The 69,339-nt window shown below is 56.7% G+C and overlaps 1 protein-coding gene across 1 annotated transcript; it reads left to right on the top strand.

Annotated features, from left to right (window-relative positions):
- The first annotated feature begins 17,735 nt into the window (after positions 1-17,735).
- Positions 17,736-46,546, top strand: DUSP8 (dual specificity phosphatase 8). The gene is made up of 6 exons (XM_059825964.1): positions 17,736-17,970; positions 24,577-24,715; positions 42,095-42,261; positions 44,522-44,681; positions 44,831-44,954; positions 45,406-46,546. Exons 1-6 carry the CDS (start codon positions 17,740-17,742, stop codon positions 46,499-46,501), a joined length of 1,917 nt encoding a protein of 638 aa, XP_059681947.1. The 5' UTR covers positions 17,736-17,739; the 3' UTR covers positions 46,502-46,546.
- The last annotated feature ends 22,793 nt before the right edge of the window (positions 46,547-69,339 follow it).

The raw sequence follows: 69,339 nt of genomic DNA on the forward strand, positions 1-69,339 counted from the left end.
AAGCGTAACTCGCATTCGAAACATGTAGCTGGGATGCAATCCATCTTTGGATGCGCCTGAAACCCCGGGAAGAGGGAAAAACAGAGTGAGGTGAATTATTTTTTAAGTGCTTTACCCAAAATAAAGCACTTCCCTTTAGCAATAAGCGACTTGCTGCATAATTTTTGCTCGGCTCATGACGGTTGTGATGGGGAGGGGGGGATGCCAGCCCTGGGGCTGAGACAATAGATTCACATCTGGTAGATGGGAGCTCAGAGCGTGAGGCTGCTTTGTTCTGCCTGCCTGACCGTAACAGCGTTGCCCTGGCTCTCCCTGCTTAATTTCCCCTGGGGAAAATAAGGGATGCTGTTCGCCCGGTCAGCGAGCCCGAGCCACCCAGAGCCGACCGGGTGAGCTTGCAGCTCTGCCCTCGCTCAGGCTGGCTGCCCTCTTCCATGTAGCCACGGCTCCGCACCCGAATGCCAGAATTTCAGGTTGAACGGGATTGGGATCTAAATGGGGTTAGCTCCCGGCTTCGGGAGGCAGGTGAGGTTTTGCAAGCCTCCATCGCCGCCCGCTCCTGGCCCCTGCGATCCCGGGAGCAGTTTAACAGCAGTGAATCATTTGTTTTGGTTTCTCCCCACCAAGCGCTTGGCTGCAGGGCCTCGCGCAGAAGCAGTGGGCGTGGGAGAGATGCACGGCTCGTGGGCTGGAGCCTCTCCCGACGGCCGTGAGAACCGGCGTCCCACAGGTCCCCCGCCTCACCAGAGCATCTCCTCCCGTTTGCTGCCATTAGGGGTTTTGTATGGGTCAAATCTCCCGTGTCCCCATCGTCCAGGGCGGCACCAGGGGATCCCCGGGGCGGCTGAGGAGTGGTTGCCGGAGACGAAGGCTCAAGAGGGAGCTGAGCTCGGCCTCTTGCTGGAACGAACAGTCCGAGGCAGGTGTCTGGCAGTCCCTTGGGACACCCAATCCTCTGCCTCTTCCTCACCACCTCCCCATCCTTTGCCTACTTCCAGCCCAGCATCCTTCTCCCATCTCCTTCCTCGCACTCCTCCCTTGCACCGTGCCACCGGCCGGCTGGGATGCAATCTTCCGGACAGCCAATCTGGGATGCTCATCTGGCAGCGGTGTGCCAGACCCGGGCTTGGAAACATCGATTTTAACTGGGGTTTGGAAAGAAACTGCTGAAATCCTCTTCCTTCAGCAGGCTTTGCGAGCTCGTGGCTCTCTGCCTAGATAATAGCTTTTACGAGGAAGCTTTGGGATTTTCAGACTCATTCCTTTTCCCTTCTTTTTTTCTATTTTACCCATGGAAGGGGGTGTTGGGCAGGAGAGGAGACAGCCCTAAGCTGAAGCAGTTTTTTCAGCTCAGTTTTTTCCCAGCCGGGGCACTCCACACGCCTGCGAGGAGGGAGCTGGGCAGGAAAACCAGCAGGAAAGGCAGAATGGAAGAAAGACCCCGGCTTCATTCCAGCCATGCCGGGAATGTTCCCGCTCCTGCTCCCACCAGGACCAAGTGCTCCAGTGCTGAGTGCTCCAGGGGCGAGGGCCCATGCTACCCCAGCATCTTCCCACCAGTTACGGTAAACGGGCCGAAATCTGTGCCATTTAGGTAGAGCAGCCCTGGTTTTGCAAAAGTTTTCCTGCTGATAGCTTTGGGTGAGCTGATTTTCTGCGGTAGGAGAAGGGTATGAACTCAACAGCGCTTAAGCAATGGGGAGAGTGAGATTTTTTAGCATCCTGGGGTTTTATACCTCTGGTGCTCTACGAGAAATGACCTTTCTGGGGAAGATTTTGCCGCCGGTAACTGTGGGAGCTCGACACCCTTCTTGAGCAAGCTGCTGGCTGCGTGTCCGGAGAGATGAGAGTTAATTTTAAAACATCCGGCATCCGTATCGGCAGGGAGGAAGGTTCCCTTGATTTCCTAAGCGCCAGCAAAACCTAAGCTTCTAAACCCTAATCCCTCTCTAAGCTGGAGCTGCCAGGCCAGGGCCAAGGACGGAGAAAAACCCCCGCTGCGTTAGCCAAACCGGCTGCGCGGCTCTCCGGTGCCACCGCAGCGGGATGGAGGTGAGCCCACCCTGGCACCAGGGGGGCCAAGCTCCCCCCGAACCCCCCAACTCTTGGGTCACCCTTTGCCCTGCCGTCCTCCCAGATCGCGCCGCGTTTCCGTCCGTCCTTCCCCAGCTCGGGCGCTTCGGAGCCAGCGAGTCCTGCGGGGCCATGGCGGCAGCCACCCCCATTGCTCCCAGTTCAGCGACGGGGTGCCGGCGGCGGGCAGAGGTGGCAGGTGAAGGGCAGGCAGGGTGCCCTGCCAGGCAGGAGGGGTGGCCCTGCCTGCGGGAGGGCTCAGGCCCAGCGTTGCCCGCATCAGCTCCGAAGGGCAGCCCGGGAACCATCCGCCAACCGAAAAATACATGGAAGTGCCTTTTTTTGCCGGGAGCAGCGCGGAGGTGCCCCCCGGGAAGCTCAGCGGACGGGAGGGTCACCCCCAAAGGGTCACCCCCAAAAAAGCCCGTTGCTGCTCAGGCCGCTCCCTCCGCGGGGCAGCGCGTCTCCCTGCGAGAGGGCATCCCCCCAAGGCACCAGCCGCGGAGCCGGGCAGGGCCGGGGCTCTCCGCGGTGCGCGCAGGCAGCGCGGGCCCCTGGTGGGGGGGGGGCGGGCAGCGGAGCTGCGCCGGGGCCGCGCAAGTCCCGCGGAGCTCCGCACGGCCGACGCGGGGAGGGGGGGGGGGGAGCAGCGCCCGCTCCCTCCGCGCCGCTCCGCGCCCGCGGGGCTGACGTCACCCTGCCCCTGCGCCGCCCGCGCTGATTGGCTGCGGGTGACGTCAACGCTGTCTTCCCCCCCCCCTTCTTTTTTCACACCCCCCCCGTTCCCGAGGCATGACCTCATCGCCGGCGCATTCCCGGCGGCGCGCGGAGCGGCGCGGAGCGGCGCGGAGCAGCGCGGAGCGGGCACACCCCCCCACACCCCCCCACACCACCCCCCCCCCCCCCGCGGCATGCGGGCCCTGCGGCACCGGCAGCGGCCGCGCCAGCGGACAGCCCGCGGAGCGGCGCGGCCGGCCGCGCCCGCCGCGCCGGGTCAGTGCATCCCCTATAGATGTCTATAAGTGCCGGGTCTGTGCGCCCCGCGTGGGGGGGGGGGGGGGGGGAGGACGGGGCGGGGGGGGGCGGTGCAGTGTGGCGCGTCCGCATGTGCGGAGCGGAGCCGGCATCGCGCCCAGCGCCGGTGGACAGTGCGAAAACATGTATCTATATGTGGCCGTGTATATATGTATATGTAGGTATAGGGCTTGGCGTTTTTAAAGGGGGGGGTGGAATTATTCTGGCGCAAGGAAAAATATGGGGGGGGGACGCTGGGGCTGGGCTGCGCCGCGGGGATTGGGGGGGGGGGGGGCTGGCGCTCCGCGGCCGCGCATGTCGGGGACGCTGCGCTTGTTTGAAGGTGGGGAGGGGGGGGGATTGAAAATCCCACCCTGCGTCCGCGCTGCGCGTGTGCCGGGCGGTGGTGGTGCAGGTGAGGGGGGGGGGAGGCTCCGGGGAATAACCCGCGGTCCGGGGGGCGGGTGGAGGGGGTTTTTCTCGGGGGGGGGGCTGAGGGCTGGAGGGTGAGGAACCGCTGTTACCGGCGCTGGGGTTTTTCTGATGATGAAAGAGGTTGGAGCGTCGCCCCGTGTCCTTGGCGTTTAAAACGAAGCCGGCATCTGTTCAGCAGCGGGGGGGTTCACGCAACACCTCGCTGCTGCTGCGGCTCCGAAGGCTGCAGTGAGTTCAACTGCCCCTTTCAAATAATCCCCTTCCACCCCCCCTAATGTGCATGGACCGATTGATCCCCCCCCCCCTTATTATTTAGTGCTAAATGTTGCTTTCCGTGCTGAGCGTTGGTTGTTTTTAAAGATCCTTGGTTATTTCCCTTATTGATAAATAAGTTCCTTCTCCTTCCTGCTCCCCCCCCTCCCTTTTCTCCTCCCCCAGAATTAAATTCCTGAGCAACAGCAAAAGCTGATGTCAGTGCTTCAGCTTGCATTGGGGGAGCTCTGTGCACAGGTCAGTAATTTGCGGTTTCGTTAGAAGGCAGGACGCGGTGCGGTGCTGTTCTGTTAAGGATATTTGGATTTTTCTGGGCAGGGATGCGTTTATCCTTCCTATTGCGGGAGTAAGCAACAGCTCCCTGGTGGGAGCTGGGCGCTGCGTAAGCATGTGTGGAAGAGATCGTCCCCGTCCCAAGCAGCTAGCGATGGCAAATGCATTGGGAATAGTTGCCAGAGGTTTCGGTCTCCCTCTAATTTGGGGTACAAAGGCAGACCCCCCCCACAGAAGCCAGTCGGGATGCCCAAGAAGTCCTGAGCAGGTAGCGCTGAGGATTGCGCCTGGCAGCCCAGGGGCCATGTTAACCTTGAAAGCAGCTTGCCCGTGGAGCGGTGTTTAACGTCCGCATGCATTGTCTCATCCCCCTTCGCTAAGGCGAAAGGCTGGGGGCACGGCTGCCTACGCGCCCAAACGCGGCTGCGGAGAGCTTTGTTTTCGGAAGGACTCGATGCACGGGAATTGGAGCTTACGGGTTTGGCCTTGCCTCCGTCAGACGGGGTTTGCTTGCGCTGTCGGAGGGCATCCGTGCCGGGAGGACTCCCTCTGCGGAAGAGGTTCGTTGGGGTTTGGGGTCTGGCTGGGGGTTCCTGCGCTTGCTTTGGTTTTGCTTGTACCGGTTCCCAAAACGAAATAAGCTGCAGCACCAAGAAAACCCTCCTGGCCATAGCTGGAGGTACTGGGGATTTTCAAATGCCTGCAAGGGCTTTGCAGGTGCCTTGTCCCCGATTTTGCCCGGCACAGCTCTGCCGGCAGAGCCTGCATGCGTAGGACTGTCCGAACGGCTGGGACCAGAGAGGACAGTTGGGTGCGTGAGCAGCAGATGGATGCCCAAACGCCTCTTTGCGATGGCGGTAGGTAGAAATTCCTGCTCTCAGCCCATCGGCCACACGCTTGAGCAGCATGAACCTGGGGCTGGAGGGTCTCCGATGGCAGCATCTCACACCAAAAGGCTTTTAACCCAACAGATTTGCCCCCCGTGGCTTTCAGTTGTCCCTGCCTTGACGCAAGGTAGGGAGTAGGGAAGGAAAATCTGGATGTAGCATTGCTGTTGAAAATCTAGCCTCGGCTACGCTTGGGAGAGCTGAGCGAGGTGGCCGGAGTCCTTAGGAGCGTTCGCTGGGGGCTCTGCATGGAGATTATTCTTGCAAATACTGCACCGTGTTTGTCTGCGGAGCGTGTTTTTGCTGGGTGCCAGGCGCCTTGCTGAGAAAGCCACTGAGGTGCCTGCCTTTGGAGAGCTTAAATGCTACTAAAATTAAATGCAACGCCACTATTACTACCAAAACACCCCCAAGGGCTGGGTAGGACTTCACAGTAGTGTCTGTCCTATACTGCCAAATGGGATCCTGGGAGGTGGGAGAATCCTGCAGCCACATCCCCCCAAAAAGACCTCCCCAAAGGCTGGAAAGCCGTTGTGGCTCTGGATTTCTGAAATGTCTTCTCTTGGCATGAATATGAGCGAGTCCTCACTCCATCCCTACCTCTTGCCTCTGCACCAGCTGCTTTAATCTACGTAAGAGATAGGGAGTGTGTTCTAGGTGCTTTTCCTCTTTGGATTTGCTTCGTTGCCTTTAAGCGAGGCTGTTCTTCGGGATCAGAGGTTAGTTTCTCCGGTGCGCCGCTCGGCTCCCAAAGCCTTGGGCGCAGGCAGGTGCAGAGCGTGTTAACGCTATCAGGGATGGAAGGAGGAAAAGGAGGTGCTCCAGTGTTTGGCAGCCTTGATTTATGGTGTGGACTCGTAGGGACGCCGCCGTCATACTGAAATAGCTCCAGCAAACTGAGTCTCGTAGGGAAGGTGGTGATAAAGAGAAGGAGCTTGCGGATGCGGACTCCTCTCTGCCTGGTAGGACAGCTGGGGGGTTGCACTAGGAGAGTTTATAGACCTTTTTGCCCTCCGCCGTGAGTTCAATGGCAGTGTTACGGGGGAGTTGGCTGCAGAAACACCCGGGTGCTCCCGGTCCTCCAAGCGCAGCCGCTGGGTCTCAGCCCGCTCTTTTTCATGCTGCTATGCAGAGAAACTCCTGCAGCCAGAGCGGCAATGCCGTCATCCTGTGGGGAAAGCTTCAACGCGCTCCTCTGCATCCTCATGCCCTCTGGGTTTTAAAACCTGTTTTTCAAGCTTTACATTTCTCCTCTGAAGATACACCTGTCCTGCCTGATGCCGAGTGGGAAGGAGGCACCTGACGTAATTATGGGTAGGTTTGGGGAAGGGAGGTGAGTGGCCTGGGAGCATTCATCAGATAAGAAGCTAAACGAGCTCTCCACTCAAGATTTTCTCAAGCTTGCTCAGGAGACCTGGGCGTACTTTGTGTGCAGGGTTATAACCCAGCCAGGGGAACGTGAGGGGGGTAAAAACTGACCGTGCCAAGATGCTCTGCACTAATGGTATCAGGGGCTGCCCCCAAAGCCAGGCAGAGCTTGTGGCGGGATTAGTGGCAGTGCAGGTCCCCGCGGGGACGGTGGGTGGTGTATTGCACCCTGGTGATGGCCTGGTGGCTTTGCCTGCCCCTCTGATGGAGGGGGAGACCATGGCATGTGGAGGTGTCACATCCCTATGGGAGATGCTCTGCCAAAAGCGGGCCAGCAGCTGAGACCATGGTGGGACATACCGAGCTCTGGCCGTGGCGGGCGCCTTGGTCACCCCTTCTCCTCTTCAGCATGAGTTCATGAAAGAAAAACGAGCTCTTCTCTCTTCCTCTTCCGAGAGCTGTTTGTAGACTGTCTACCCCAAGCCTTTGGGTCAATGCTGTCCAAGAGGCTCCTTTGGCTCTCAACCATCTCTGCTTCGAGCAAGGAGAGTAAGATTAAGGGAAAGCCATGTTGGGGGGCCGTGCCTGGCACAGAGCCCTGCCCAGCATGTGCTGCAGACTGCCGTGGCTCCTGTAGGATGGCTTCCTCCACCTTTCTTCTATTTGGCTCTTCCTCTGAGGTTTTCTAGACCCAGCTGGACAAGGTAATCTAGGCTGGTGTGCAGGGGGCTTCTTCCTGTGCTTTGTCCAGAGCTTCCGTGGGTTTTTTGCTGCTCTGGACCTCCAGTTTCCAAAAGTGTCAGGTAGTGCTTGTTTGCATGATGCCTTGAAAGGATCGGTATTTCAGAAGATAGGTGCGGTGGTAGCCCAGGCTGGGATCGGAGGAGAACCTGGAGATGCTCACTAGAAACTGGTCCAGTACATGGAGAGTCTCCTAGTACAAACAGGGAGCAATAACAGCACAGAAATGCAGGCACTGCGTTGCATGAAGGTGAAATAAGTGATGCCTTTTGCACTGACCTAAATTAAGAGCATCCCAGCAACCTATCTGAGGCTGAAGATCCTTCCTTGATTCCCTCTTTTCTTCCCACTCCTCTCACGCCTTTTTCCATGTGGTTTGCGGTGCATGGAAAGCCCTCACCATTCGTGTTTGCCCACCTCGATGTGTGCGTGCGTGACTTGTCTGCTTTCGTTGTACCTTTTTTAAACCAAGCCTTCGGGTCTCTTGGGGCAGAGATCTGGTGTTCTTCAGGAATTTCTCCAGAACCCTTCAGGGCGCTCTCGCAATTTGCAAAAGAGGTTCTCTGTGTAGCATTTCTGCATGCTGAGTTATGGGGAGCATAATTTCTGAGCCTACTGATGACTGGGAACAAGTAATTTGGTGACCAGAAGGACAAGACAACCTGTTCTGATGTTGATGTTAGCTCTCCTCTAAGGCAGCGAGGGGTTGGACCAGACGAGCTCCTGAGGTCCCTTCCAACCTAAATTATTCTATGACTATTCCATAAATACCCACCATCCTGCTTCTCCCAGGCTTTTGTAAAATACCTGTTATTAGGCAGTGATGGTGAGGGGACATGAAACGAGGTGGACCGCTGCTTTGATCCTGTATGGAGATTCCAATGACAGCATGACCCTGGCATCCTCCCCTCCACAGCACGCGTCCTCCAGCCCTGCTAATGATGCAGTGCGTCTTTCCGGTTCGTCTCTGCCTACCCGCGTTACTCATCCGGCACGTAGGTGCGCGGTGTGCCCACATCCATGGCTTTTCATCTCGCCTTTTTTCTTCTTTTTAATAGGGGATTTAGTTCTTTGAGGAGCGCTGCTGTCTAAAGCTAGCACATGGTAATTCAGCTGATGCAGCAGAAGCTCTGGTAGAAATTTCAGTCCGTTTATTAGGTGATTGCAGGGTTCTGTTCGTCAAGCAAGTCAAGCCCTTCCCACCTATTAAACCTGCGTCTGCTTAAATCGCACATCTCCCATTGAAATCCAGCCCCTCCTGGGTAACGCCAGGCAATCTTTGCTCCAAACAAAGAGGGTCCATCACTCTCTGGGGCGTGCTGTTGAAAAGAAGCAACCAAGAAGCATCTACAGCATCCGATTGTTTTTGCCTTGCCTCTAATGACTCTCATTTCCAAGCTTGCCATGGCAGCCTGGTCCTCCTTGAGCCGTAGCTTGAGTGGAGTTATTCATGCCATCTTCATCTGCCTTGGCCGGCAGCCCTGCGTGGGGAGCGGATGGGCGCAGCCTGAGCCTCGCTTGGCACTTGAGGCTGTTGAGTGGAGGGCTGGTGCGGAGAGGGTGCCAGCTCTGCTGACTTGGGAGCTAGCCTGTGAAAAACCACGTTAACCGCTTTGTTGCTGTCGGTGGACCTTGCAGAGATGTCTCCGGTGGCTTTGCTAGCTCGGTGGGGCTGAGACCCAGAAGCCAAGCGAACCTGGAGCTCTCCTTTACACCTTACCCACTGCTGACCGCAGGTTCAGCTCTTCTGGTGGGAAGTCAGAAGGACACGGCAGGGCGGGAAGGTGACCCAGAGGGATGAGCCTCCAGCCGAAACTGAGCCGGGGCTGTCTGAATTGTTCTGCGGGGTGGCGAAGGGACAAAATGCCTCCCGCGCACCGAGCAAAGTTGACTGCTGCAAAAAACCCGAATGCAATTCTCTGACTGGGCAGAATGTCCCCAGACACATCCTTTTGTAAAGCACTTGCATTGTACCATTAAAAATAGATCGGCGCGTTCTCCGCTTGCTTGCTGAATGCTGATGCCTGTAATTCTGTGTCATCCTCGCAATCCCTTCTGCTTTGAGCTTGGCTGCCTCTTTGTCTGGCACCTGAGCAAGGTTCATTCAGCAGTAACTGATATAAAGATAAGTGTGAGCTCTGTTGGAGTCTAGCAGGACGGGCAGGAAGGTGAGGACGACCGAACGGATCTTACTTAGCTGGGGGGTCAACCAGCAGCCCTAAAGGGGCAAGGCTTGCTGTGATCACCCATCCTCTCCTGTGTTGCGTGATGCAGAAGCAGGGATGAGCGAGACCTGCTGGTGTGGAAACGAGTTGGAGGACATTGAAGCTCTGTGTGGGTGTCATGATGTATCTCTGGGGTTTTTTTGAAACTGGGGTTAAAAAAATATATGTATCGTGCTTCAGTGTCTGCCTGGAGTTGGTGAGGGGAATATAGCTGCTTGTTTCCCCCAGGGAATGAGTTCATCTCATTTGCCACCCACAATAGCAATGATGATGCGGGTTAAGAGACAAGGTCCGTGTTACAAAAGGGTGCAATACCCAGCTCTCAGTGAAGAGGCTAGGCTGTAGGGCTTCGTACACGAAGAGCTATGCCATCTGACCAGCAAGCCGTGGCTCAGCGTGGTCAACGGGCACGTGCTTGTCCGGGGTGGTGGGGCTGGAGGAAGACCTGCAAAACCCTTTGTTAGACCCCTGTGTCACCCCAGATTAACCGAACAAAACCACCTGGTAATGAATCACAGCCCCCAAGGGAAAAGGAGAGAGTGGGGCAGGAAAGTCACCTTGTGTGTTTTTTCTAGATAAAGGTAACCTCTCGAAACCCAGAGCTGGTGCCTCCTCCTGGCTGTGATCAGAGGTGGAGCCTGAGCTGACGAGTGCTAATTCATCCCAAGCCTGTGAGCAATTTAGCTATTGGGTGCATATAGGAAACTTAGCAAGCCTTGAAGGAGGTCAGAAAAGCCTTGCAAAGCCTATGTTACTGCCCTGGGGGATGTCGCATCCCGCAGAAAACCAGCGTAGCCCCTTGCATTTGAGTTGAATTCTGGGTCTCCTAAGGAGGGCCAGAGTTTCAGCAGGCGTGGGGTGGCGTAACCGTGGACATTGGCCTCTTCTGGCTGCAGGCCTGTGCTGGGATCTGCGCCTGCACCTCAGCTTGCACCCGTTATTGTCAGAAACTGCCTAAAACCTGCCAGGAGGCAGTGACTTCGTTGTTCTTCAGTGAGGCCAGGGGTCCTATTTGTCATTTAAATCTGGGGGACTAATGCCACTGCGCTGGGCAGGTGCCAGCGGACTGCCCCTGTGTTTGCTCGGCGCTTGCTTCACCAGCCTTGGCCTCACCCGTGACCGTCCCCGGCGCTCTGCTGAGATGAACAAACTTCATGTCGCTTGGGATTGTCCTGAAGAAGTGAAATGCTGACGTATTTATCTGCAGCCTTGAAGAACCGCAGCTTAATCCTGTGCTTTCTTTCACTTAGCACGTCGGTGGTGTGGGAAAATAGTACGCAGGTCCTGGAGACCCTTTCTCCGGGAGACTGCAAATGCACCCAGCAGGTATTTATGGTGTCTGGTGTCCTAGGACAAGAGAGCCGGACCAGCCCTGCAGAAGTATCTAACTGCATACCTTTCTGGGCTGCCTCTGTCTGCCCTTGCTGCAAAAAGGTGAACAAGCTACTGGAGATCCCCGAGATAAGGCTGCTGGGCTCATGGGGTCATGCAGCAGATGATGGGGATATCGGGCAGTGGGCAGCAAGGGCCCCTGAAGCATCAGGAGGACTAGATTTCCCTTCTCCGGTGTGACACGTCCTCTGTGATGCGTGCCAAGCTGCTCAGAGCAGAAGGTGCTTTCAGCTCTGAGATGAGAGCCTGGCCAGCTCACAGCTTGGCAGGGTGAGGATGGAAATGGGATAGCTTTGGTATTAGAAAGCAGGGTGCTTGGGAGCGCCATCCTCAGCGTGGGCAAAGGCAGCAATTAAATGGCTGGCTGGTCATGGATAACCTTTGGTCTTGGCTTTAAAATGAAAGCTTGGGTTTATTCTAAAGGGGAAAACCATATAAATCATGTTAAAAGCACAAGTCTAAGAGGAGAAGATACTGGCCTTGTCATCTAGACTCGGGGTAAATTCCCTTCCCTCCTGTCCCTGTTGGCTTTTCCTGACCGGATCTCCACTGATGACCATGGCTGCAGTCAGAAATTTTTGTGGGATTGCGTTTGCAGTCGTAGCCCATCCAAAGCTGCCGGCACAACATCAGGTGGTGGGAGGGGATGAGGGACCCCTTTGCTTGGCTCAGCTGCAACCAGAAGAGCCGGTCTGCCTTGCGGGGTGAGGGGTGCATGGGAAAGACTCCCTTGCAGCTGGGTACAACTTGTCCCCCTTCCTTTCATCCCCGTGTTCCTCTCTGCGGCTCGAGCATGAGCAGCCCCTGAGCTGCCCCATGCCGCCAGCCATGTACCCGAGGCTGACCACCCCATGCCAGCGCTGCCACGTGCCTCCACGCCGTATCCCTCGTCCGGTGTGAACGCACCGCCTGGCACTTTGCTGAAGGACATCCTGATCCTTAAGCCACGTCCTCCGGTGGAAAACACCTTCTGGGCTGAGGGCTGCAGGTGCAGAGGGGAAATGGGAGGTGCAGGGACGCGAGTGGGTGCTGTTCAAGCGCGTGCAGCTCCTTGCAGGACTCCCCACCACGCTGCTTCCAGCCTACGGGAATTGAAGGAAGACTGTAGCATAGAAAGAGGAGGGGGAAAAAAAAAACAAACCCAAAAAATCATGAGATCAGCAAGCAGTTGGGCCTGAAACCCTGGCAAAGGTGCAGTGGCTGCCTCCCAGCGATATGCAGTGGGAAGAAGGTGAGGCTGCCCCTTCCCGGAGCCTTCCCTGCATGGAGGGGGTGCGCAGGGGCTCTAGTCTCGGGGCAGGGGGGATACCTGTGGTGTGTAGGGAGCCGAGATGGGGATGCGAGATCAGCATGGATGAGGCTGGCGGGGGGAGTCCTCTGCCTGCCCTGGGAAAACCCCCTGTGGGTCTCGGGGGGTTAGAGCAGGGCAGCGGACCGCGTTGCCATCTCCCCTACATCTTCTTACTGCTGGGGCTCGGGAGATGTCGTTCCTCCCCGTCCCTGAGATTCACCAGGGAAGGGTGGACAAGCAGACTTTGCATCTGGGTTAGTGGATGTGATTAGTGGTGTTTCCCAGCCTCGTTTTAAGGAGCAAAAGAAAAAAAAAACCACTCTGTTTTTCCATCATCAAGCAGAGAAATCTTTTGTGCTGCCTTTTAAAGGGACCTTGAGTAGCTGCTAAGAAATCATCAGCGGTTACATCACCTCCAAAGCGGCTACTGCAGGCACCTGACAGCTTTGTCCCACTGCCACCCTGGGGGGTCATTAGTGCTCCAGATTCCTCACCCTTGGAGAAAGCCTGCATCTCTCGCTGGGAGGGGGAAGCCGCTACGCAGTTTATGATGCTGTGAGTGGCAGAAGAGGATCAGTAGATGGGCTGAGGTTCACAGCAGAAGGGATAGAGCACGGGGACACATCCTGGACTTTCCTAACCCCATCCCATTTGCTAAGCTGGGTTCATCAACCCATGCAGGACCCGAGCATCTTTCCGGGTGTGAGCCGAAGGCGCTGCAGTAGCATCGCCTCCGGCCGGAGACGCAGCCGTTGCCTGGCAGCTGCGGGTTTCCAGGGAAACCAGAGGTGCTAACTTGTTAATGAGCCCCGCGTCCCTGATTGCTGCTGCAAAATAATAATAATTAGTAATAGGCCCGTGATTTAGGAATCCCTCAAACAGCGTGAGCCTGTCGAGGGGAGTTCGCTAAGTGCCGAAGCACTTGAAAGAAATGAGGGGATGGGGAGGAAAAAAAGGGTGGAGGCCTTGGCAAAAGTGCCACATTTTACATCTTGATAAGTGTCTGGAGAGCTGTGGGCCGGTGGGGTCCTGCCAGTGTCCCAGCGATAAGCCTGGGACTGGTGGCAAGGCTGACCTGGATGGACGGAGGAGCCCTGGCCAGGCAGCGTCTCGCTGCGGTCTCAGAGAACACGGATATTTCCCCAGGTGGGCTGCAGGGGGAAAAGCCAGATCACTGAGCTCAGTGCTGCTGGGTCCTTGGTGGAGATGGCAGTTCTTCGGGAACGGCTGCTTTCGTGGGTTATTGGGGACAAATGAGCCGGCATTTCTTTGTGTTGCTGTTATCCCTTGGTAAACTCAAGGTGGAGATGCCACCAGAAGAGCATGCTCCTGGGATGGGCATGACAGGGAGCGTGCTGTAGATCCAGTCTCACTTATGTGATGGAAATGTGTTCATGGGGTCAGAGCTGCTTCCCACAGCAAAGCTGACCTGCCCGAGGCAGCGAGGAGAGCATCTCCTCAACTGCACCGTGTGTGGAGGGTAGAGCTCTCCAGGACACGGCTACTAGCTTGGCACAAAGAGTGGACGTGCCGGTTAGTGAGGTTTATGGTTGCTACAGAGACATGCTGGCCTTCCAGTTGATGTCTCCAACACAAGAGAAACCAGATATGCGCCCTTCCCATATCGCATCTCTCAGCTGGGGGTCTTGTGCAAGAGGAGAAATTAAGGGAAGTGGCCTCCACTTCGGTGACCTGTGTTGGGCCAGCACAGGGATGAGTTCCTGTGGTCCGTTGTGCCACACAGATAGACTCAGGCTGGGGTGTGTTTCGGGTTTTCTTGCTCCCTTGCCTGGCTTGACCAGAAGAGGGTCACAGCCAGCTTGAACACTTGCCCTTAGCCCAGCTTGCGGCGCGCATTACTGTCACACTCGTCACTCGTGTGGCCAGTACCCCTCACCTGACACGCACGTCTGTGGAGGTGACGCCAGGGACAGAGTCCCGATGAGCAGGCGGTTGTCCCAGCCTGTGTGCTAAGCCCTGCCTGTCTTTCTGTCCCTCGGCTGCAGTGTGGCCTCTCCTGCTTGGCTGTCCCCATTCAGCTAAGCCATGTGCCCATCTCCTCATTACAGGCACTCCAGGGAGAGGTGGGATTAAAGGATTATGGTAATGTTCTTCAGGAACACTCAAGAAGATTAAGATGGCTTTAATAAACTGATAAGAGAGGGACACAGCTATGTTTCTGAAACCCTAATTTAGGTTCCAGGTTAACCTTTTCCCCTGGTCTCCTGTCGCCATGGTGAGAAGATCTCTTACTTCAGCAGTGCTCCATGGCTATGCCTGTTCCTTCAATTTTCCTTTTGACCCATCTGAGTAGAAGCAGAAAGACATCTTCTTTCCTTCTCTGGTAGCCTTCCCAGGTAGGGAGGCATTAGAGCTCATTCTGCTCAGAGATCATCTCACACACAGCCTGGAGGTACTGTGAAGGTCTCGTAGCTTCTGCTGGTACCTGACGTGCTTGTTAGCTGGGAATGAACCCACCACCCCTCAGTCTGGCTTCAAAATGTCCTCTGGTTGCTGGCAGAGAAGTGGCTCCTCTGCCTTTGACCTGGCTGGACATACTCTTTGAGAGGTCCCTGTGTCTTGGGTCTAATGCCAAGGTTACAGTTCCCTACGACTGCACTCAGTCGGTCATCTCTGTCCCCCATAAAGGCTCCCGAAAAGAGGGGCAGAATGGACCAGCCTTGCCCTGCCTTCCCCCATGGCTTTCAGGTGGAGCTGGGAGTGGGACGTGGCTGATGTGTCACATGTGTCCGTCACTAGGTCCAGCTGGGCATGCTGGAGCGGACGTTTATCCAGTTGTTCTGCAGGAGGGCGGCTATTAGCTGAGCTGGGAAACCTCCTCGTCTGTCTTCTCCCATCTCTTCCACGCAAGCTCCCGGTCATCTGCCGGAACTTCATGCATGGAAGGCCTCTTCCGAACGGGTTTCTCTCAGAGTAGTGAGGCAATCAAGGATCTGTTATCTTTCCCAGACCGCTCTATTTGTGTCTGAGACCCCCAAAGTTTACCCCTTGCTCATTATCTGGAGAGCAGATACCGTGTTATCCCCAGACATACTGTGCAGTGTGTGTCCCCATGTTGGATCACTCCTTCCTCCCACTTCAGTCTTTCACTCTCGTCCCTCTGCCGCGGTATTATCCCCGTCTTTTTTGTCTGTCGACTCACTCCATTCCCTTTGTATTTCTTGGATGTAATTGGAAGAGCCGAGAAGAACTCGCAGCCTGGTGTCCTGATGGGGAAGGGAGGCAGAAAGTGATTTGGGGAGTGGGGTGTGAAAGGAAGATGAAGGGGAAAAGCTGGCTAATTTGCATCCTTTCTGAGTGCCCTGGCTCTATAGCCAAGGTACAGCAGGGGGTCTTCTGGCAAGGCGGTAGCGACGTAATGAGGTGTGTCATATCCCAGCAGGAGCCAGCCTCGCTCCCCCTCAGACCCCCTAATTAGAACTGTTTCAATTTTTAAGCCCCCCGGAGGAGTGCTGGGGGGAGGCGGGGGGAGCGGGGTTCCTGCAGCGGGGGGATCGCCAGCCACCCGCTGAGGGGACAGCTCTAATTGGAGTCGCCACAAGGAGCTGCAGAACGATACAAGCTCGCCGTGGGGCCGGGGACAGCGATGCCGTAGTGCCGCGGGGCTGCCATAATGCTTTGTGCAAGGAGGGGCCATCACTATTGCAGCTTTTAGGGGATCTTCCCCCGCCCCCTAATTTGAATTAACTCGTTGGCAGCGGCAGGGGAGGAATTGCACATCCTATTGTGGCTTCGTGTTGGAAGCTTGGATCCTGGGGCTGAAGCTGGGACATCTACCCCCTGCTTTGGGAGGCAGGTCTGGTAGCCCGGGGAAGTTGGGGCTGTTAATGCTGGAGTCATGAGCCAGAGCAAATGCTGGAACCCCCATCCTCATATTCTGTGGCTTTCCATCCTTTTCCTACGTGCTGGCTGTGTCTTCCAGGTTTGGTGACTGATAACTGAGGTCCCTGTCATTTCACCCAGTAGCATGCCCTACTCAAGCATCTCTTTTGTGTCTTGAGCTACCGTTGCAGTAGGTGCCCATACCGCAGGGGCTTTGGCTGTAGGAGCTTCCAAGAACTGCTGGCTTACGTGGATCAGGGTGACTCTTAAGCCTCCTCTAGTCCATGGACCAAATCCTGGCTCTGCAGAAGTCAATGAAAATCTTTACACTGGCTTTATCAGGCACGGTATTCATAGTCCTCCTAATTCAGACGCATTAAAGCTTCCATGGAACAGCTTGTGGGTTCTCTCTAAAACACCGTCTGGCAGGAACAAGAGGAGCCTGGTAGTAGCCCAGGCTTATTTTCTGAATGACTGCAACAGCATTAAAACCTAATGCCATTAAAACATGCCTGCAATGACGTGTGCCATTAAAACCTAAGAAGACACCCTGAGCTGAATGCACCCTAGCCTGCCTATTGCTCTTGCAGATCCCATGGGCTGGGTCTGGAGGAAGCTTGTTCTTCAGGTAGCCCTTCAGAGAGCACCAGGCTCGACCCTCCTCAGGTCCTAAGATGGAGCCCAGATATGTACCCCTCTATACGACCCCCCTTTCAAAGTCTGTGCAAGTTAGATGCTGGAAAGCAGTGGCCACTTCGGGGCCATCTTGGTCCAAGTACAGCTTCCCAGGGCCTCTGCCCTAATGCCTGGCCTCTTTCATGAAGGCAGGAGTGAAGGTCAACTCAACTTCTTGGCTTCCAAGAGAGGTCATCTTCTCTTGACTTGCCAGGAGGCAAGCTGGCAAGATACCCATGAGCAGGCTCTGATAAAAAGGCAGGTGAAATCCCGTGTGAAGCGGTGGATGTTGGTGAGCAAACCTGATTTGGTGGTGTGTCTGATGGGCCCTGAACTAGCTATTGCCATGCGGCAGCAAAACCTTAGAGCTGAGCTAAGCTGCTTCTGTGAAACCATTAGCTCTGTGCTCGGCAGAGGTCAGAAAAAGCAAATTGAGTGTGAGGAGCTGTTGGGCTGGGAACAGGGAAAGGAGGAGGCATCTTGCCCCGTGCAGGTCCCCGGTGTGCCTGCCTCTCAAACATGGCACGTCGGGGCTGGCCAGGATGGCAAAAGTCATCTACGCAACAGGCGGCTCTGTAGATGCTCTGACCTGAAAGGCTCCTAAATGAGGTCTAAATGTGGTGAGAACCGTGGGGAAGGCGATTAGGGAACAGGCATGTATGGCCTCTTCCAGTGCAAGTAGTAAGGGTCACCCAGAGGAGCCATCGATTAGCAGATTTGGAGCAAACCAGGGGAAGGACATCTTCATCGTAGCTGGCAAACCATTCTGCTCCCTGTCACTGGCCACTGTGCCTGTTAAAAGCTGACATGGCTTCAAAAAGCAATTAGACAAATTCATGAAAGAAAACTCCACTGAAGGCTATTAAATAGACAGAGAAAACCTCTGACTTGGGCAGCTCTGAAGCCGCAGATGCCCGCGGGCTGGGAGAACGTACCTAGAAAGTGTGGCTTGTGGCACTCTTATGCTCTTCTGAAGGCATCTTCTGAAGGCCAAGCCCTTGGGGACTTGGCCCAAGGTGAGTGTTGTGTCCTGCCCAGCTGACTGGTTGTCTTCTCCTTTCCTCTCTTTCCAGGTTCAGCACAATGAGTTGGCATCCTGGGTGTTAGCAGTGTGAGGAGACCAGGACGGGTGCTCCCCTGCTCACCCCTTACCCCCCGGCTCATTCCCCTTGGGGAGACGGGTGCTGGCGTCCCTGCCCTGCCCTTCCGCCCCTTGCCCCCCACTCGCCATAGAGGGGACGGGCCCGTTATGGCTGGGGACAGGCTCCCACGCAAGGTGATGGACCCGAAGAAGCTGGCCAGCCTCCTGAGGAACGGAGCAGAGGGCACCCTGGTCATCGACAGCCGCTCCTTCGTGGAGTACAACTCCTGGCACGTCCTCAGCTCCGTCAACATCTGCTGCTCCAAGCTTGTCAAGAGGAGGCTCCAGCAGGACAAGGTCTCCATCACGGAGCTCATCCAGCCCGCCTCTAAGATGAAGGTAGGGGATCTGGCCCTCACCTTTCCTGGTGGATCCTCGCGCCCTCTTCCCCAGCAGAAAGGGGCAGGGTGAGGGTGGGATGTAGACCGGCCTAAGGGCTGGTCTATGCCTGGTGTGTGCATCCTCCTCCTCCATCCCTTGACCCCAGTATCTGCTGGCATCTCTCTGGCACCCTTTGGAGAGCTGGAGCGTGAGCTCATGCAACCACAGGGCTGTCCTCGGGGACCTGTTCGTTGCCCCCACCCCAGTGACGTGGCACCCTGCTCCAGGAGCCCTCCCCGGGCGAGTCTAACAGGTATATCAGCCTTAGGACTTGTCCTACACCAGCAAACAACCCCCCAAAGCCTTCCTGGAGCTGTAAGCTTAATCCCCTGCTAAAAACTCTTCCCCTCCCCTCTGTCATCTCTAACTCCATTCAGGGACATGTAATCCTCCTCCCCTGTGACGCCAGAAGCTCTTATCCGGTGTCATGGCATATTATCTCTCCCAGGCTCCTCTCTCTATCGCTCCTGGTTAAATAATAGAAGTGGCTCTGAGCCACGGAGCTGGGCTGGAGCCCCGGCCAGAACAGCGCCGGGTGCCCCCGCGGTGCCGTAGGCCGGATCCTGCCCTCTGCCAAGATGCTGCCGGTGGGCACTGGGTTGCGGGATGAGCCGGAGGGTGGTTTGCCATTGCAGCCCGCCCTCCCGCCGGCTCGCTTTTACCGTTCCCCCCCTCCCGCCTTGTGATTTTATGGCAAAGCGAGGGTAATTCAGGCGATTAATCAAATGCTGGGCCCAGCTGGAGCCATCTGCAGCGTGTCCCCCCCCCGCCACCCCGCGAAGCCACCGCTGTCCGCATTGGCTGCCGGTGACATCACCCCGCCGGGATCAAGGGGACTCGTAGCGCGGGGGGGCCAGCCTCACGCCAATCTGCTGCGGTGATGCTCTGGACTGGGCGATTTGGAGGGGATTGCAGAGACTGATTCCTGAACGGCTTTAGCTGCTCTTAAATCCCCGGGAGAATAAAGCAGAATAATCAGGTTTTCACAAGCTAGGAGGAGAGCGGTGTGGCCGCCCTCCTCCCGGCGAGGGTCACCTCTGCAGTGGCCGCTGTCACGTGGAGCAGCAGCAGCAAAAGCGATGCGCAAGGGGGAGGAAGAAGAGGAGGATGATGGGGAAGGGGGATGCATGGAAGAGTTAACGTCAGCTGATGCCGTCCGGCTGCAAACCTGCAGCTCTGCAGCCGCAGAGGAGCAGTGACTCCCAAAGGGATCAGCTGGGCTGTCCTGGTGGTCCCTGCTCTGTCCCCATAGAAGGAGCAGTCGCCTCCTCCCTGCTCCTGGATCGTTCCGTAATGGTCCAGGTACCAGCTGGGGACGTGATTATAACCAGGGATGCTAGGGGGGTGGAGGAGAGGCATTGCCACCGTCTTTAATTCATGGCTTTTTCCTTTTCTTTTTCTTCTCTTTTCTTTTCTTCTCTTTTCTTTTCGGTATGGCTGAAGTCTCTCCCGGCGCACCCGTGGGCAGGAGGCAGCGTGCCCCCGCTGCCGCTCTGCGCAGCCCCTGCCACGCTCGCTGCTTGCGCGCTGGCTTTCCCAGCGCACGCAGCCTGGGAATTAATTAAGCTTCAGAGTACCCTTGTGAGGTTAAGCCACTTGCCCTGGGAAGCTGGAGGAGGGGAACCGGGGGGATCGCAGCCGTATCCTCATCTGGCATAAAGTAGGGGTGGTGGTTGTGGCTCAGGGTGTCCAAGCCTTTTCGTGCACACACCTGCAAGTTTGTATTTTGGGGTGATGAACTCTCCTCTCCCCCTTTCTCCTTTCCCCCACACCTCTGATTTCAGCTATTTGGGTTGCGGACATATTTTGGGACCCCCAGAAATCAATAACGGTCTGCTGCCTTGAGGTGCACAGACCCTCAGAGAGAGATGCTAAAAGCTGGTTTAGACCTCCGTTACCCCCATATCATTTCCCTGCCTCCACCTGCCATCGCTGGCCAACCCCCTCCCCAGCCCTGCTCTGCCCCTGGCTCCCCACACCGGGGCTGGGGAAGGCGGTGGGGCGAAGCGGGGGGGAACGGGGGGCACGGCTGGCTGTTGGGAGCAGATGGCAGGAAGGGTGACATCAGTGGCGCAATTGTCCGGCACCATTATTCCTCCTGACGGGCCTCCCGCCCTCCTCCCGTTTCCTGCTCCCGGCCGGCCGAGACAAAGGCGGCCGGCAGCGACGTGGGGCTACCCAGGCAGGGAAAGGGCAGCCCTGAGCCCCCACCTCGTCCCGCTCCTCCTCGCCTGCCCAGTGCCAAGAGAGCTCGACCTGCGCATCCCGGCTCAGCGATGCACCGGGCGGCGATGGCCTTCTGGGGAAGGACGCAGGGGCCGATACAGAGCAAAGCTTTTGGGCAACGCCGCCCGGCTCTCCCCTCCGCTCCTCCCACGTGCGCGCAGGCAGGGGGGATGACAGCATTTGTCTAATTTGCTTTTCCCAGTGCTTGCACCCCTCTTTTCCGTACCGCTGTTAAGGAAGGGTACCATTAACAGTGCTTCTGGATGCTGCGGTTTGGAGCGATGCTGTGGGATGACAGCAGCTCCTGGCTGTTTTGCTACGAGGAAAGGAAAGGACCATTTGCTGGTAAAGAAGAAATGGGGAAAGTAAAAATCCCTTTGGTTTTTTCAATGAAATATGTCTTATGATTGTGGGCATAGCTAAGCCACTGCTCCCCGAGCCCCATTATGCGCCGTGTCCCGCAGGGCACGTGCATCTTCCCGTGGTGCCCGGCTGGGAAACTGCAGCAGCAATTCCTCTCCCAATTAGCAATAGTCTCCCTCTGCACAAAAAATGGTACCAATGTACTGCTCTGGTTTTGTTTTTGAACTCTTCTCCCAATACTAACAATAATAAATTCTCCCAATAATAAATTCCAATAACAACTGGAGTAATTCAGGTCCTTGGTGCAGTTTCGGGGGCAGAGGCTATGGGGAATTCCTGCTTGGGGTTTTTACTAGCATTTCTTGAGGGAAATGTTGAAAATTTCATTTCTTCAAGATCCCCCTGGAAAGTCTTTCCACCTCTCGACCTCTTCTCGCTTCCTGAAATGTAGCTATCTCCAGAGCAGCTATAGCTGCGGTTTGAGGCATGGCAAGGGTCTCTTCAGGCGATGGGAATATTTATTTATTTGCATTAGGAGCATGGCTCTGCAAGCAGCTGTTTTGCTTGAGGGAAAGCCGGGGCTTATTTTTGAGCCGCGTGCTCGGCTGCTCCTTGTGTTGATGGAAGCCCTGTTATTTCAGTGGGGTGATTCACTGTGTTTTGAAACAATATGTGACTGAGACGTCGGTAGTAATTGGGATAATAAGAATAGCTCACTCTTATCTTAGCTGGGATCACCTGTAAAGCATCATCATCCCTGCTTGGCAGCCGGGGAGGGGCGGAGCAGGGACCCGGACTGCCTTGAACCACCCAGTGCCAGGGACCAAACATCCATAAGGGAGTTACCTCCAGCCAGAGCTGGGGAGGGTGATGGGGAGCTCTGGGCTTGGCGCGAAGGATGGTCTCAGCTGGGGTTTGGTTGGAGCTGTTGGCTGGGTAGTCCCTGCTCCGGGCTGGCCATCCCGCCGAGCCGAGATGCAGGCAGGGAGGAGGTCTGTCCCTGGGGACGTGCCCTGGGGCACCTCCAGCGCTGGGGTGGGCCAGCAGCTTTTCAAAGGCGCGCACGGGTTTGCAAGCCCCGCTCAACATCTACTTGGGGCCAGAAGACTTGCTGTGCCTTGGCCCCACTGTCCCTTGCTGGCTGGATTTGGGGACGCTGTCTGGAGGGTGATGCCTGGGGGTTTGGTTACTTCAGCAGGCTTGGGGTGATGGGCAACCCCCATGGGAGAGCTCCCACCATGGAGGTGCTGCTCCTCGGAGGGACTCTCCCAAGTGACTAGTGATAGAACGAGAGGAAATGGCCTCAAGTTGCTCCAGGGGAGGTTTAGGCTGGATATTAGGAAAAATATCTTTACTGAGAGAGTGGTGAGACACTGGAAGAGGCTGCCCAGGGAGGTGGTGGAGTCACCATCACTGGAGGTGTTGAAGGAACGTGTGGACGTGGCACTGCGGGATGTGGTTTAGTGGGCATGGTAGGGTTGGGTTAATGGTTTGACTTGATGATCTTACAGGTCTTTTCCAACCATAGTGATTCTGGGGTTCTGTGACTCCTCTGTTGTCAGCCGTGCCCCTGCCCTGTGCCAGCCCCTGGCAGAGGCAGGAATCTGGCCCTGAGCATCTTTTCAGCTTTACCCTCCTCCTCTGCCCCGCTTAGCTTTTAACTGCCGTACGTTTAAGGCCAGAGAGGGGGCTGTGCCTTCCCCTGCGTATCAGGAGTGTGCGGGATTAACGGGAGACCCACAGACCTGATTGAACATCTCCCTCTCATTTCCCTTTGTGGAGAGGAGCTGGGATGCCGGTGCGGGTTCCTTGTGTGCTCCACGAGGGCTCCTGAGGACCATCCTGCAGGCATCCTCGCCCCAGCAAGCGGGGTGTTTATTTTCTGCAGGCGGGCCATGCAAGGCCAGCGCTTGTTTGGCATTTACATTGAGTGAAACCTTATAACTTTAATAAGATGTAAACCGTGTCGCACATCTCTGCCGTCGCTCAGCAACCCTGCAGTAATGGCCCAAACAAGGCCTCCCCGTGCGGAGGGAACACTAAATCCTATTGTGGGATAATTCTGCTTGGCCAGAGCTGATATCTCCCCTGCAGCCACCCTGGCCGGGACTGCACAGCCGGGACGAGCCCCTGCCTCACCGCAGCTTGGTCCCCACCTCACCGTGCTTTTAGGGGAGATGCTTTCGCTGGTGTGGGGCTTCAGGCTGGGGACTGGGTTTTCGGGATGTGCTAAGGGCTTGCTAGCAGGGCTTGAAGGAATAGCGGCCCTGCTAAGGACTGGCGGGCTCCCGGCTCCGAGCTGGCTTGGCAGCCACCCTGTTTCCCTCCAGCTGTGCTTGGGATAGCCTCCCGCGAAAGTCCTGCTTCAGGGATGGCTGAGGAAGAGATGCTGGGGTAGATCCTCAGCTGGTTTACCCCCAGGTGGTTTCGGTCATTTTTCAGTGTCTTATTTTAAAACTCCCACGTCCTTTTCTCTTTCCTCTCATCCTGCTGCTGCCTTTTCATCCCTCCCATCATCCCGCTGACCTGCGGGGCCAGTTTTGCTCTCCAGTGCCTGGTGCTGGGCCGGGGACAGGCGACTCCTTGAGCTCCCCGCTTCCTATTGCAGAGCGGCGCGCGGTGCCCCGGCGGGGATTTCTGTTGGTGCGGGGCCGTCCTTCCGCTGCGGCGAGGAGACATGATGAGCTCAGCGAAATCAGTGCACCCTGCAGTTTTATTTGGATGGCGCTCACGTTGCCGAGCAGGGAAGCACCTGCAGCAGGGTGTGAAAGCAGCATTAATATGGACAGCAACCCCGAGCGAATCTGCTCCAGTGGTAAGATAGGGCATGGCAGTGAGACAGCAAAAGGAGGCGGGTGTCCATGTGTGGTTCCTAGTTCAAGTGGTCTCCTAAAGAGATTTTGGAGAGAGCCGGGCAGCGGGTGGGCGATGGGCGGCTCCAACACAAGCCGAAGGAGGCAGGCGTATGCCATCCACCCGGCTATTCAGCAGATGCGCTAAGCCATGCCTCTGTGAGGATTTTTATCTTCTTTTAATGCACGGACCTTCAGGCAGGTGTGGGAACAGCCGGCTGCGCCTTGAGCACTCTCGCTGCAATCCAGCCATCAGCAGGCGTGGGGGGACTCCTGCCTGCAGACAGCTGCCTGCCTGTGGGGTACCCCACCATCTCACCCGCCCCGCAGACCCTGCAGCGGCAGCAGGGCTGGGTGCCGTTTGTAAAGTCACGTGAGAGCAGCCCAGGAGCTCCTTTCCCTCTCCCCAGCACATCTCTGCAGCGTGCAAGCCCCGCCACACATTATGAAAGGAAGAAAGAGCCATCCCCCTGAACATCCACCAAGATAAAGAAGAGATTCTCCCTCTCCTTCAGCCCTCAGGGGTGATCCGCAGGAGGTTTGGGTTGAGCTTCCAGAAGGGTGGTGCCTACAGAGGTGTTACTGTGCTGGGCATGGTGTTTCCAGGCTGAGCCCTGAAAAGCCGTGACTCCAGCCCCGCTTGCTCCAGCCACCGCACAGGGGCTGTGCTGGAGGTGTCCCTGCCCGCAGAACCACCCCCAAATCCCCATGACACCAGCCAGGCTGCAGAGGAGTATCCGAGGGCAAAGGTTGGGTGGGGAGGAGGTGGTGGAAGAAGTCGCGGCGACTTCTGGGATGCGGTTAAGTAATGGCAAGCTGAGGGTGGGCGATGGGGAGGAGTCACCCTATTTTGGGTAGGATGCTCAGAAGTGCTCACAGTTGGTGGGGCTGCTCTGACGGGCATCTGTGCCGACGTACTCGCTCGTAGCTGTGGAGCAGAGTCCCAGCGTGGCAGGACCCTTCATTTGGTGAGCGAAACTAGCTCGTGAGGACAGCGTGGAGCTAGGGTCTCCTGCTCGTGTGACCGCTAAATTCAGCTTTGCTTCCCATGGTGGTGTGGGCAGCAGCATCCTCAGCGCTCAGCCTATTTTTCTGACGCCCGGTTTTTGCCCTTCACATGCAGGTGGAGGCGGAGGAGCACCAGGATGTGGTGGTCTACGACCAGAGCACACGGGACGTAACCGGCTTGGCTGCCGACAGCTTCCTTTCCATCCTCCTGGGCAAACTGGACAGCTGTTTCCACAGTGTCTCCATCCTCACAGGTAGGAGCCCTGGGTTACTGCTTCCCTTGGTGCTCGTGCCCTTAGTCTGGAGTTACGGAGCTGTGGCCACATGTGTCCATCTGCACCCACTTTCCCGGCCACCGGTGGCTGTGGCGTTGGAGGGCAGCCCCGCACACGGACCGCGGAGGCTCGACCCACGCTGGCATTGCATGGTCCCCCAGTGCATTCATTCCTCACACCGTCCAGCTCCCCACCACTGCGCCTGCCAGCCAGCGTGAAGGGGAGGGGAGGGTACAGCGGGGTCGTGGTGTCACAGATGCGGTCACCCAAAAGCTGCTTTCGTTCCCCCATCCTGGCGCTGCTTCATCCCTGGTGAACGTGCCAAGGGCCGGACCCGGTTCGGGCGCTCTGCTCACTCTCGCTGCTGTTAAAGGGGAGGCAGGACAAGAAATCCATGGATATGCTGGGAAGGGGAAGGAGGGCAGGGGCAGAGGGTCATCTCTGGATGAGTCAGGGTCTGCTGGAGATGCTCTCCGGGCACGAGCGTGCAGGCAGGAGGAGGCACACGCTGCCCTAATTACAACCATTCTGCAGAGCGAAATGGGAGGCAGGCGACCGATGAATGAAACGCTCCGATGCAGCAGAGAGGAGGAGAAAGAGGCAGTGAACTGCCTAAGGGAGAGTTAAAGCTGCTTTTAATTCCCCATGGCTGGGACGGCCGGGTGTCTGCCTGGCTGGCTGCCCACCTCCGAGCTTTCTGCCTGCCGAGGGGTGGGCAGGCGCTGCCCCAGGCAGCCCCTCGATCCCGCTGAGCTCAGCCAGGCTCCTAGATAGTGCCGAAAGCGCAGAAATGGGGACCATCCCCATTCCCCGAACCCGTCCTCGTCCTGCGGCGACTGGGTCCTGCTTTGGGGCTGAGATGGAGGGTACTGACGTCTGTGTTCCCGGGGCATTGCAGGGATGGAGGGAGCGGCCGTCCCCGCAAACCCAGCGGCATGACAAACCCTGGGAAGGAGTAGTTGTGATGGGGAAGGTGGCACAAGCAAGTGGCATTCAGGGAACGTTGCTCGTGCACGGCATGGGTAAGCGCTGTTGAATCAGAGCAGCTGAGTTGTGATGGGGAGAACAGAGCAGAGAAATAGCAGGAATAAACCCCCCAGTTCGAGGGTTTCAAAAGCAAGCAGAGACTCCACAAAATCACGTTAAAGCTAATTAGTGTGGTCCGGGTTGCAGGAGCTCTGCTGAGGCCAGTGCTGGAGGATGCCGCTGTGAGCTTGCTACGGCAGCCCCTGGCCCGCCCCAGCGGCCACGCCGGCGGCTCCAAGGTCGTCGCGGCATAAACAAGGGCACGGCTTGGCGCACGGAGAGGGAGAAGGAGAAGGCGGATTCGGTCGCATCTGGGAAGGAACCTGCTTAGTCACCGGGACGGGTCAGGAAACAGCCTTCGTGGTGTGACCCTGGCACCCCCCAACCCGCCGCCGCTTTCCCAGGGCCGGGCGAGGGGCAGCGCTGTGGGCTGGCTGCAAACCTCCCACCCCGAGTCCTCCTGGAGCGGGGAGAGGGCTGGGTGAGGTGGCCCTGAACGCCCTGGAGCCTTCTCTCTCCCTTGGGGGACCCCCGTAGTATCGGTACACTCCAGCCGCACGTGCGGCATGCCCCATCAGCCCCATGGCCATCAGCATCGCTGCCGCTGAGCCCCCCATGAGCAAACCTGCACCCCGCTTGAGCGCACGCATCCCCCATCTTCAGGGCAGCCATTTCCATCTCCCTGGGCTGCAGGAGCCCAGACCCCCAAGCAGGGGTGCGGCTGTGCTAGATGCCAAGGAAAGTTTAAACCTCCCGAATTAAAAGCGCTGCGGGGCCGCAGCCTGATGGGGAATGCGGGCCGCCAGTGGGTGGAAAAAACGGGAACCGAAATGTAGAACACTGGGTCATGGCGGCGGCATTTTACATGGAAATCGTGACTGGAAGCGGCTGCGGAGAGCGTCCGGGGGAGGCTGGGCAAGCTTGCCGACACGCGCAGCTTCCTCCTGCCTGCGCTGTGGGCAGCAGCCGGGTTGTTCTAGAGGCAGCTCTTGGGAGGTCTGAGGGGGCATGTGAGGGCCGGGCCTGATTCTGACCCCTTGCCCTGGGGGGGTTTAACCCCTCGGTCTGTCTGCTCTGGGCTCAGGCACCTCGTCCTTCCCCAACCCATCCCGTGTCCCAAAAGAGGTGCTTGGGTCCTCTCTGGAGGTGGCTTGTGACCCCAGGTGGGAGTCGGGCCAGCAAGGGCTGCCAAAATCTCAGGGTCACGCCCTGAAATCTCAGCCTGTCCCTAAGTGGGTGCCAGCACCCCAGGAAACCCCATCCTGAGGGTCCCCAAGCCTGTGTGCCAGCCCTACACAGCCCCAAAACCTCCCGAGCCCCTCCGTGCTCCCCAGCTCTCCTCAGCCCCAGCAGATGTTTCTCCAGCGGTGACGCGCGCCCATGCCTCAGTGTCCCCATCTCACGCAAATGCCGTACTTGGCCATTCTTGCTCACCTCCAACCCATCGTCCTTCAGCCCCTTGAAGCAGCTGCTGGAGGCTGATGGGCAAGGACAGGGGAGCTGGGGGTGCCAAGAGCGGTGGTGGGGACCCCTCAAGGGTTAACAGCCCAGAAGCAGTAATTCCAGCGGGCTGGGAAGGAGGAATCTGAGTCAATTATTCCCAGTCTTGGAAATCATCGGCTTCTCTTCTTTTTTCCCTTTTTTTTTTTTAATTGTGTAAGTATAAATAGTGCTGCTTGCTGCCCTCCATCCGTGGGAGCAGAAAGCCTGTTGATTTATATGGTTTTCCTGACATCACATGAAGTGGTGGAAAACTGAATGGAGCCAACATTTTTCCTGCATTACGTAATGCCCCCTCCCTCCCTCCCAGCCCAGCTCTGCTATTCCTGCAGGAGCCTGACTGTTCTTTAACCTTTGTTTACTTCAGCACAAATGCTCGCTTTTTTGTGCTTTTTTTGGCTATTTTTTGCCTTTTTTTTTTTTGCTTTTCCTTTTTTTTTTTTTTTTCACTTTGCTTTTTTTTTTCCCCCCTTCTTCTTCCCCTTTGCAAACTCCCGCTTGGTTTTTAATAACAGCCATTATCTGTTTATGAAGCAGCAGCAGCGGTCTGGCTCCATCGCTCCCTGATGGCTCCCGCGTGCCAGCTCTTGTATTGGAGCCGGGCCAGAGCCGTAGCGTAGCGCTGAGCTCCTGGGTGCTGAGCTTCACCAGCTCCTCTCCCTTTTTCCAGCTGCAGCGGAGCGGGGGGAAATCTTTCTTTGCTCTCATTCAGCGGCTAAAAGCGATAGCCGAGGGCTTGGGATGCTCGTCCAGATGATGCTCAGGCACCCATCCTGCTCCTTGGGACCACTCCTGGTCCGTGGGGCGAGCGCCAGGCTCCTCTCTCCTGCGCCCGAAGCCGTATGCCAGCCGGAGAGGAAACCGGGGTGGCCAGCAGCGGTGGTCCCCGCAACCCCGGGCCGCTGTTGGGACCCCCCCTTGCACGGCAGAGGCTCTTTTCATTGCGGTTTCATGCGCCGGGGGAGCTTTATCGTTGCGATATCGCGCTCCGACCTGAAACAGGCCCCTCGCTTGCTTTCTGAACTCGAGTCATGAGCTTTTCATCTGGCTCGGGAGCGCGTGTGAGATCATCTTCAGCCCCCCCCCCCCCTTTGTACCAATTCTTCAAGGAATGTTTAAATTTTCCAGTCCTGTTCCTTCTAAATTTGGAGCATCTGTTTACTCCCAGGATTCGGAAAGAATGTAACAATATCATCAGTGAGAAATCCCTCCCAGCCCTCCGCTCGCCATCCTCCTCCTCGGCGAGCGGGCTGGCCTCGGCAGCGCTGGCCGTGACCCAGGTCCCCTCCAGCCCGGCGGTGCCGCGACCAGCCTGCGCGGCCGGGGAGTGTTGGTATTGCGCGGCGACGGTGGTTCGGAGCGGGCTGAGATTTGGGGGATTTTGGGGGACTCTACTAAAGGCAGGTGACTTCAGAGCGGGCAAAATGAAGTAGTGAAAAAGGAAAGGGGATTTCCATTGCAGGAGCTGACTTGAGGTGCCCAGGCGGGAGTGGGTTCAGCACTGGCTGGAATTATTTTGGGAACAAGGACTCAGGGACAGATGATTTTAATAAGAAAAAAAAGAAAAAGTACTTTTTTTTTTGTTTGCTGCATAGGGACAGTCCTAAAAGGAGGTTAAACATCAGGCCAGCTGAGTGTGACTTTGCGCATCCTTAGCTGAAAACACCGTGATGCTTTTACGTGTCGTGTTGGTGTGAAGCCACGTGCCAGCATCACATCGCCCTTGCTGCCGGCTCCTCTTGAAATACGTCAGGCTGGGGCTGGTTTAGAGGAAAAGAGAAGATGAATGAGAAAAGCCGAGCTAGGCAGGTGCAAAAGCAGTGCCCAGGCAGGGCAGAGCAGAGGGTGCTTGCTTTTAGTCAGAGTCCCGGGAGCTGGAGACGGCGTGTGCATCCGAAAGGCAGCAAAAATACAAATGAATCTGGAAAACTTGTCATGGCTGACGCTGAAGCTAAAAGCTTAGCAGGATCTAGAACCAGGATCGGGGCGTCTTTACAAACCCAACGTAAGAAAAAAAAAAATCGAAAACCTAAGAAGGAAAATACCCTGAACACCCACACTTTGGTCGTCACGCAGAAGCAGGACCCCACTGCAGCTGGTTGTTTGATGGTCACCTTCCTCATCGCTCACTGTGTCACGATTTCATCTGGCGACTTTGCTACGTGACTGCGTCTCCCGGGGGTGCAGGACATGCGGGATGCGCTAGCTGGGGGACTTTGTCCTCTGACTCCGGCAGAGCCTCTGCACGGTACGTGGGCCTGAAGATGCATGTGTAGGTCAAGCGTTAGGGCTGTTTCAGGTACCCTCGGACTGCAAGGTCTAACAGCACTTGCGGACTTACTGGCGTGAATCCATCAGGTGTACCCACAAGTTTCTCTTCTAAAGTCTAATTATTGCCTCTGAACCTCCCGCAAGCACCTCTGCCCACCCATGGACGTCTCCATCCCATAGCGTGCTGCGATGAACCGAAAGCAGCAGAGTGTGGGTATGAATAAGGAGGGTGAAGGGGTGGGATGAGATGGGAAAGAGTGCTCACGTGGGACTCTCAATCTCTTACTTCTCCCAGATTTGGGAGTTTCGAAGAACCAGCTTTGCAAAGAATGTGAATGGGGATCCTGGTTCTTCATCTGCAAACTGCCCGCGTGATGCTTGGGAAGGGAAGAAGGGTAAGAAGTGCCATTGAGGGGGTTACGCCCGGCTTTTCCCAGGCCGTTGGTGGTGGGGCGCAGGGGGATTACCTGCGGTGATGCTTTTCTTTTGACTGTCCGGAGGGATGGAGGTAGCGCCCTGTTGCCAGCCTAATGGGAGAGGCACTTTTTTAAAAATTGTAGCACCAGCTTTAGCCACTTGAAGTTGGACTTCAGATAGTAACGCCAAAGGTTTGTGATTTTTCCAGCCCTGGAGATTTAGGTAACTCTCCAAACCTCCCTGCCCCTCGCACAAAACATCCCTGGGTCCCTGGCACTGGAGGATTTGCTTTCTTTCCTGCGGCAAAGCCATCTGGGACTACTTTGGCCAGGGCAGGACCGTGTTTTCTCGCCCTCCAGCCTCCATCCAGTGGGTGCTGGCATCCAACCCCGGCCACCCAGCCCGGCGGTGGCCCTAGGGACTGCTCCCACTCTCCGCAGCCCGAGGCATGGTAGCGGGGTGAGGTACCCCCATCCCGCCCTCTGCCACGACTGGGATATGCCTGGGAGGGTTTCGGTCCCAGCGGGACCGGCGACTGCATCCCTGGGAGGGGTTAAGCCAGGTCACGTATGTGCGAGCTGATTGTATTCCAGACCTATGCTCTAAACCTCCCTGTTTAGCAACGCTGTCGTCAGACAACTTGTTTTCCCGATTCTATAATTACTCCGAGGAGCTTCCCCTCCCCCTCCGGCCGCGTTTTTAACCATCGGACCCAGAAAAGGCGAGCGAAAGGGCCGAAGGCAGAGAGGGACGGAGGAGAAGGGGCTTACGGAAGAGCAGCCCTCCGGTTGCCAAGACTTACAAAACCGCTCTGTAATTTTGTTTCTCGTTTCTGGAAAGCCGACGGGAGGAAGGCAACTTCCCCAGTAAGAGATCCCGATGGGCAGGAGCCGCTGCCCGGTTATGGTTTCCTTCCTTTTGAGAAACCTGCCTCCCCTCATCTGCCTCCCCCTTTCCCCGGGCCCGTGCCACATTCTTGCGGAAGGTCGGCACTGGCAATTATTATACGGTCCCCGGCGCTGGGTGGAGAGAGGAACTGCTGGCCGCTGCCCCGCTGGGCTTGTGCCAGGCTATAGGTACCGTCGCGATGGGTATGTAGGTGCTGAACAGGGGCTTCCTGCTCCCTGCTCTTGCAGGCGGGGTTGCATGAGTCTCTCTGACCCGTTGCAACAGGTTTTTTTGCTGGTGAGCGCTGTGGCGATGAGAGCGAAGCGGGGCTGGCGAGGCTGGGCGTCGCTCCCCGGGTTGATGCGCCTCTGTCTCCTAAATAGGGGCTGGAGGCAGGATGGGTGACAGCCTGGCCAAGGAGGAGCACCTGGGGAAAGGGGCTGAGGGGCGGCGGGCGACACGCGGGATGTGTCTCTGTGCTACGGACGTCGCCTTTCATCGCTCTGCTTGCCAGCGGCCCCCTGCCCCAGCACCCGCTCCCAACCCCTACCCTGGGCCTGGCGGAGCGGTGAAGGAGACGGGGAGGAGGACGCTGCCTGGGGACTGGTGGCTGCGGGTAGCGTCTCCTCACGCTGGACCTCACACCGATGGAGGAAGGCGATTGCCTGCTTGTCTTTTGCTGAGGATCAGAAGGACACAGGACGCCAGTGAGCCTCCTCCATCAGGGACTGCTTGGTGGTGCCCAGCTCCCCAGCTGCAGCTCTGAGCCGAAAACTAGGTCCAAAGGCATCCCGAAGGAACCTGCCAGTACCAAAATAATTTGTGCCGAGGGCTCTCACAAGCCTGAGGGAGTCAGGCAACCAGAGAACGGTGAGGGAAGGCAAATTCATGTTTGTGGACAGGTCGGGGACAGATTGATGATCGCACCCCCTAATTCACCATGTGCTTCCTGCAGCATCCCCCTTGGCTGGCACGGAGCGGCCGCCTGGCCGCTGCCCCTGCACGACCCGGTGATGGTTTCCACCCCAGCAGAGCCCCCGGCGCAGCCGACAGAGCAGGTCGCAGCCGAATCGCCCACCAGCACGGGTAGAGCACCGCTGGCGCAGCGGCCGTGGGAGATGGAGGCATCTCCATTGCTGGGAGCCGTTGGCACTGGCCACCAGCATCACGCGGCCTCCCTGGTAGGGACAGAGAAGGCAAATGTGGGGGACCAGGGACCCCCTGGGGAGCTGCTGGGGGAGCCACTTCCCGAGCGTGGCTCTTGGGGGAAGGCTGCTCCTCTCTCTTCCAGCCTAGTTGGAGCACGCTTTGAATTTTATCCAACCTCTGACCCACATCTGATAATAATCAAACCATATTTGTTACAACAACAAGGCTCGTTAGGAGGCTGGCTCCGCTCGGGGTGGGGGGGGAGGGGAGAGCACTTAGTTAATGCCAATGACCTCATCTCATGTGATGTCATTCAAAGGAAAAACACTGAAGTCACTCACATATGGCTCAGCCTGGGGTTTTTCAGCCCGTAAAGCTTCAGATTTTCAAAGGCACAATGCATGCCCCCCCTCGCTCCTCCGCTTGCTATAATCCTGAATGATTTTCTGGAGGTCTGGGCTCAGACCAATAAACTCGTAAAGAGCTGTGTGGAGACGTATTAAGGAGTCCCGTGGGTGGGAAGGGGGGGACAAGTAATTCTTTCCCCCAGAACAAATACAAGAAAGAAAAATGCATCAAGCCCCAACCTGCTTCAGAAGCCACCGCTGATGGATAGACCCCAGCGGGACCGGGAAAGCCCCTTCCTACGTATCCCCTCTTGCTGGATTTTTGCACGTGAGAAAGCTTTGGCGGAGGGCGCATCTCCTCCAGACCATGGTCCTTGTCCATTGGGACCAGGCAGATAACTCCGTCCGACGCGGCTGTGCGCAGGTGCGAGCAGCCCAGCGCCAGCCCCTTTCCCCGCCAGCTGTTGGGGCCTGTTCGCCTCCAGCTGTTTGCAAGGATGCCAGGATGAGCATCCCTCCTGGGTGATGCTCTTGGTGGGGACATCAAGAGGAAGGATGAACTGGTGCTTAGGGACCTGTTGTCTGGTCCCCAGCTCTGCCCTGCAGCAGAGAACCCCGGAAAAGTTATTCAATCTTTTGTGCCTCAGTTTCCCCTTTGGGAAACGGAGGTCGTGGCATTGGGGTTCAGAGTTAAACATCCCCCAGGGATGCACGCCGGTCCTGTCAGGAGCAGCTGTGCGGAGAGGGCAGGATGGGGTGCAGCCATGGGGTGCCCATCACTGGATGGGGGACAGCAGGGATGGAGAACGGTGCCGCGTCCCCCCCTTCAGCACGAAGGTTTTGATCACACGCCGCCCTGGCTGGTGTTGAAATGAGGTGTGGGCATTAGCTTCCCCCCCTCCCCAAGTCCCTGTCCCCAAACTAACTCCGCGGGGCCCGATCCGGCATGGTGCAGCCATCCGTCTCCCGCTGCGGGGAAGCTTTTGGGCAGGCGAGAAAATCGCGGTTGCGCCTTTAAGCAGCGAGCGAAGCATCTGTCAGGCCCGGCGTTCTCCTGCGTGTCTGTGTGCTGAGTAAGGAATGCGGTCGCATGCCTGACCCGTTAGCTATGAGCGCGCAGTGAGCGCGCAATGAGCGCGCCGGCGGATGGATCAGCAGGGCTGCTGCTCACGGGCTGAGCTCATTCCGGCTGGAGCGGGAGGCGAGGAGGAGGAGGAGGAGGAGGAGGAGGAGGAGGAGGAGGGCGGCCGAGGCAAGGGGACTACGCCGAGCCCCCCTACCCCGCTCGCTTTTTTTTAATATTTTTATTAATTTTTTGGAGGTTTTTTATTTTTGCAGCCTGAAGGCTGGAGCCGGGGGAGGCTCTGCCGCGGGGTGGGGGGGCTCGGGGGGCTTTTTTAGCCTTTGCTTTGCCCTCCAGCTGTTGCTTTGCTAAGGCGAGAGGTGCCCCCCCAGCCGCAGCCCGGCTGCCTGGATGCCCGTGGATGTAATGATCGCTCCCTCCGAGGACCAGTTCTGGCCAGACATGCGCGAGGGGCAGATGAAGCTGAAAATAAGGGTGCGGAGGATGAAGGAAAGCAGAGACATGAGAGGTTGGTCAACCGGCTGGCTCCTTTCCTTCCCGCGGGGATGGAGGGGGAAGAGGGGGATGGCTCCGAGCTCTGCTTTTGCCCCGGGGGGACGGCGATCGCCCGTACCGAGCGGAGGGCGATGGCTGGCGGTACAAAGAGCGGCGGGCAGGAGGCGAGCGGGGAGACGGAGGCGAGCGGCGAGTCCGCGGAGCGGGAGCCATCACCGGGCGGCGGCTGGTCCCGGGGGCGGCTAGTCCCGGGGGCGGCTAGTCCCGGGGGCGGCTAGTCCCGGGGGCTGCTAGCCCGGCCCGGGGGCTGCTAGTCCCGGGGGCTGCTAGCCCGGCCCGGGGGCTGCTAGTCCCGGGGGCTGCTAGCCCGGCCCGGGGGCTGCTAGTCCCGGGGGCTGCTAGCCCGGCCCGGGGGCTGCTAGTCCCGGGGGCTGCTAGCCCGGCCCGGGGGCTGCTAGTCCCGGGGGCTGCTAGCCCGGCCCGGCGGCTAGTCCCGGGGGCGGCTAGTCCCGGGGACGGCTAGCCCGGCCCGGGGGCTGCTAGCCCGGCCCGGCGGCTAGTCCCGGGGGCTGCTAGCCCGGCCCGGGGGCTGCTAGCCCCGGGGGCGGCTAGCCCCGGGGGCTGCTAGTCCGGCCCGGGGGCTGCTAGTCCCGGGGGCTGCTAGCCCCGGGGGCTGCTAGCCCGGCCCGGCGGCTAGTCCCGGGCGCTGCTAGTCCCGGGGGCTGCTAGCCCGGCCTGGGGGCTGCTAGCCCCGGGGGCTGCTAGCCCGGCCCGGCGGCTAGTCCCGGGCGCTGCTAGCCCCGGGGGCTGCTAGCCCGGCCTGGGGGCTGCTAGCCCCGGGGGCTGCTAGCCCGGCCCGGCGGCTAGTCCCGGGGGCGGCTAGCCCCGGGGGCTGCTAGCCCGGCCCGGCGGGAGAGGAGCCGCACGGAGAGGGCAGCTCCTCCAGGCAGGTGAGGCGCTGCCTGCAGCGGGCAGGGGCATCTGCAGCGGGCCCGGCGCTCGGCAGCTTTCCCACCGGCTGCGGTGAGGCCGCCTGGCCGGGGCGGGGCGGGGGGGGAGGACACACCGCTCCGGGGTGCGCTGAAGCCTCCGCCATGCAGGCAAGCTGGGCGCGGAGGGAGAGGAGGAGGAGGAGGAGGAGGAGGGCAGGAGGAAGGCTGCGGGAGCCGGGGCAGGCTCTGCCGCCGGCTCGGAGGGGGTCACCGAGGCTGCGGCTCTCCGCGCCCCGGGCAAAGGAGGGGGTGCGCGGCGGGGAGGGAGCAGCGGGTTGCCGGGGCTCTGCGCTGCTGCCCGCCCCCAGGCAGCTGCCCGGCGGAGCCATTTCGCTTCCACGGTTGCTGCCTGCCCATCTTCGGGGGGGGGGGATCTCTTTCAGAGAGGGGGCTTGCTGTGTTTCCACCCCCCAGTGCCGGGGTGAAGGGTGAGCGGAGGAAGGGGACAGTAACCGGAGCAGCTTAAAAATACGCCGAGCCTGGAATGACCTATATTACCGAAGGGTTGAAGCAAAAAACTTCCCCTTCCATCACCACTTAAAATGGGAGCCTGCTAAAAGTGCTTGACAGGTTTTTGTGGCATGAAGCACATAACCCAGTGATGGTGTCATTGGTAATAAGTCACTCCTGGAAATGACACATTTTTCTTTACTTGGAACGAGTAAGGCTGGTCCAAAGCAGGCACAGTCACCCGAGGAAAATCAAGCCCAGCAGCTCGGGGAGCGTGTCCGTGGTTGTGTGGGTGGAGGGCTTCCTTTTTGCCGCTTTTCCTTTTTTTTTAAGGAGGTTTTCCGCTCGTTTGGGAGAACATGAGGGGGGTCTGGGACCAGGCTGCGAGGCCGGGGCGGCTGGTGCGGGTTGGGAGGCAGTGGAGTGATGTAGCAGCAGATGGGCAGAGGCTGTTTGGGGTGACCGATGGGGAAACGGGGAATTCACATGAATCCATAATAGGGCTGATTCATCGGCTTTCTCATCCCCACTGCTTGGGGAAAAAAAAAAAAAAAAGGAGCCAGCAGTGGGGTGATGAAATTTGGTGCCGAGTGAAGGGAGGGTGAAACCTGGGCTGGGGGAGAGCACAGGGGCTGGGCAGGGGGACGCAGCGGGGACAGGGGACTAGGCGAGCACCGGCCATCTCTCTCCAATGCACTGAGATGGGTGGAAGTAAAACAGCATCAGCCAGGAGAGGGAGATTTGGCCAGGCTGTGGAGCACCCAGGATTTCACCCAGGCGGGGGGCAAGGGCGTGCAAGCAAGGGGCTGTCCGCATCGCGCATCGCTGGCAGGGCTGGGGAAAAGCAAAGGGTGCTGCAGCGCCAAGAGGGGAGCAGCGAGGGTGGAAAACTCAGAAACATCCCAGGCAGCGGGAAGCACTGACAAAGCCCTGGAGCTTCCCGGAGCGCAGTGAGTAAGGGTGACAATAAGCAGTGTTTCATCACGCCGCGCGGCTTAGCTGCCGGCACCAGCAGGCTCCCACCCAGCACAAGAGCCAGGGAGATGGTGTTTTGCAAAGAGGGATTTTCCCAGCGGTTCTTGGGGTTGACATGCGGTGTGCCTGGCCCCTCTGCTTTCCTTCCTTCAATTCAACCTGCCACAGAGATGCTCGGGCTCACCGCCCTGCCAAGACTGAGCACAATGCAGGCAAGGGCTGGGGTTTTGCAGGTCGCCCTAGGTCTCATCATCATCTGCCATGCCTCAATTCAGCAAGGTGGTTTAATGCTTGGGGACGAATGTGTCGGGGCACTGGGAGCAGCGTGTCCCCAAGGGGCTGGGGTGATGGGGAGGGGGCATCCAGGCACCACCCTGGCCACCAAGCTGGCACAGCAGTGGGGGAGCCGTGCTGGCGTGGCGGCTGCTCCAGCAGCAGCCGAGGCACGTGCTCGCTTGCATGCCCCGCTGCCCCTCGCCACGTGCCGCCCTGGCAGCAGCTCTCAGCCACCGCAGGCATTTTAATGAGAGCTGGGCAGAGCCCGGCTTCTCTCAGCCCCCTCGGCTGCCGGGAGCTTTAGGGGGACAGAGGGTCTCCAGCAAGAGCACAGGCACAAAACCCACTGGTGGGGCCGCGGGCTGCTGCAAAAGCTCCAGCACCTGCACGGGGAACCGGTCTCTGAGCAGCTCCGGCTGCTGCTCTTTAACACTCATTGTAGGAGCAACGAGGGTGGGCTATAAACCACCTCTTTAATAGGGCCCAGTAGGTCTCCTGCCAGCTTCTGGTGTGAGAGCTGGGGGTGAGGAGGTGGGGTGCGGTGGCTGCTGGCCCAGGGAGGGTTTGCAGCTCCGGATGTGCCTCTTCCCCTCCTCCTTGCTGCCACAGACTGATGGCACGGTGGGGTGACATGTCACTTCTTCTTCCCTGTTTTTCTGCTGTGGGGGCTTTGGGTTGGATGTGCTCCACCATGCACATGGGAGGCTGGCGAATAGGACATGTCCCTGCTGCTCGGTGTGTCTCTGGGGGGGCATTTAGGAGACTCATGGGGCTGGGGGTGTTCAAGAGGCATGTGGCTCTCCCTAAGAGTGGTTTTGGGGTGAGGCAGGTGCCCTGGGCAGCCCTTTCATGGCTTCTTGCAGTCAGGGGGGCGCAGCATCGAGGCCAGAGCTGTTGTGTTGTTTCAAGGGATTCTGAAGGAGGTGAGTCCCTGGGGCCGGAGATGAATGGGCAGTCTGCAGCCATCAGAGTGAGACGTGCGAGAGTTTTCAAGCCCCGTTGTTGCCCTGTCTCCCCTTCATGCCTCCAGCCTAGGAAGATGGCCTTGGTGCAGGAAACAGCAGGGATCTGGGACAGCCCTGCTTAATGTGCCCCGCACCTCCCTTTTATCCCTAGCAGCATCTACCCTAAACGTCCCGTGCAGCTCAATGGATTGTAAATCCCCAAAGCTGGGGCTTACTGCCAGGAGGAAAATGATGCCACACCACGTCCCTGTCCCTAGCCAGGACTTTGTCACCTTCTGTGTCCACTGCTACCCTGCCTTGGCAGAGAGGGGAGCAGGGGCATCTTGCAGGTGATGGGTGATGCCTGAGATGTTGTCAGTGTCCCAACCATGAGCTTGATGTCCCCAGAGACCACCTGAAGGTGACAGACAAGGCAGCGGAGGGGTCCCCAGGTGTGGCAGGGTCCCAGTTCGGCAGTCCAACACCTCTCTCCTTCCAACTTCTGGTCTCCTTCCATGCCCATCAGCGCAGGGCCAGCACTGGGGCTTTTTGTTTGTTTTGGTTACAGCCGTCTCATGGTCTTACACAGCCGCTGGTGTAAAGACAGACTGACAAAGGGGCTCCTCACTGTGCAATTTGCTGCTCAAGGGGAAAAGTCGCAGGGCTCCCCAACAGTTGCAGCAGTGCTGGTACCTACCACAGGGTCTTATTCAAAGATGCTACTGGCTGATGGATGGGCTCAGGAAGGATTCCCGGGCTGGCTGCCTGCCCTCTGCGGCGTCTGTTCTCCTGACAAATCCACTTTCACTGGGAAGTTGTCATAGGTGTTCAGCTGGAAAAAGTGCAGAGGGGAGGGCCTGGCAAAGATGGGGATGGGGGAGAAGTTGTGGGTTTTTTTCCCCCTCCTGTTTGCCACCGGGGCCATGCAGAGCAGCGCTGGGGGCTGGCCCGGAGGGGTCTCTGCAGGGCAGAGCCAGAGGTGAAAGGGAGGATCAGCATCCTGTGAGTGAAGCCTGGGATGGGGGAAGAAATGAGGTTGTTGCACTCTCCTGGCACTAAGTTGCTGCAATAGCCCGTGTCTTGGTTTCCCTCTTTCCTCTGGGAGGGTGACAGCACTCCCCTCCCTCCCGAAAGCTGTGTTTCTCTTCAGCCCCACCTTGAGCTGGACACCGCTAAGGGGTTTATGTCTCTGGGGGCATTGCTGAATGAACCCCCCAAAGTTAGGGGGTAGTTTTTCCCAGAGACCTGCCTGATGCTGGTTCTTGTCTCCTCCTTCCTCCATCTTCAGCAGGAGCAGTGAAGGCGTCCCCACTTCTGGTTCCCTGTGCCCCAACATCCCCCCTCTCCTCCTCGGCCCCACCTCTGTCTCAGGTAATCGCAGGAGGCAGGAAGACACCGGGTTTTCCAGGGAATGGTTTTGAGAGCCCTCATGAGCAGCACGCGGGGCCGTGCCACGCAGAGACCAGCTCCTCCCCAGCAAGCCCTCGCCAGGCTCCAGGGGAGCATCGGGAAGAAACCAGAAATCCCCAAACACCCACTCCACGTCATATACAAATCTTTCCTGAGCTTCATTCCTCACGTGCCAAGAGAAACGGCGCTCCCGGCACCAGCACTGCAAATAAAAGAGGAAAGACTAGAAAGCCCCAGTGCTGCCCTGGCTCCTCACCCTGTGGGGCTCTGCCGCTCTCTCCCAGGAAAAGCTGGGATCCATGGCCCGGGGTATGGAGGGGGGAAAGCCCAGGTATCGGTTGGAGCCCAGCCAGGGACATTCACTGCCTTTGGGATTGTTTGGAAGAGCTGCTTCGCTTTCTAAAAATGAAAGGCATGCTAGAGCAGCCGGCGTGGGGTGGGGTGAGTGTCGCTTTGAGGTTGGGATGGCGTCGGGTACCCGGCCCCATCTCTAGGGTTTCCCCCAAGCCCGGGCTGCCCTCAGCAGCTGCAAGTATGGGGGAAATGAGGACAGGCGGGATGGGAGCATGCCCAGGCTCCCAGACACAGGGTTGAGGCTTTGCTTGGGACAAGTGGGGTGAGCTTTGGGCATCGTTTTGGGTGCCGGCATCCTCCGGTTGCTGGCAGCGTGCCGGGGTAGGCAGCGCAGCTGAGGGGGCTGCTGCCCCTCTCTGCAAACATCCCTGCCTGCTTCACAGCCCCTCTGCCCCTGCCTGGGCTTCCCCGGGCAGGGCTGGCGGAGGATCTGCTGCTGGGCGAGTGCCGGCGGAGGCGAGCAAGGGGGAGAGAGCAGCGTGCCCCAACCTGCTTTAGCTATGAGATCACCCCGCGCTCCCGGCTTTTAAAGAGCGATATGAAGCCGTACACGGCCCCAGGCGGCTCTTGATGGGTACGAGTGAGCATGAGAGGCTGGGGACCTGGGGACCGGAGCAGGCACCAATCCCCGCGGCTGCACTTGCATGCACCCTGCTCCCAAAAAATGTGCTGGGTTCCTTCGGAAAAATTCCCATGTTGTTTTGCACGAGTCCAGGGGTCACATCTGCACCCCGCTCGACCCCGTGTGCTGCAGGCTTCCCTGGGGGCAGCTGAAGGAAACCCTTCCCGCAGAGTTTCTCCTTGAGCATCCCCCAGGCATCAGCGGCGTGTGCTCAAGCGTGGGGCGAAGCGGGGAGTGCGCACGTGTCCACACAGGGCTCTGGCCGGTGATTTACGCTCCTTGGCAATGGGGACACAGCGCAGGGATGAGCAGTAACCGGAGCTGCGCTGCACCTGCGCTGGGCCTCCTGCTTTCGCTCTGATTTAATGTCCCAGTTGAGAGGTGATGTCATTTTGGAGGGAGCCAGAGAAAAGGAAGTGCTTGAGAAGATAAGGTACTTTAACTCTACCCCTCCCGGCTTGGCCAGGTTTTGAAGGTGGGAGCTGTGGTAGCCGGGAAAACATGAAAGAGGTTGGTTGGAGGACACCTTCCTCTTGGGACAGTGGGAGCCAACACCAGGAGCTGTTGAGATGGAGGGTGATGCAGGACCTTGGATGTTCCCAGGTGGTGTGAGCGCGATTTTGTGCGCTGCTCTGGCCTCTCTATCACCTTCACCTCCCAGACACGTGGGGTGGGTTGTCTGCAGCACCAGTCATACCCCACCAGAGCCTGGGTGCCACACCAGCAGCCAGGGAGGTGCTCCAGGAGGGTCAGCAGAAACACTGGCACGGTGCTGGAGAAGGTAAATTGAGAATGTGCCAAGGCTGCCCTGCTTCCAAAGGGGAGAGAGACTGAATGGAGAGGTTGTTACCAAAGGCTCATTAAAAGGTCTTGTTTAGCTGTGGAGATGGGCCAGGGATTCCCATGGTGCTGAGTCCAGAGACTTGGACTTTCAGAAGCACCTCATGGAGGCATCCCGGTCCCTCTGACAGTCAAAGGCGGTCAAGCCCCAAAGTCTTCTCTGCCCTTTCGGTGATGTCAAGCTGCATCTGCTCATTCACGTGACTGGGAAAACTTTGAGAGAGACTGCTTGGGCTGATACGACCCAAGGTCCTCTCCGTTGCACCAAGCTACCGCCCAGATGCCCTCAGCTGGAGGGGAGTGAGGTTGGGCCACCACTGGCCAGACCCGGCTCTACCCCAGAGAACAGGATCGGTGAACAAGGGCAAATCAGGATCACCAATGGCCTTACGCAACCATGCAGGACGTGTGACAGCACTCGGGGTTTTCCAGCTCCCCGAGCTGCCCACTGTGCAGGCAGGGCAACGCTTGCTGCCCTGCTCAAGTCAGTACTCTTGACTCGTGAGCTGGGGACTGACTGGCTTTCAGGCAGGCTCAGTCACATTTAGGCCATGCTTTTGACCGTGCCAGACACCGTGGCAATAGCTCTGGCTGTCAGATGTGACCTACCGCAGCCCCAGATGGGGGTTTTCTCTCAATATTGGGCTTCAAGGTGCTCAAGCTGGGTGTGACTGCCCAGCAGCTTGGTGCAGTAAATTGGCCACCGCCTGCTGTCACATTCAAGAAGGTCAGAGTGTGACAAACGACAATGGCCTGCAGGTAATGATGTGCCGGTCCGGTCCGATATGGTGGAAGTCATGGGCTCAGCGGGGCTGGGCAGAGGGGGCATCTCACAGAAACCGCAATGTGTAAGTGTAGCCATTGTGGCGAGGTTTGGGCTGACCTCCCCAACCCGAGGAGCTTTGCATCTGGATGGGCTTGCTTGTCGTCATCCTGCCCTGGCAGGTTTTGCTATCCAAAAGTGACCCTGGTCATCCTCAGAGTAGCAGGCAGCCAAGAAAAGGACTTTCTTTTCCTGTTGTTTGTCTGAATGAAGTTGCGAAGAGCAGGAGGGGGTGCGGGATGCCTCACGTGTGCGTTAATATCCTGCTGTGGCAGGAAAAATCAGCGCTGGGTCTCCATTCTTTTCTCCGTGTTCGTGGCACAGTCATCACAACGTGTCTGCACTGGTTAGCGATGGCTGGTGGCTTTTTGCTCTTCAAGGTTCTCAGTGTTGCAGGGTTACCACCGCTTTGTCCCCAGCCCGGGCCTTGGAGTGCCAGGTACTGATGGTCTTGGCATCGCTGCTACGAGCTCAATGTCCCCATTTTCTCCGCAGGAGGCTTTGCCACCTTCTCGTCCTGCTTCCCAGGGCTCTGTGAGGGGAAGCCAGCTGCCATCCTGCCGATGAGCATCTCCCAGCCATGTTTGCCCGTGGCCAACGTCGGCCCCACGCGCATCCTGCCGCATCTCTACCTGGGCTCCCAGAAAGACGTCCTAAACAAGGTACGGTCCTGTTGAGGGGACATGTTTGCCCTGTCCCATCTGGGACCCCAGCCATGCAGAGGGGTAAAGGCATGAAGGACTTTTCTCCTGCCCAGTGGGAGGACCACATGTGGTCGGTCTGACCCTACCAGGAGGCTGAAGGCAGGGAGTGCATAGGCAGAGCCCGGCAGAACTGGGGAGGGTTGTCAAGGGTCGTCAAAGGATAAGTAGTCTTATATTGATGAGCTTTGTGGTGGTCAAATGCTTTTCAAGTGCCCGTAGCAAACTCAGGGGCAGGAGGAGCATGGCCGGGAAAACACCTGGGCTTGGCAGGGGAGTTACCACAGCTGGAGGGAGATGTGGAACAGCAGCCAGCTTTGCACCCACCCACCTAGCCAGCCAGGCAACACCAATTTTGGCAACCCTGTGATCCCCTTGGGAGCCAGAAAGAGTGGGAGGCAGCTGGGGTATTCAGCTGCGGCAGCGCGGGGACGGGCAGCTCTGGCCAGGGGCAGGGGCTTGTTCAGGAGGTCCAAAAATGAGCAAAGTTTTGCTGTGGGGAGAGAGGAGAAAAGAGGGACAGTGCCCTTTTAAAGGTGCTGGAAGGACTGTGCTGTGATGTCATGCCAGGGGAGGAATTTTGTTTAAAGGAAAAATAACGGCGAGAAGAAAGAAAGAGGAATTGCAGTTAAAATGCCGCCGGGCGCCTGCCTACCGCGGGCAGGAGGGAGCCAGCCAGGCGTCCTCGCCCGGGGCAGGCGAGGGGGGAGAGGGACCACGACGCTGGAGGGGGGTTGGAGACAGAAAGGAGGGAGAGAGAAATTATATACAGGGAGTAGAAGGAAATGAAAGAGAAAAATGCCAAGAATGTGAGCCCGGGAGCTGGGCTGGCTCCACCGAGCCGAGGCCGGGCTCTGTGGAGCCTGCTGGGGTGGGCAGGAACTGGCCGCTGGAGAGCCAGGGCCGAAATCCTGGTGCGGTCTCCTGAGGAGCTGATGTCAGGCAGGGAAATTGATGGTTTCCTTCCCTCCCCGCCTCCTCGGCGGGTTTTGTTCATTTTTTGGAGCTGTGTTTTCTGCTATCCCCATGATGTGGCCAGAAGATGCTCTATTCCTAGGCAGCAGAGCAGGGTCAAGTGTGGAGGCCATACATGGGCAATGCTTCTCTTCTCCAGCACGTTGCAAAGGACATATCCCACATGGCAGCTCCACGCACTCTGACGTGTGGAAGGACTCCTTTAGCTCCATGTTGTCTCTTCCCGTTTAATTTTGGGTCTTCCCTGGGATAGTGCAGAGCAGGCACTAAGACTCAGCAGCTGGCACAGATGTTCCCCCATTTTTTACAAGCAACCTGCCCCCAGTTATACCAGTGATACCTAACCTGATGGGACAGGGAAGGAGACAGGGGTCAGTTGAGCCATAAATGTGGTGGCAGCACCGCATATAGGTGAAGCTGGCCGTAGCCCTGGGAGGGAAGGAATGGAGGGTGGTGTGGATGCAGCAACCAGCAAGCCAGTTCCCTGATGGATGGCGCGTGGGTTGAACCTTACCCCCTCATTGCAGTTTTTCATCTGACCCTATTTACCTAAGGTCTCCCTTGTGCTATTGCATTTTATTGAGTTGGAAATACGGGTGGTGATGGTGGCCGTTGAGTGGCCAAAGCAGAACAGTAATGAAAACAAGTCCAGGTTCACTCCAGTGTCAGAAAGAGGGAAGAGGTGGTCCCCCTCACCACCTGCCTATGTCCCAACACAAGAGCGCATGTTCACGGTGAAGAACTGTGAACAACAAATCTGTGAGAACTCCCCATGCGTTTCTGAGGGGTGTGGGAGCAAAGACATGGGTTGACTTTGGTTAACATAGGGTGCTACCAATCACCCCACTCTGTTGGTGAAATGCCTCCTCTCTCCCTCAGCTGATACTTTCAAAGCTTTCAGCCAGAGTTTTCGCTGATTTTCTTTCTTGTATTTTCCTATTCCTCTCATACTGGGGTTCTTGGGTTTTCCCCTCTGGGACCCACTTCCAGGTGTCTTTGGTCTTGCTTACTTTTACTTGGACCAAAGTGAAGATCTGCTGAGGTTCAAACCTGTGTCATCTAAATTGACACAATCTTCTTAGATGGTCTCTGCCGTACTACCATCAGCTAGGCCAAGGCAGCAGTGGGAGACCCACAGCAGAAAATATTGGAATGGGAAAAGGCAGGAGGTGCATGGCAAGGCAGATCTTCAGCACTCGGTGCTGGCTGAACTCAGCCGATCATTCGATCGCTTCTTTCCCACCAGGACTTGATGACGCAGAACGGCATAAGCTATGTCCTCAACGCCAGCAACTCCTGTCCCAAGCCAGACTTCATCTGTGATAGTCACTTCATGCGCATTCCTGTCAATGACAACTACTGTGAGAAGCTGCTTCCCTGGCTGGACAAGTCCATCGAATTCATTGGTGAGCTTTTGTGACAACGGTTGCAGTTCTCAGCCTTCAAAACCTGAACTCTTCTTCTGTCCTGGTTGGGGAGGGAGGCTGGCGTCATTTTGCTCACCATCTCTGACCACATCGATGCTTTTCTCTCTGTTTCTTCTACCGTGCTCCAGACAAGGCCAAGGTGTCCAGCTGCCAGGTGATTGTGCACTGCTTGGCCGGGATCTCCCGGTCGGCCACCATCGCCATTGCCTACATCATGAAGACCATGGGTATGTCGTCAGACGATGCTTACAGGTGCGTTCTCCCCAGAGGGCAGGGGGGGATTACGCTGGTATGCTTCACTCCAGGGAAGGAAAGCAGGCTGAGCCCAGAAGGAGAGGGTGGAAGCTCCTTGAAGCTCTGTCTTGCCTTGGCTGAGTCCTGGTGAAACCAAACCAAGCCAAGCCAAGCCAAGCCAAGCCAAGCCAAGCCAAACCAAACCAAACCAAACCAAACCAAACCAAACCTCCCTTCATAAAGCGCATGCAACGAGGAATGGTTGGGAGCAGTAAAATGGAGGGGGGAGGCAGTCCCAGCTCTACCCCTTGGGCATCCCCAGGCCCTATGGTTCCCCAACACCCCTTTCTTCGGAGGGTCTGGTCAGAAGGTCCCAGACGATGCCTCTTCTCCTCAAAGAGGCTGAGAGAGTAGGGGTGACCCGCTGAAGGACCAAGCACCAACCTGGGCTGTCTGTGCCTTTTGGCAGGTTCGTTAAGGACCGTCGCCCGTCCATCTCGCCCAACTTCAACTTCCTGGGCCAGCTCCTGGAGTACGAGAGGAGCCTGAAGCTCCTCAAGGCCCTGAAGTCAAAGGGCGACCGGGGCGAGGGGGACGCCCAGCAGGACCCGGCAGAGGCGGCTGAGGGCAGCCGGCACCCCCCACCAGCTACCTCAGAGAAGGCCGAGGAGGTGCCGAGAGGCGCCGGCTCGGCGTCCCCCCACGGCGACCCCGAGCGGCAAGGCGGGACCCCGAAGGTCCTGTCGCCCACCACCCTGCAGCAGGGCCTCAACGGCTTGCACCTCTCCTCCGAGCGCATCCAGGACACCAACCGCCTGAAACGCTCCTTCTCCCTGGACATCAAGTCCGCCTACTCACCCGGCCTGCGGCAGGACCCCCCTGGACCCCCCGGCCCTGGGGACGCCCCCAAACTCTGCAAGCTAGACAGCCCCTCAGGCCCTGGCGGCCTCGGCCCCTTCTCCCCAGGGGCGGACAGCCCCGACCGGCCGAGCGGGCCCGACCTTCTGCTGGAGGCCAAGGTGAGGCAGCGGCGGAAGCACCGGCACCCGGCGGGCTCACCGGCCCACGGGCTCAGCCTCAACGTCGGCGGGGCCTGCACCTCACGCAAGAGCCCTGGCGCCGAGGACGGGCTGCCGCCGCGACTCGGCCAGCCGGCCACCGCTCCTGGCACCACCACCGCCACCGCCACCTGGAGTGGGGTGCACCTGGAGTCCCCCGGCACCCCCTCCGGCGAGGCCGGCTGGTACTTCGGCACGGACTCCGGCGGCACCGGCGGTAGCGGCGGGAGCCTGTTTGCTGGCACCAGCCCGTATCCACCTCCGTTCGGCTGCAGCGGGGTGGCGGGCGGCTGTGAGATCAGACTGAGGGACAAGGCGCGGGCCGAGCCGCGGGACGGGCGGCACAGCTGGCACGAGGAGGCCGGCGCTGAGAAGCAGTTCAAGCGCAGGAGCTGCCAGATGGAGTTTGAGGAGACCATGTCTGAGGGCAGGGCCCGGGAAGAGCTGGGCAAAATCGGCAAACAGTCCAGCTTTTCGGGCAGCATGGAGATCATCGAGGTGTCCTGACACCCCCCCGGGGCACCTGGAGAGCGGGGACGGGGCGGGGGGATATTTAAGCTGGGGAGAGAGGGGCGGGGAGGGGGGCAGCGGGGTTGGAGGGTAGTATTTATACCTGTGCGTGCATTTTCGGGAGCGCACGCGCTGAAACTGAAACAAAGGCGGATGAGTCTTTCCAGAGTCGGGAAACACAACGGCGGATGCTTAGTGTCCCTCCTGCACCCGCCCCGGTCCTTTCCCCCCCATCCCCAGGGGCTCGCAGCCCTCGGAGACCCACGCTCAGAATTTGGGCATAAAATTCGAGTGGGAAGGGGCAGGGGCCGCAATTTTGGCTGTGGGGATGGGGCACAGAGCCTGGGGGGGGGACCACGGCTGCCCCTTCCCTGCACCCTGGTGCACTAAGCATGCCCCCCCTGTGTTTCTCTGGCTAAGTATCCTAAAAATGCTGCACTGGAGCAGTCCTATACATATATAAATATATATTATATATAATATAAAGAAAAAAAACCCGAAAACACACACACAAAGGAAAAGGTAAATGGTTTTACTGCGATTTTTATTGAGACGTAAATAATATTTCAATTTTTTTGTTTTGTTTTTAATTTATTGAAGCTGTTCATTCTGGCAATGATTTGCAGACAATGTGGGGCGGTACTTTCAGCTCTATTTTTACTGTGTATGGTATTTAAATCTGAAATACGAGTTTCTAAGCAATATCTGAGGCCTGTGGCTCCTTCTATAGCTCATGTTGATGACAAAGATTTTCCCCCCCTTCCCTCCGGGCACAGCGACAAGCGGACAGGAGGCTCTTGTGGGCACTTTTTCTAGAAACGAACAAGTGAATGAGCAAACCGTAAAACCTTCTTACAACACAAACTGAGCCAGAAAACTCTCTTCTGGAAGCTGCTGCCGTTTCTCCACCCCTTGGTCTCTGTTTGCTCCTCCTCATCCCCATCCCGGCCATCACCCCCATCCCGGCCATCATCCCATCCCAGCCATCGTCCCCATCCTGGCCGTCACCCCATCCCAGCCGTGCCCCCCTCCCCTCCCCTGGGCTGCCCATCCTCGCTGGAGAGGGCAAGGAGGGAGTCACCCAAAGCAGAGGGAAGGGTGCCGGGTGTCACCTCCAGCTGCGCAGGGAAAGGGAAAGCGTCGGAGGCTGCCGCAGCGGAGGCAGGGCGGGGAGGCTGGCAGTAGTTGGGATTTCTTGCCGGGGGGTGTCTCGCCTGCCTGCCCCAGCCCCTTGGCTCCCCCACGCCTCACGTATCTTGCTTGGGAGGTATGGGCACTGTTTTCCCTTTGGGGGCGGTGGTTTTTTAGGCTTCCCCCATCCTTCATTTCACATCTGAGAACCTCATGGGGAGTGTGTTTGCAGGTGCCGGGACTCCCCCAGTCCTGTTCCCCTCTGGGCTGGCTCCCCTCCTTCCAAGCGGGTGATAAGCCAGCCAGACATGAAGCTCTGCAAGCACATGGGGAGCACAACCAACTTCTTTTCAGAGGCGTTTGGCTGCTTCCCCCTGTCCCGGTGGGGAGCCAAGCTCTTGCCCCCAAACCCTGACGTCAGGCTTGCTGAGAAGCTGCTTTCTGGAGCTGTAGGCACTGAACTGCCGCCGCTGCAAAGCACATCTCTCCCTGCGGCTGTCTTTGCTTTCTCCCTCGTCTCGTGCTAGTTTGCAAAGCTAATACCTCAGGGGTCTCCGTTTATGCATGTCCGTGTCCCATGTCATCCTTGGAGTGTCCTTTTTTTCTTTCCTGGGTCCACACGGTTTCTCTCCCTTTCCCTTGTTCCTCCTCTCGTTGTTCGTTTCTATCTTTAAATCAAACTACACATGACAAAACCAAATGATCTCAGGTTTAAAACTGAACACAAAGCAGAGGCGTGAGGAGCTGCAGTCATGTGAGGAGGGGCTGCTCGCTTCAGCTGGTTGCTTCTCCAACCACCTCTGTGTCCGCAGTCGAGGAGAGTCTTCCCCGGAGGCTCCTCCCTGTCTTCAGGCCGGCTTTAGTTCTTCTAGTTTTCCATGGGGCCATTTGGTGAGATGCTGGGGACCCCCACGTGCTCCTGCCTGGTTGCCCGAGGTGTGGTGAGGAGGGACAGGGGTGGCTGGAGAGCCAGGGACCACCTGCCTCTCTCCCCACATGGCTTTTGATGAGGGTGAGAGATCTCGTAGTCATCCCTCGAAAGCCCACCACCATCCATCATTGCCTCCAGCAATCACCTCAAACCAGCTCAGTGTTGCCAACCTGAACATTTCTCCCTTCTGGCCATGAAAGGACGATGACGCTATTTTCTAAGCTCCCTTTTTAGATTCCTGTAAGCATTTGGGTCCATCCCGTGAGCCAGGCAGCTCTTCAGGAGCTGCACTCACAGCAGGGTCTCCTAAGTGAGCATTGATGTCAAGTCCAAGGAGAGAGGGAAAAGGGCTTTGTCCTCCCTCCGGCAAGCCCCCCGAGCCCAGGGCTGGTGTCGCCTGCCTCCTGCCCAAGCAGCGCTGCTGGTCCCCCTTCCCCTTCTGCTGCCCGCGGCGGTGGCATCTCTTCCCAAGCATGCCAGGGGTCATCGCCTGCTGATCTCTGCTCCGTATCGCTCCGTTCCTGCCCATCCCATAGTCCTCCAGAGTTGATGCCAGGACGGATCAGCTGAGCTCAGGTCAGGCAAGTTGCTGGCAGGAGCTGGTTAGGTGTAGCTTTGGGCAGTGGAGAGGGGGGCTAGATGACTTCCCAAGGGATTTATTAAAAAAAAGAGGCCAACCGGTCGGCACAGCCTGCTGGGGAGATGAGAGGAGGGACCAGCGAGCGTTCATGTAACTCATCCCGTTAGCTGACACGGTGCGTTATGAGCGCAAAAAAGCAGCTGGAGTAAGCCAGGAAGGAGAGGGCGCATGTTGTGAGACTTCTGAATGTCTGCAAAGAAGCAGATATGTGGTTTGCTTTTTGTCAGCTCCCCTCTGCCATCCCTGGATGCTCCTCAGCCATGTTTGAGGCTTTAGGCACTACGGACTCCTCTCTCCTCTAAAACCAGAGCAAAGAGAAGTAGATTTTAAGATTAGTAGATCATAACTGCCAAGAGACATTCATGACCCACCTCTGCAGCCTTATTTTGAGGTACCTTGTGTTCATCCTTCCCCTTTACGTTGGGCATGTGCACTAGAAGCCCTCTCATGCAATATTTTAAGGCTACATCCAGAAAATACGCCTTGATGGAGCAGCCCTGTCGGAGTGTCTCCTGCCAGCGCTGACCCAAAGCCATCAGGGTCACCGAGTGGCTTGCAATTAACTTAAATGACTTTTTAAAATCAGACTCTGTCTGATAGACTGCTTTGTCCATGAATCAGAGAGCTGTGAGTTACCACGAGGATGGATGTGCTGGCTAGTAGCCCTCCCCATCATCTGTCAGCCAAGTCTTTTTATGGGCTCTCACAGCCAGACAACCCAACCCAGAGCCTCACTGGAACCAAAAATCATCTTTCCATGCCAATCTGATCTCATTTATTCGTAGGGACCCACAGTGGCAGAAGTGTGAGCAGAGGAGCGGAAAGGTCTCTCCTTTCAAGGGAGGAACCAACAAAGCCGTTGAGTGCCCGACGGTCGCAGCAGCGGCCATGGCTGAGCTTTCCACCACTCGAAGGACGGAGCAAACCACAGTTTTCCTTCAGGCTAGAAGGGACATTGTGCCCTTCCCTGCAGCCCCTGCCTGTCCCCGGGGCTGACCCCCCTCGCCACCTCCTTCCCATCTGCCTTTTGCGGGGCTGAGCCAAGCCGGCAGGAGGGCAGCGATCAGGTCGGCAACACTGAGCCAGAGGCTTGGGTTGGAGCAGGCTCGTCCCCAGCCTCGGCAGCAGCGTCCCCAGCCCCTGCTGCCTTCCCAGCCCTTCTCTTTGTCTGCTTGTTTCTTTGGACGTCCATCCCCATTACATCTGCCCCTTAGGAGACGATGCTCCCTAGAACCCCCTCCTCCTGTCCCCTTCCCCCTCCCATTCTTAATACTAATGATGATAAGCTATCAGTGTTGTCATTGCAATCTATGAATGATAGATTTGAGTATTTATGATTATTATTACAATTATTATGGTTATGATTCTGTACCTCTTTGCTTCTTACTCTTTGTATGTTGCTCTTTGTTTCTCTGTTGTGAATAAACGCAAGGCCCCATTACACCTTCTCTCTGCTCCCCACAGCCCGGCTGGGGCTGCTCCCACGCCCCAGGAGGCAAACCCAGCCCGGCAAACCTTTGTCAGAGGAGCTGGAGGGTGGTGCTTCCTAAGGGTACCCAAACCCAGTGCAGATCCATTCTCTTAACTCTTCCCTTCCCTTCCTGCGGCTCCTCTCCCCGGTATGGGTGCCTGCTCACGTTTGCAAGAGGCAGGAACCCACCGGCACCAAGAACAGAGGATTAAATGGCAAAAGCTTAAAGCTTTTGCACCAGCTTTAAGGAGCGTTGGCCAGGCATCCAGCTCATGGAGTCAGCTCCCTCCAGGTTGTGGTCCTCTCACCTTCTTCTGCTGGCTGTGCCTACAGGCTGCATCGTCACCCGCAGGGGCTTCTTGCTCTGCCGTCGCAGCTTGTTTGCAAAGCTCGCCCCGCTCAGCCGAGCCCGTGCACTGCCCCGTTTCAGCCACATGCTCTGGACTTTCTTGGCTTGAGTGTCCGCCTCGTGCCGGTGAGCTGCCCCTGCCCGGGGACAGCACAGCCTGGGGAGGACACGTGGCCAGGGTTAGAGCAAGCTCAGTGGCAGAGCAGCAAGGAGAGATGTGAGCGGCCCCCGGTACCTGGGGGGATTCAGAAAGGAGCTGGGAATGGCTCCCGACATGGGACTGGATACGGCCTTTATCCAAGGCTGATAAATCAGGGTGTCATAAGCGGACAGAGTCTGGTGCTTGTCTTTCACACCCATCACCTGGGCTCCTTGTACAACCTGGAGGTTTCCAGATGGCTGTAAGGCGAAGGAGGAGATCTTAGGGGAAGGGAAGAGGAACCCCGTCTGCACCGTGGTACGAAAAACTCTCCGTACTGCGCCAGCCCCATGAAGAGTCATTTTAATTTGCGGGGTTTAACACCGCCCTTCTCCAAGCGACCTGGGCATGGTCTCTTGTCTCTGTCGTGACTTTGCTTTGCCGTGGGTTGGGGTCCTTCTCATCATGCTCTGCTGAACTCATTTCCAAGGTTCCTCTGAGACCACACCAGGGAGCAGAAAGCTCAGGTCTCACCCCTCTCTTGGGGGACCCTGGCAAACCCCAGTTGGGGGTCCCGGTCCGGCATCACCCTTCCTACCTCACCTGCCTTTGGGGCAGCCGTGGACGGGGAGGGAACAGGCAGGTCCCAACCGCGCCGGGGCTGAGCCTCCTCAGCTCCAGCCCCCATGCCTGCAAGATCAGGCCCTTCCTCAGCAAGCACAACACGAGGAGGGGGTCTGCACCCACCCTGGCGTACCTGGGGACTCCCGAGCAGGGAACAGAGGCTCTGGCCACCAGCCCCGCCACACTCCCTTCCTTGCTGCCTGTTCGGCCAGTGCCGGCATCAGACCCGGGGAGACACCCTGCCCCTGCCTCGTCTTTATTTATTTATTACCGGAGGCTGTAAACAGCAGTGCTTTTCTACCCTCTACTTTCTTTTCCTTTCTTTTGTATTTTGGAACAACGTGTTGTAATAAATACCCAAATAGGTGTTTTAACAGCTGGTGTCAGCCTTGGTTTTTGAGGGTCAGACCTTCTCAGGGTGGGGCTGGAGGGTCCTCTTTGGGGATTTGGGGAGGGTGATGGATCTTCAGCTGCATCAATGGGGGCCAGAGCTGGTGGAGAGCCGGACACACAGCCAGACCTGGACACACAGCCAGACCTGGACGCACAACCAGACCTGGACGCACAACCAGACCCCTGTCTATGTATAGTGCCCCGTGGCTGGAAGCTGCAGCTGGATAATTCAAAGCAGAAATAAGACTCGTGGCTGAGGGAGCAGGGGGATAAAAATTATTTGGGGCGTTCATGGGCCCATGGACTGCAAACAGCTGCTCTAGGGGTTTCGGATGGTCCGGTGTGTGGTTCGCGGCTCTGAAGCTGTAGGCAGGCACCTGAGCAGCCCCTTTCTAATGGAAAGGACTGGCTAGGTCCTGCTCTGGATGGGTATATACAAGTGTAGGGGATGGTACAGATTGCCGAGCTAAAGAGCACAAAGGCACAGAGTGTTTGCATTGAAATACATTCTGTTATTTTTTATTATTATTATTACTTTTTTTTTGCCTCCCAGCTATGCTCTGCTCCCACCTTCCTCCTGGCATGACAGCAGTGTGCAGCCGCACGCTTGCTGCACACTATGGGTAAACCTTATAAACATCCCCCGGTCCCCCCACAGCCGACTGAGCCGTCGCCTCCTCCCCACAGCAGCAGCTATGCCGTGCTCGGGTGGCAGCAGCCCCGTTTCAGCTGAGCTGTGCTCAAGCAGAGGCTGGTGGAAGCGTTTCCCCGCTCCCCTCTGCAGCAGGTTTGCTTTGGAGGGAGGCGAAGGCGTGAGCAGGCTCCCTGCAGCTCTGGCTCCAGAAAGCCGCAGCACTTATTGACTTAAACGCAGAAGGGACATCCATCCCCATGGCTGTTTTCCGCAGGCCGGGCTAAATCCCCTGGTCTTTTATAAATCCACTCCCCTCATCCAGCTGCAATTGCTGAGTGTTTTGTAAAGCCTCTTGAAGCTACTGCCACAGTCTGCTGCTGGGGTAGAAATTACACTGCCTGGTGTGAAGCTTCAGCCTTCTGCTCCACTGATTCCACTAGCGACTTCAGAGGAGCTGTTCACATGTCCTCCTCTCTCAAACGCTCGTTGCCGTGCGTGACATGGAAAGGGAAAATTATTTAATACGGAAACGTGAGCGTTGCTCCCATCTCCCTCCCCATTTACCTGCTCCTGGCTTTGTTTTTCCAAACCTGCTGCCCTGGGGAAGATGCTGCAGCAGAGTCCCCAGGGTTGACGCCTCGTGTCGCCGCTCCCGTGGGCACAGCTAAATCCCCTCGTGTTTTAGAGAGAAATTCCCTCTGGACCAGGGGACCGCTGGGCCATTGGTTCACTGGCAGCAGCGTCTATGCGGGAGGGGACCCAGGTGATGCTGCGGGGTGTCTGCTCTTAGCTGGGGCTACAAGTATGCGGCGGCTCTGTCCCCTGGCAGAGGCACCCATGGGTGCACACCCGGCACAGCTTCCTCCCCCTGCCCCGGTGCCGAGGCTGCCTCTCCTCTCGCTCCTCGTGGTTTGCACAGCAGAAACTATTACTGCAACGAGAAACCCAGGAGCGTCCTTTTTCCAGCTCTCGGGCTTTTATTGACTCAGAATGGCTGCCAAGCCTATAAATAAATGTTCCTTGAGCTAAATATAGCAGCCACTGAAATAGGCTGCCGGCTATTTATTTAGCTTGTGGCCTCTTTGAAAGCTTGCCAGTCCGTACTGCCTCTACCTTCACGCCGTCCCACCCCGGGCTGCGGCCACCCACCGCGGGGGCACGGCTGAGTCAGTGCGGGGAGAAGGGGTCACAAAAAGTCAGCCCCATCTCCGCGGGGCTGGAGAGCCAGGGTGGCAGCGTCTGGCAGCTGGAGGAGCTTTGGCCCCCTGTACCCCTGCCCAGAGAGCTGGGGGGTCCCCAGGAGGGACATTTGCTGGAGTGGTCGGGCAGGGGCTGAGCCAGCCACAAGCCGGTTTCCTCTCCTGGGAGGACTCAGGACCTTTTTCCAGCACTGGAGCCTGGAAAAGAGAATTTATCATCTCCTGCAGGCTTTCCAGCATTAGGTGATGCGCATTGCTTTTCCACACTTGACAGGAGTGTAAATACTCCCGGTGCACAGAGATGCTGTGTGTCCTGACCCTGAGGGCACTCAGAGGCATGAATTGACCCCCACCCATGCTCTCCTGCTCCAGTCAGGACACTTAAACCCGTACCCCAAGCCGTGCCACAGCCGTGACCTGGTCTCCAGCCCTGGCTGCTGGGTGGACCTCAGGCAATGCTGCAGCCATGTCCCATGCTGCTCCTGGCGGGATCTCCCTGGCTCGACCCCGCTTCATTGCATGTCTGGGAGATGCCATTTGCCACGTCGGTGAGATGAGCCCTTACTAAGGCACTGCATTCTGAGACCCTCCGTGGGATGCGTGTTCCTCCGGAGCCCTCTTAGTTGTGCATCGATGCAAGAAGGGATGGGCTTCACCCCTCCAACACTGATGGAAAGCAAGGTGAGGACTGCTCTTGTGCTGCAGACACCGCCCTACACCCTGAGCCTAATAGAAATAGGATGCTGCTTACCTTGGGCTGTGACAACTTCGTTGCGGCTCCATGCCAGCAAAGGGAAAAACCCCATCACTCCCTGGAAAGCCACATTCGCTCCTGGAGCAATCCAAGACATTAATAATGCTTAGCACTTACAGGGAGTTTTGCTAAACGTGAGCTAATCCTTACAACACCCATGGGAAGGAGCAAAGTAATTATTGTTATTGGGCTTGATTTTTCCTTTCCCATGTACCCCTGCAGATGGGGATCAACTCTACCGAATTCAGAGAGCTCTGGAAATCAGAGGAGAATCCCACTCATCCCAGCTTATACAAATAGGAAACCCGGAGCAAAGATGACAGGTTATTTGCCAAAGGCCACCCAGGAAGGCAGAGTTGGAGCCAAACTAGTGCGTGGGGGAAATCCTGGCCCCCAATCCTGCTCCTATGCCACCAGGCTATAATTCCCCAATTGCCAGGGTAATTCTGGTCCCCTTGTGGGTCCTCACCTGTGGGATGCCAGAGGGATACGGATGCTTTGTGTCGCTGCTTACCTTCTCTACAATGCCACTTTACAAGGTGGTGAGATACCCTGCTCTCAGGGGCAGTAGATGCAGACAAAGCTCGTGAATGTATTGGTTTGGAGTACTACTGCGGTGAGCCCCAAAATTCCCACCTGTGACCCCCCCACCTCTGGAATCACAGCCCTGGACCTGCCATCGTGCATGGTTGAGTCCACCCAGCTGCTGGGTGAGCCGCCTCCGTCACTGCGGCCAGTGCAGCGCTGGCAGCACGGGGGGAAGGAGCCGATGGGCCGGTCCTTGGACTTCTCCCAGCCATGCGGCGTTGGAGCGAGACTGGCTTAAAGAGCGGAGATGCTGCTGGGGTCCCTCCTGGGGTGCAGGGTCCCTCTTGGGGCGCAGAGGGGCTGCGTTGGGGTGCCCGGGGTGAGAGCGGTTATGAAAATGCAGGTCAACTGCCTGCCCAGGTCCTTTGCAGGGAGAAAGGACAGTTTTAGGGGGTTCCCTAAAACCAGCAGTGCTCCCCGGCCACAGTCTTCTCTTCAGCTGAAACTCGTGCACTTAGTGTCTGAGTGGAAATACCGTCTGTCGGCGATACCCAGATGATGTCATTTAGTTTTCCAGGCTTCTGGGCTGAGCCAGCAGCTCGAGCCAGTATGACTGGAGATGCTTTATTTAGAAGGAGCCCAAGTGCAACCGAGCCCAGGCCTTTGCGGTACCCCCCTGCCGCCTCCCTTCCCTGCTGATGCAACCCTGGCTGCAACAGGGATGTCAGGCTGCCTTGGAGGAGGTCGCTCTTGGGAAGCTCAAAGTGGGACCGGTGGGAAGGGGGGATGCTTCAGGGGGCAGGTGAGGGCGATGCTCGGTCTGTGCTGCCTGCTGTCCCCGGGACAGGGGAACCTCCAGATCCCTCCGGGCGATGCACGTGGCCAAGAAGCACCCGTCTCCCCAGGTGTCTTTTCCCTCCCTCCAGCTCCCTGAGAAACTCGGCCCAAGGTCCCCGGCGCAGCAGCAGCCACCCTCCTCATCCTCACACTTGCCATCTCCAGGCTGGATTACTGCAACTGAGACTCAGGCTGGCTCCGGGGGCTTTTTAGTTGGAAAATAAATGTTTTACCCAGCTGACACCCCTTAACCTGCCTCGTCTCCCTCAGCAGCATCTCCTGATGGGCGAGCAGCTAAGAATAGCCCTGCTGCCGGCTCCAGGCTGGTGCTGTTTGCTCAGTGACTCAGAGCTGGCCGGGCAGGCACTTACTCAAAGGGCCCCATTACTCATCCGTCTGCATTGCCCCAAGGATGGGGTTTGTGTTTCTCACTCGCTTCTCCTTTAAAGATGCTTTATTTATTTCTTTTTAATAAAGCCGCCATCCACAAAGAGAGATAATTATCCCGCTGTGGATTTACCGCTAAATATGTGTGCCCCGATCCAAAATGCTGTAACCCCCATCGATCATGCTGGCAGCCTCTCGGTATTGCTCCTGCTCGCTGCCCTGTCAGGAGGAGCAGGGCAAGAGAAAATGCCTCCCAAAATCACATTTCATGGCACCAGGGTAAGCATGCAAACAAAAAATCCTCTCCTCCAGTAACCATCCATGTTGAATGCCAGTGTGGATCTGGCTGTGCCGAAATCCAACTGGCCCCTCTGATGCCCACGGCATGACCTGGCTGCTCCCATCTCACCCACAGCCCACATTAATTGCAGCCCTCCTTCCTCTCTGCAGAGCATCTCATTGCCCAGTGGGTGCTGCGGTGTCTGCAAAACACCTTGGCGAATTAAAACAGGCCTCCATGTTAAAAAGTGGCTCCATTTCCAAACAACAAAAAGGCACCATCTTCCCCATCTGGTTTGCTCCCCCGAGGCATTCTCTGAGTCACAGCCAGTCGTTCTGGGAACAGAGCTGCATCCTGACGGGTGTGCATCCGTGTCTGCAAGGCACTGCCGTGCCAGTGCTGCCACTGCCCGAGGAAGACACGGCTCGTCTGCCTGTCCCGCTGCCGCAGGGACACTCACTCAGGATGCGGCAAGCACGGCGCTGGCAGCAGAGCTGGAGGAGGTGCGTTGGGGTGGCATTCGCTTGTCCTGCTGCTGCTTCAGCCCCGTAGTCCCTCTCTTTTGCTGCTCTTCAGGCTCTTCTTCCAGCTCTTCCAACCTTGCTGCTTCACAGCATCGCTCTTCAACCCTCCCATCATCAGGGGGACCGTTACTCCAGCCCGAGATGCTTCCCGAAGCCTCGGCAGCACCAGGAGGGTTACCTGTGAGCAGACACAGTCCCTGTGCCAGGGCACGCCTGGGGTACCCCAAGCCAGGTCTCGTTTGTGTCTTGCAGAGACGCGCGTTGGGTGTAAATAGATCCACCCTGCATGGATGAGGGCAGCTGGTCTGGATTTGGGCTGTGGCCCTTCTCCTCACCACCCTGCCCTGGGCCTCTGTGTAACAGATGCTAAGGGCCTGATCCTGCACTGCTAACGCGGGGGGAGCCTTTCCATCCATCCTGGATGAGCGGGCCCCCAGTGCCTCTCCACAAAGTCCTGCACAGGAGATCCGGGGGCTCATGCCTTGGAGGAGATGGTGTCCCCAGCTCCACAGCACCAAGCTCAGCCAAGGCCAATAGCAGCCAGGGATGCAGGACAGAGGGAAGTGGGAGCCTGGACATCTGCCTGCGGGCTGGAAATGAGACCCCTCCATGCCCTGGTAAACACATATTTGTGTGCTCCCTCTGTCCCAGTGACCTCCCCTCAATGTCAACCCGTGGGGCCATCGGGCTGGGCATGATGCTGTAGGAGAGCAGGACCAACCTGCCAGGCTTTCTCCCATCTCGCAGAACCTCACTGCCGCCCCACGGCACCCATCACACCGCCGAGGGCTGCCAAGTAGCTGGTGGCAATGCCGGGAACCCAGGGCACAGCAAAGCCAGGCTGTGCGGGGCGGGCAATGGGGCATCGGTGGCCCAAACCAGAGCTTTGTGGGACACCTTTCCCTGGCACCTGCCTCAAAGCCAGGCTCTGAGCAGGGCTGGAGGGAAGTCCTTGAGTTGTGTCTTGAGCAAAAGCCGTGCCCTGGCCCTGCAGCACCCCACGGCCCTGGCAGCACCCAGCCTGCAGCAAGGCATGTGAGCAACCTCTAGTGGCAGCTCCCGACGGCTCGGGAGCTCTTTAAACCACCAAAATTTTGTCTGTGCAACACCAGGTGAAGGGAAAGGAAGTTTACCCTCATTGCATGTCCTTCGGGAGAGCTCGGGGTGATGCTTGGTGCCGGATGAACCCAATTTTTCAAGCGTGCTGAAGCACCGCTGCAGGTGTTTAGTACGACGATGAGGAGGAGGAGGAGGGAGGGAAGGATGAAGGCCAACAGCCACTCACACGCCTTGTTGGACAGACGCAGGACAGAAGTCCAGAGGGCGAAGCTGTCTGCAAGGCGATAGCCCATGGTGGGACAGGAGCCCCCGCCCTGGCTCTGGCCCCACCAGGCTGTGTGACATGAGGCAGGGCAGGTGCCCACCTCCGTGCTTCAGCTTTGAAATCTTTTGCACCTTACAGGTGCGAATTACTGCGTAAGAGCAAGGTCATGCTGGCTCAGTGTCTCTACGAGCAACCTGCCCTCCGGCAGCCTGGCTGGGAGGGACACCTCAGTTCTGATGTCCGTGGTGTCCAGCTCCCATCTTATCTCCAGCACACCAGCTGCGTGTGGTACCAGGGAAGGGAAGGGCTCCATGTGCTCCTAAGAGCCACATCTGTCCTGCTTCATTCACTTGAACCATGTGGTTCAAGTCTTTCGCATCTTTAAAGCCACTGGGGACGGGGTTTGGGTTGGGGCATTGGCAAAGTCAAGGCACCGAGTGTTGGGCTGCTGACGGGTGGCTGTACAAGATGCTACAGTCCTCTCCACTTCTAGGAGACCCTGCTCTGCGCCCCAAAACTCTCTTACAGGCATCCCAGCCTGTCCCCTTCATCAGCGAGAGAGGTCAGTGACAGGTCCCCACTGCCTTCCACACTGTGTGTCCCATCTGCGACCCACATGTGTAGTCCCCAACACAGGGAGCTGAGAGAAGCTCAGCAGCAATCCTCTCTGGCTCAGCCCTTCATTTCGGGGTGTGCAGGAATGCTGCTTCCTTCAGCCTGGCTTCAAGGCTTGGCTTTGGCTTTGCCCTGGCATCCCCCGGGCACAGCACAGTGACGGAGCGTCTGCATTTGGGCTGCAGGAGCCTCCACACAGCCACTGCTCAGCAGACTTGGTGGTGCCCCGAGCAAGGGCCAGACTGCCTCGTCTCCAGCCAGAGAGCATTACCTTCTCCCACCAGAGACATTCCTCAGACCTTGCTGATACCAAGCAAAAGTACATCATAAAGTCGAAGCGCTGCCGGGGCTGTCTCTCCCTGCCCTGCTTTCCCCGCTAATTGCTGCACACGCCATCCATTAGGGACGACGGCCAAGACGTGCTGGAGATGCTCCCCACAAGCACCTGGCACGCCTGCCTCTCACTCGCTACAAACCTCTGGGACAGACTGTCGCAGATGACCAGGATATTTTGGTCACGCAGCCCCTGAGAAAATGCCCAGGTACCTGGGGCTTTGTGCCATTTGCCCCTGCTCTGCAGGGTAAGCCCAGAGAGCCGTGGGTTCAGCCCTGGAATCTGCACTGAGAAGGGGGGCACAGAGCATATGGACAAGTCGGAGATGGGAGGGGAGCAATTTCCTTCGGGGTGAAGGCACTGGCTGATTAAGCAGTGCCCGTGGGGGCTGTAGCTGAGGCTGTAATGTCACTGGGTGAGCACAGTGGGATGCATTTGGATGACTGCGAACTTTCTGCCCTCTCCTCTCCCCCCTTGGCCCCATAATTAGTCCTTTGGGTCACGCAGGGTTCCTGAAGTGCTTTCAGCTCTGAGGAGTTTGCTTAGTTGCAGGTACCTGAGAAAAAAAAGGAAAATTCCCTATTCCTCTGCAAATCCTATTCGCCATGCTCCCCCAGTTCCCCATGCTGCAGCACTGGGTGCCAGGCTGGCGCAGGGTAAGCAAACCCCACCAGGTAAAGCAGGAGCAGGCAGTGAATAGGAACAACTGAGGCTTAGGTGCCTCCTGCACCAGGCCCTGGGCACGGACTCCTGATGGTAACTGGTTCCACCCCAGTCCCACGAGCGTGTCCCTTGCACCCCTGCAAAGCCAGGCAATCAGGTGCCCGGCGGAGCAGCAGCGGTACGGAGATCTCTTAGGAAGAGGAATAACCTCCTCGGGCAGGGGAATCATCCGTCTTTGGGGGATTTTTATATCAGAGTGGATTAAAGGGGATGCAGCCAAAAAGATAACCTGATCACTGCAAGGAGTCATCTTCCTCAGATAACCTCTGCGGTTTCACCAGCTCTACTGCGTATCTGATAGCACCCAGCCAAAGCCCAAGCCTTGATACCCCTCCTCACCAAAAAAACGGTCCATGTAGAGGGAAGTAATGAAAAAGGATCCTCCTGCTGCCTCCTGCATCAGGCAGCGCTGCCGACAGAGCCACAGAGACGGTATCAAGCCTTTCTCCAACACAGACAGGCTGCCCTTGGCTCTCGCACCCACCAAAGCTATTAGCAATGAGCTCACCCCTCTATTATCGCTGATCCAGGGAGTCTGGAGGCTCTCGGAAGCACAGCTATCGATCCACACCTCTTACACGTCCCCCTCGGGGCTTTGGTTTCAGGAAACCTCTTTGCCTCTCCTCTCGTCTCTTCTCCGCAGCCTCCAGGAATGCTTTTCTGAGGGACCTTGGAGCTGGGAGTTAAGGGAAAAGCAACAGGGACTGCGGTGAGAAGGACAGGGATTTAGCCTGGCCGGCACCATTTGTTTGCTTTGGCTGACTATGTGCTTTATTCGTCCTCTCCATCTTCCTCAGTGGAGGAAGGGGAGGATGTTTTCCCCCAGGTGAAGGTTGCAGGTTAAGGGAGGGAAAGCCTGGTGCCTTGCATGGGAACCCGCCCGACGTGGTCTCTGCTCATCCACGGCATGGACTTTCTGAAGGGGCTGTGCCTACAGCAGTGTCCTCTCCTCCCTCTCCCACACGTTCAAAACTGTCAGCATGACTTGTGCCAACTGGTAAACAGGCAACTGCGTCTCTGTGTAAACTCACCCCGGCGGCACAAGCAGATAAGCCTGTTAGTCTGCCGGAGAGCACTCAGTTATGGCAATGCTCAACTCGGCAGCATCCTGCTACCCCCAGAAGGGCAATCCTACACCCCTCGGGCCACTTCTCCCGTCCGTTCAGGTCCACCTTGCCCAAGCAAGCAGGTGGCAGGGTGAGGAACCACGCTGGGCAGCTGGGGCGTCAAGAAAGACTGGTGGAGCTACAGCCAGAAACGATGTCACCTGCTCTGGGCTCCTTTCCTAGGTATGAAGCAAACCACTTGCTGCCCGGCCCCTTACAAAATGGGCTCCCTCACACCCCTGCATCCCCAGAAAGACTTTCAGGTGCCTGGGTGCACTTCATAAATGACTAGTGAGCCATCACAAACATTAGTGCTAGTGCCAGCTGCCAGAAGCAGACCGAGATCAAGCCCTCCCATGCATCTATCAGCTCCACCCAGGAAGCAGACTTGCCTTTGACAACAGCCAGATTAAGAAACAGGCAGACAAACAGCCGCCCGGTGCCCTGACCAGGCGAGCTCCGAGGCTGGCAGCCCACGGGAAGGAGTGACCATTGGAAGAGGGAGGAAAACTCACGTCCTGTTACAGCCGCCTTCACAGAGCTCCTCCGGAGAGGGGGATTTGGAGGTGGCTGTGGTTTTCCCTAGAGGCGGGTTAGGTCTAGCAGGGAGAAGTCTCTCATTTTTGGGTGGGTTTGTGGACAACAGAGGCTCGGAGCCCGTGGATGCCTTAAGGAAACCTCAACACTCAGCCAGGGCCCCAGCGTGCCCAGCACAGGGGGTTTAAGCTCTTCCTTTAAAAACTGCTCATGCAGCCCCGGTTTGCAGACGGGACGCGCACCTTGGAGCAGAGGCCTGATCTCATGACAGGACCAACGGGTGCATTTCTGTACGCCCATGAAGATAAACTCCAAGGAGTTCATTCAGCTGGTTTCATGTACACGAATGATGGTCCTACGGTAATAACCGGTGGGATTTGTTGTAGGTGATGACTCAGTCATGGCACCATTGGATGGGTCCCCACACATCTGAAGAAACTGCTCTGGGCAAAGCTTTCTCACCCTTACCCTAACCTCCTGGATTTCATGTAGTAGCACGTTACCATGCGCAGGGGCCAGAATTTAGCTGACTCCTTACACTTACTGCCCTTGTGGTTTTCAGAGTCAGAGGAGAAAGAGGACAGGTCGCCTCCCATTCCTAACGCTGCAAAGTAGACGTGGAATAAACCTGACCTTCGTTTACAGCGTTTGCTGGAAAAATCAACACTTCATATACATAGAAAAAAATCAATGAAATGCCACTTACCAAAAGAATCCCCATTGGTCTGAACCACCTGCATCAACGGAGCCTCACATGGCCACCCATGCACCCCAAATCTTCTTCAGCAGCCCCAGCAGGAGCTCAGCCTTCCCTTCTCCAGGCTGTTTTGGCAGATTTTTTTTTTGTTTCTACCAGCAGACCAGTTCTGGCACTGTGCACTCTGCCCTGAGCTGATTTTGGGGAACCTCAAGCAGTCCACTACATTTTTCCCAGTTAAACCCTGCAAGTTGGCTGTTGCTTACCTGCCTTGCCCACATACGTGCTCCAAGAGCCAAATGAGGAAGGGGAGAGGGTTCCCACCACGCAGGTCAAACCAGCCCACCTCTCAACACCCCTGAACCCCTCCCAAAGCCTCCTTTTCTCTCCGGCAAGACCACTACCCCATCTGCACCTAGCTAGGAACCGTGTTACTGGTCGGGAATAGCTTTCACATGAACTTTCCCCCCTACTCCATCTCCAGGAACAGCTTTTACTGCTTGCTTTTCTCACAGCCATCAGATGGTGCCATTGAGTCTTCTTGGGATGCGAAGCCCCAAGGACAGCACACTGGCCTCTTGCTCCATCTCCCAGGCAGGGAAAAGAGCTTTATTGCACAGTTCCAAATACGGCAAAATAAAGAGATTTTTCCAGCATAGGTGTTGGCAAAGTGAAGCAAATGTGTGGGTTTTGCCGGCTCCCAAATACGTTTACAAGCATCTGTGGCACTGTTTTCTTCTGGGTTTTTGCACAAGTCTTGCAAAACTGGCTATCTTCTTGCAGCTGGACTCCAGTGATATCAGTGTAGGAGCAAGTGACAGCAGCACAGGAGCACTTCAGCCTCAATTCCCACCCCCCTCCAACTCCCCATAAAAAAAGAGGTATGTTCACTGCTGGAAAGATTTAGAGAAGGTGAACTGAGTTCACGCAGCAGGGCCAGAGATGAAAGAGAGCAGCAGCCTTAGCAAAAGCTCCCTTTCCCTCCACGACAGCGATGTGGGACACAGGACTTGGCCTCCTCGGACAATCCTAGAGAGCAGGCAGCAAGCTGCCTGATGCTCAGGGGTGACCGTGTCCCCTCCACATCGCCCTGCCTCTTCCCTCTTTTTTTCTAGCACGGAGTGCACTGTATGAAGAAGAGGCTTGTGCATCAAGGCACGCTGCTTGCAATATGCTCATCGCATTTGACACACACCCCCCCTCCCAGATGTGGGGCCAGGACTTCCAGGGCTTTGGTATTAATAATTATCTTTGTGGGTTTTTTGTAATGACCAGTGCCTGGCACAGGCAGCCCTGCTGTCCAGCTGAGGCCGCTACCTGGCATTGCAAGTATGCATGAATAATAACTGATTAGTGCTTTTCCTGGACTGGTTTTAGGTTTTAATTGTGCAAGATGAAAGAGGAGGAAAATGCTAGCAAGGTGAGGAAGGAGGGAGAGGAGAAATAATTACAACTGCATTTAGTCAGTGATAAGAATGGCTGCTGAGCTGGGCTGGGTGGTTTCCAAGCATGGTGAGAGCCAGCTTCAATTTCATAGCATAATCTTTTCTGCGCCCTTAAAATAACTTCTCCCTGCCCCCAGGGTGTCACAGGAGCTGAAGAGCAATGTCTGCCCCTTCCCTGCGCAGCCCCACGCTGCTCTGTGCTCGGTTATCTTCCGGGGGCTGTTTTGAGAGCGGTGGTGTCACATGTGTCACGCCAAGGCACTGGGTCCCGGCCGAGAGGGCTGGAGCAGAAAGGAGGGGATGCTTTGCAGACCCAGACCTGTGGTCTCCCTGGGAAGGCGGCAGGCTGGGGAGACCTAGCTGCCTGAGCTCCTCCTTGGTGCCCGCTGAAAGAGCAGCTTCCCTGAACCGCTCGGCAGAGATGGGACCTCTTTATCGTGGGGGCTAATTGCTCATGTGAGATGTATTTACAGAAGCAACTGTTTGTGCAGAGCGCGGCAGACAAACAGACTCCTGTTCTGCCAGGCACCCTTTGTAACCGGTGGGGGCTGGGAATACTTTAATGCAACCATCGGAGGCCTCATTTGTACCGCAGGCACCATCCCTGCACTGGGCTGGACGGATGGCGCCTGCGGGATGCTGAGCCCCTGTCCCGGTCCCCGATCCCAGCGGGAGTGGAGGAGCAGAGCGGCTGGCCGGATCCAGCCCACTGCTTGCTCTCACCCGTGTTACGCGAGCAGGGTGCGGGCACACAGCTCGCTCCGAGTCGGGCGCACAGGACCCGCAAAGCAAACCCTTGAGTGTGATCCTGGCACATGAGTCTAACAGTCATAATCCCTGTGGCTTGCAAATCCAGGGCTGCTTCCATTTGGGAAAATGGCTGCAGGGGGCAAATTCTGCCCTGCATGAGAAGCACCCTGTGCATGTGCAGATGCTCCGCAGGAGACGTGACATAGGCTCTGAGGTCACTTCAGAGGTTACATGGTGAACAGCTTTACATGTACTTGTACCAGAGGGAAAGACATGCCAGGAAGTTGTTCTTTGCCTTTGCAAATAATGTCAAGGACTGGTTAAAAGCATCCAGGACTCTGAAAAAGAGCCTTACAGGCTCTTTGCTGCCTGCTGGTTTTTTTCGAGGTGGAGGCCTATGGGGAATTTTGCCATCTGGGAGAGAGATGCAGCATTAGGAAAATAATGCAAACAATTTCCGGCACTGTCTCCATCTTCCTGCAAAACCAGTGGGGATGGGCAAGCCCTGGCTTCCAGTTACATGCAACACCTTTTCCTTGCAGGTAGCCTACAACCCAGCCACAGTGAGAGGACATCCCTCTCCAAACTTAAAAATGTATGTCCTGTTTCTCACCCTGTGCCCTTTTCTCCACCCTGACACAGGCAGTAGGTTAAGATACACTCAGGGAAGAGCTTATCAGTACGGAAAAGCAGCACCAACTACAACGGAGCTGGTGTGTGTCTCCTGCTTCCCCTTTCTGACGGGCTGCTCAAATTGGCTAGTGCTGGTCAGGCGAAATGAGAGCGTGGGTTTGGTTATAGCCTGTCCACAACGACGCAGTATCGCCAGCACTGGGACAAAAGGAAACCCCCACTCATCGGGCTTACAGAGCTCTCCGACACACGCCGGTCAGACCAGGCATGCTGACCCCATGGGTGGCCATCAGCGTTTCCTAAGCTTCCCAGCTGAAACTAAACCTCTCTTGGCTACTATTCAGTACACTTTGGCATAATTTTTGATCCCCCACTTGGAAGAACAGAGAAATCTACCTAATTTTGAGCACTCCTAAGCAATGAAGGTTTCTGAGCATTTACATATCGCCTCTCACAAGACTTTTGATGCAGAGAGAAGTGTTTCTTTCATTTTCCAGATGTGGCAGCTGAGGCGTGAGGCAGGCATTGCTCAGTAATACCTAATTAGCGGGGGAAAAAATAAACCCAGTCACCACCAGTCTCGTGCTTTAACATCCACTCATAAGTTGTTGTCTAAAAAAGGAAATGCCTAATACTGCTATTCTTCTGCGACTGGGAGAGGGAGACTGAACTTCGTTCAGCATCCCTGGAAACGCAGACCCCCAAGGACAGATTTTTCAGTCCTCCTCCCTGAAGCTTCAGCCCTCGCTCAGACATCTGAATATAAGCCATATTTCCCAGTTAGTTCAGGACCCAAAATGCCATTTTTTTTTCCAATCTGGTCTTCGGCAGGATTGATTGTCTTGCTGCAAGACTGTATCTAAAATGTCTTACTATTACTGGCAGCAATCAATATTTATAACCACTCACAGTGTTTATTTATAAAAAAATCAAATGTTCCAACCAAGAAGAGATGCTGTTATTAATATCCAGCATGATTAATAATCACATTTGGAGTTGCAGGCAGGCCCACGCTGTCAGACTCGTGCACTTTGCTTTTTCTAATGGCTCTGCAGGAATTTGAACCGTAATATGTTTCATGCACAGGGACAAAGACGTTTTGTCTCAGGGACAGAGTATGTGGATGTTTTTGACTTAAAGAGCCAGTGCCGCATTCAGAGCTCCACAAATACACCATTTTGATCCCAAGCCCATCGGTCTGCCACGTCTTCCCAGTGAGGGTGTATCTCCTCCTGTTGCTGAAGACCCAGATCTAAGCAGCAGATTTACAGCTTGCTGAAAAATGTTACACCCCCTCTGTGTCAGGGCAGCCATCACCTGCTCTGCTTCTCTGCCACCCACTGCAAATACCTCAGCCAAGCAAATGGGTTCACATCTCTCCTCCTGCTGAGGCTTCTCAGCTGCCCAGGGTAAGTAAGATGAGCTCCATGGGAATGATGTTGCCTCAAATCAAGAGAAGGAAAACTCACGGAGCCCTAAGCAATGCTTTCTTGTGTCCTTCGCCCATTCCCTCAGTGCTACCATGGCCACTTAGGGAGAGAAGAGGGAAGATGCAAAGCTGTTTTCAAGGTATCAGATACGAGGCCGCCCAGCCCCGCACCAAATATTAGGTGGTGACGGAGGGACAAGTGTTTCTGATGCAATAAGCCAGTAAGGGAGCAAAGTTCACTCCCACTCCTTAATGCTTGGCCGTGCAAGGCGATGTTTGCCCACCTGTGCGTTGCGCTTTTCCTGCTGCAGGAGGTAATGACAATAAAATCAGAGGCAGTAAAGAGACAGAGTTGCAGAGACCGGTGACTTGATTACTTCCTCATAGCCGCTTGTCCTCTGCGGCACCACTTTATTACCAGACTGGCAAAGCAAGCTGACTGAAAAGCCAATGCGAAAACCGGCTATATGTGACAGACGTTGCCTGCGCTGCTATCAAACATCCTGTTTTGCGCAAATCTGGTCATGAGAACCGCAGGAGGGAAAAATAAGGAACGAAACCTTCAGGCTTGCTATTCCAAGGCAGCCCTCAGCCAGCGCTGAGCCAGTCTCGGTACTGCAGTGTCTCTTTTCAGGGGTTATGGGACCTAGCAGAGCCCTCTGATAGACTGGGACAGCCCTCAGGTTCACGCGATCTTGTACTTTGGCTTTTATACTGAGCTCTGCAGAGCTTTACATGACTGCCAAATCCTCATGCGAGAGGTTTGTCTGCCCCACCTCCTGTGGTCTGGTCTGCATGGGATCCCCCCCAGCCTCCCATCAGTTCCCGAAAAGCTCTGGTGCTGCTGAGGAACACCTGGGAACAGAGCCGCCCTGTGCCTGGAGGCGGGGAGGAGCAGGGCATGCATTTTTTCGGGGTTCTCTTGTGCCAGCCAGGCCAGGGGATATGGGTGGCAGAACAGGGCGGAGAGGAGCAAGTGAACGCAGTATTCCCTGCAATGCGCCACAGGCCAAAAGCCTTACAGTCCAGATCCCGCAAGCCCACGGGGCACACCGCAGCCTTTCTGCCCAGACTGTCTGGCAATAATCTTGCATTTTAAATCCTGTTAGACACAAGTAAGCTGCAGAACAGTAATCCAGGGAAGAGTCGGTGCAAAACCCTCCAACGTCAAGCATTATAAACTTCCCCGATCCTCTGCGCTTCCTGCCACATCTGTATGCCAAGAACCCTCTCTTGTTAAGCATCTTATATTGATGTCCTACAGGGTCTCGCAAGCCTGTTGCCCGGAACAAGGAGCAGCCTTTCTTTATGCATGTGCATAGGGCTTAGCACAAATGAGCCCCATGGCCTGCCAGGCTTGCTATTGTCAAACAAATAATCGTTGTGATGCATTTTTTAGAGGGTTTAGAAACAGAAAGGGAGTTGCAGGACAATCACCGGAGACTGCTCTTGGATTGGCACATCCTTTGCTCTTCAGAGCTGCTCACGGAGGGAGCTGATTGAACGGGGATGAATGTGAAATCCTGAGTCTGCCAGAGGGACTTCTGGGGTTTCCAGTGGCCAAGGAGAGAAGGAAAACAACGGTAGGCGTACTGTCAATTTGACAATGGAAAAATATTATAAAATAATCACCTTAGGTGAGATACTGATAAATGCCTTGTGCCATTGGAAGGTATGATAGAAAAGATTAATTAAATAGACGTTCATTGTCTGAGTTTCTTTTGCACCAGTAATTCTCCTAGTGCCAGTTGCTGTATATTTTCCTTGATACAATCAGGAGGGAAACAGCTAATTTGACATGACAAACTCATTGTCTCAGAAGTCATCTCTGCTTTAAAACGTGTGTCATATGACTAAACACCCTACTCCTGGTACAATGCACTCCACAGTAAAATTGCATGGAGCTCATCCTCAAATGCCCTGCCAAAAATACTCCTAACAAAAGGCAACAAGAAAACATAATTCAAATGAGGGACATCTGCTCTCAAATGTTTGCAGATAATGACTGGATCAAGTGTCCGCATAAAGGATAATTATTTTCTGCAGATGGTTTGATCTGGTATTTTAAACATCGTAAAAAATCCTCGTCCCAGCCACTCAGTGAAGTACGTGGGGTTTTGCTGCAAGAGACGTCTTTCCTATCTTCTGTTACATTTTCTAAATGCAAAGATAACTGAAACTATAAAAAATTAAAAGATAAAATGTAGGTGTTAAAGAAAAATATTCAGTTTGAACACAGACAACATACATTTTGAAGTTCTGGTCTTCCATTTCTTACATTACACCCAAATAATACCCAAATAATTCTCCGGGTGAAGTTTTGTTACAGGAGAATGGCAAAATAACGCAGATGTGTGTCGTGCAAAGGGATCCCCGGCAGATTTCAGAAGGAAGGTCAGTTCCAAAAACGATGGTGCAATA

This window comes from Gavia stellata, chromosome 17, assembly GCF_030936135.1.
Source record: "Gavia stellata isolate bGavSte3 chromosome 17, bGavSte3.hap2, whole genome shotgun sequence".
Lineage (NCBI taxonomy): Eukaryota > Metazoa > Chordata > Aves > Gaviiformes > Gaviidae > Gavia > Gavia stellata.

What these genes read in the sequence shown, in the direction of transcription:
- DUSP8 (XM_059825964.1), top strand. Translation starts at nt 17,740, where the DNA reads ATGGCTGGGGACAGGCTCCCACGCAAGGTGATGGACCCGAAGAAGCTG. An exon ending in CAGTGTCTCCATCCTCACAG is followed by an intron (nt 24,716 to 42,094) that starts GTAGGAGCCCTG and finishes TTTTCTCCGCAG; the next exon opens with GAGGCTTTGCCACCTTCTCG. An exon ending in CAAGTCCATCGAATTCATTG is followed by an intron (nt 44,682 to 44,830) that starts GTGAGCTTTTGT and finishes ACCGTGCTCCAG; the next exon opens with ACAAGGCCAAGGTGTCCAGC.